Below are 72,089 nucleotides of genomic sequence, written 5' to 3'. Positions count from 1 at the left end.
CCGATGACCTGAGTACCATCCCCAAGGGCCTCTGTCTTCAATACCTCCTCTATCTGCATCTTCTTAATCATTTCAAAACTGTACATTCTTCCATGAGCTTTTGAAGAAAGCAGTTTGATTAGGTCATTTCATAGTACAGTGTAAATGATTTCCTCAATCATTTTTAAAGAGAACAACTGTTTTGTTGGGCATATCAATAGCTTGCTCCTTTTCATTGCTGAATAGTACCCCACTGTATGGGTGTGTCCCAGTCTGTCCCTTTACCTATTGATGGACAGCTGAGTTGTTTTTAGCTTTTGGTCCTTAGAGATAAAGTAAAACTTTGTTAATTTTCCCTTTTGAAAAAAACCCTAAAAAACAAATAAATAAAAGAAGTAAAACAAGGAGCAGCAGACTGGATAGCAGTTTTGTCTGAATATGCCCAGCAGAGAACTCACCAGCGCCACCCGCTTCCCTGCATGCCTGGCCTCCTGGCAGGGCCTTCTTGAGGCCCAACCCTCTCCCCTACCCAGGGCTATAGAACACTAAGTCTCCATTTCAGCCTTGAACCAGACCTTCCCCAGAACCAGCCCTTTTTGAAGCCTAGCAAATGAGAGGCTACGCTTAGGTACTTAGGCAGAGCTAAAGGAGGGGATTACCCATGGGCATGCATAATTTATGTGCATTTGTGCAGCCATGAAAATAGGCCACAGCCGACTCTAGGCAGTGAATCAGACTTGACAAATTAAAATGCTGTTTGGCCCTGCTTGCTTCCAGGGAAGTCTGGATTGTGCCTGTCAGCCTGCCTGACTCAGTTTCTTCCCACCAAAACCATCTGAATGGCAGCCTTCCCCCCCAGTTCCATCTCTTGTTTGCCTTGAGCTCCAGCTTGCTCTCCCTGAAGACAGCTCAGGCTGCATGCTCTGCCCTCTCCAGGGGACCAGGGCTGAGTCTTTTTGTTTGTTTTTGAGACATTCTTGCTGTGTTGCCCAGGCTGGCCTTGAACTCTCAGACTCAAGTGAAATTCTCCTGCCTCGGCCTCCCAAGTGCTGGGATTATAGGAATGCACCACTGCACCTGGCTTCAGGGCCGAGTCTGACTGAGAAATTCTTCCATGGATCAGATTCACCAGTTCCTGCAAAGAGCCAGGAAAGGGGCCCTGCCAGCCATTCCACCTTAGGGTGGGGGGTCAGCCTCTGATCCCCTGCAAACAGGGCCGTGTGCCTTTAAGAAGCAAAAATTAATGCAAAGCTTATTACAATCCCGGTGGTTGCTAACGCTCTCTCTTCCACTGCCCAAGTGTCTGAATTTCAGCTTCAGATGAGTGTGGCCTGCTGGGATTTGAGCTGCCAGTTTAATTAGTGTTCAGTAATTTCAATAATGAGTGACAATTCATCGGGGCTTTTAGGTTGGTCTTCTGTTCAGAAGCAAATCAATAATCCACAGTTTTTCCCCTTCTTTAAAGACAAGAAAGTGGCATGTGAGTTACATCAGATGAGAGAAAATAAATGAGGAAACGCTCAAGTCCCTCAGTAACTGGAGAGGCAATCGGCTCTAATGGTGTGGGCAGCCTCCCCGGCTTGTTGATGTTATTGGAGGAGCAGAAAGGTCATTAGTAGCAGGAAAGAGGCTCTTGGATCCTCACAGTAAACAGTTTGCCCTAGCTGTAACCATAGTGATTTGGGTAAATGAACACAGGTATACGGATTACTCCAGTATTCCCCAGGCCACCTGTATTATTGCCTCTGAAGATATAAAAACAATTGAGGCTAATTGTATGAGAGTGAGTTTATTACAAACACAAATGGAAAGGAAAAAGAAACCAGAGATGGTCTTGCAGAGGCGCCCCCTTGCCACATGCCTCCCTCTGTATCTACAATCTGCGCTTGTGCTGGCGTCTGACCTGTGGCCACTGCTGACTTGTCCCCCAGTTGTCTGGGGGAAGACGCCGTGTGTGGGACAGGCGTTGCCGGGAGTCCGGGCTTTCTGGGGGTTTGCAGATGGGGCTGTAAGTGGGCTGTCATCAGACTCCGAACTGCAATCAGGACGGGCAATTACTCCTTTGCTGCTGGTGGCTGCGTGGAGCAGAGGCGCTTCAAAGCCAAGGAAACGCATTTATCTCAGCCAAGGCATCGGGGTGGTGCGCCTCTCCCCAGCCAGTGGCTGAAAAGTTACCTGCATTGTGGCGGGTGCCCTGCCGGTCCGCGGGAGCTGCGGCTTTTTTGTAAACTCGCCTGCTCTCTTTTGTTGCAGCTACAAAGGCTCCGTCTTCATAAGGTGTTGTGATTTGCAGTATACAAACCCATTAAAAAAACACAAATGAAATCCCCAGCTGGGAAGGTCAAGTCTAATGAGGTGGGCTGTTGTGAGGAGTGGTAGCTCACAGCATCCCCCGTGTAGGCCAGGGGTGCTCCAAGTGAACAGCTGCTTATAATTATTATCATCTGACACTTTTCATTCACCTCAGGTGCTATTTTTTTTCTCACAAGAGAACAGATTAATTGTATATCAACTGATATACATAAAAAAGGGTTTGATAGAAGGCTTAATAAAGTAACATTAAATAGGCAATCCCACTGAAATCCTAATGTGTATATTCTTAATTAAATTCCCTTGTACTGTACAGTAATTCCGGTGCATTCTGTTTCCTTTTTCACCCACTGAACAGGAAGCCTGGAACCAGGGTGGGCAGGAAGACAGACAGACGCGCCCAAGGAAAATCACGCTGTCCTCCTTCCCGACGCAGGGAAGTCTGAACAGAGAGAGAGGGAAAGGCCACCGTGGAGGGGGTACCGGCTCGTGTTGGAACCTGTGTCTACAAGGACCTGGAGCATTCGAATGCTAATGCTCCCGTTCCATTGTAACCCTCCGAGTTGCCATAGTTATCCTGTCCCAGGTGAGAAGGCAGGTGTAGCCGCATTCAAATAGAGATATTATTAAAAGAAAGAGAAGAAAAGAGGAAGAGGAGGAAGCAGATGGCGATTGATAGGGAGGAAATGGGGAAAATATAAAGAGGAGATGAAGATGGAGGGGAGGCAGGGGGAATAGGGTTATTCAGGAACAGGAGCCAGAAGAGCTAGAAGGGGGCACCCTGGGCGGACTGCACCCCTCTGGAGCTCCCCTTGAGCCAGAGTAAAATGAGCACATGAGGAAGGAGCAAGCATGGCCCACTCACTGCCGAGAGCCGGGCACATGCTGAGGCCCCAACCAGCCCTGGAAGAGCTGCTCCCAACCGGCCCTGCACTGCCCATGTTTGCCAAATGGGGACTTGGCAGGTCTTCTTTGCAGGATGAAAAGCAACTTCTCTGCTACAAAAGAAAAGAGAAAAATGAAACAAGGCAGATGAGGTGACCTTGGTGCAGGTCGAGGGCCACCGGTGAAGAACAGTCTAGAACCCTCTGTGCCCACACAGGAGAAGCACTGGCTGCGCAGCAGAACTGATTGCCTGCAGGCGCTGCCCATGGAAGCTGCAGCCACGGCAGGAAGTTGAGCCCCCTGGGCCTCACTTACCCTCTCCACTCATGGCTCTTTCCCTCACTGACCCACTCATCAACCATGTCATGAGTCCCCACACCATGCCAGGTGCCACCTGATCCCCGGGGCAGCAATGCAGCCAGGCCCAGGCTCACGGAGCCCAGCTCTACTGGTGGACAGGAAGCAAACCCAATACTGTTCGACAGCCATGACTGCCGTGTTTGAGGTGAATAGGCACAAACCTGGGGATGGATGTGTCACTTGGAGGGACCTCTCCACCAGAATTGAGGGAAGCAGCCTGGCAAATGTGGTAGAAGCTCAGTCCAGGGCCCCAGAAACCCGAGGGCAAGAATCGGAGCAGACACGGCTGAGGAGGGGCCCACAGGAGCAGTGGGGTGTGGGGACATTGGCCACTGGGGCTCTGTGAGGAAGAGCACTTCTGAGGACAACTGAGGACAACTTCCCGGGTCCTCCTGAGAAGCCGCCAGCCCAGGGACCTGGCTGCCGCATGAAGAGTGGGGCTGAGGGAAGTGGGAAAGCAGAAGATGGGGCACTCAGTGACAGTGAGTCGGGGGCTGGAGGAGCATGCGGGCCTCTTGGCCTGGGCCGTGGCAGCAGGCTGCGAGGACAGGGCAAGATCTGGGGCACCCGTGGACAGAGGATGAGTTGGCTCCTGGGCGAATGTGAGGAGGACACTCAGAACTGTGGCCTGAGGTGCTGGGGTGCAGAGCAGTTCTGGGCACCAAAATTCAGCTGGGGATGCCCATCAGACGTCTGAGGGCGAGGCCAAGTGGCTGAACTCGACACTCTGCATGCAGACGCATAGGTGTGTATGCACACACATGCACACATACACAGCCACACAAGCACACGTGTGCACATGCGCACATGTAAACAGTCCATACACAGCTGCACAAAGACGCTCAAGGGCCTCTGAAGTCCTTTGGTTCTCAGGGTTGGGCAGGGAAAAGCATTTGGCACTTTAATGGCATTCAAGATTATCCCTGTCAAAATGAATGAAGGAGTCTTCCTCGGACACTCAGGGTATTTGTCTTTGGGGCTGAAGGTTTATTTCTCTGCCACCTGCTTCATGTGGACCCTACACAGCGCTTCCTGGGGAACTTTGAGTTACACACCTGGGGACTGGCCACAGCTTGCAGAAGACACACAGGCTGCCCTGGAAAGAGCTGGGAGAGAGCCACCCTTGCCTTTCCTGAGACCAGGGTCACTGAGACAGTGAAATACCCGGGAAACCTGAGCTGCCTCCCTGGGCAGGAACCAGAACAAGTGGTGGACCTCCTGCCCTGTTGGCTATGCCTGTCTGGAGCCTCATGGCTTGTGCCCAGTTCCCCGGGGCCCTTGGCCACTGACAGCCCACGTTGCTGCAGCCCAGCCAAGGGCACCACAGGCCCAGTGGGCATGATGTCAGGGCCGCAGGGCTCAGGCAGCCACGGTCCTCAGGGCAGCACTCGGCCGCGCCTTCGTTGGTTCACTCCTGCCTGATGGCCCAGCTCCCTGTAATCAAGGCCGCCCCTGCTCCGTGGTGACCCCACTTCCTGCCCAAGCTCCTCCACCTCTGAGGTTCCTGACCCTTGGGTTGATCTAAGCTGTTCTCCTAAACACTCCACCCACCTGGCTCAGGCCTCGTCACCGCAGACAGCCCCAGAACCTGGGTCACTGTCAACATCATACCCAAAGCTGGGTGGAAAACAGAACCGACCTTCAGCAGGGGTCCCAGATGGACCGTGCCCAGACAACCAGGTGCTCGGCTGCTTGGAGGGAAGCTCTGGGGCTTGGGTGTGGAGGCCATTGTTAGGAGTGCTGCTCCCTGAAGCTAACCCCAGAAGGAGCCCTCAGGCTGAGGACGGGGGCGTGGACCCACCAACAGCCAGCACCCTTGGAACTGAGGTGGTCTTCAGGTGGCAAATCTAGGTCTGGGGGACTCGGAAATCCCTGACACCTGCTCAGGATCCCCAACCATGATGGGAGCACTCTCCCAGGTCCTTCCAGGTCACCTGTAGTGTGGCCATTGCATAAGCCTGAGGCACCACATATGGAATCCCCACCCAGTCCATGAAAGGTAGCATAGCTGACCCATTTTCACATGAGGGAATCAAGGCCCAGAGAGAACAAGCAAGCTGCCTGAGGTCGCTCAGCTCAGGAGCAGTGGGTCCTTGACTTTGGGTATTGATATTTTCAAAGAATTTGTTAAGGCTGCTCCTGAGCAGAAACAAATGGAAATGTTTCATACAATATCCAATTTTATGGTTGAATCTCGTTCTTTATAACAATATCTAAGGTACAAAGTGAACAGAAATAAATAAATAAAACTCAAACCATGAAATGTGAACTTTGAAATAGTTTGAACTCTGGAGAGGTGGGGAAGGAGAGCTGGCTGGAACTGGTTTGGAGCTCAGGAGACCACAGAGCCTCCTGGGCTCAGCGTCTGCCTTCCCGGGACAGCCAAGGGAGACCTGGTGGCAGAATACAGTCCCTAGAACTCATGAGGAATCACAAGGGGCGGCCACACCGGCATGCTGCCCCCACTGTGATCATGGAAATCACGGTGCAGGTGACCAGTCCAGCCACAGTTAGCACTTCTGTAAGAAAATCTCACTATGATGATGCTTCTCACAGGACCGGTTGCCCTCCTAGCCTGCCTCCCTTGCTCCTTCATGCCGAACCTCATGTCTCAGCACATGTGACAGGATCCACTGACCTTCCCTGCAAGCTCACCCGTCACGTCACACTCTCTATGAAGCAGAAAGATGTGATGAACACAGGCCCAACAGGGAGCAGGCAGAGTACACAGCGAGACTCATTCAGCAAACACTGGGCATTGCTGCCTGTGAGGTATGGGCACCTACTGTGCGCAGTCACTGTGCCTGCCATGTGAGACACAACACCTAGTATGTGTGAGGTATGTGCCCCCACCATGTGAGGAATAGCACCTACTGAATACAAGGTACACCCCTACTATATGTAAGGCACAACACCTACTGTGGGGCAGATAGCACCTACTATGTGCAGGATACTGTACCCGCCATATGTGAGATCCTGGTTGCCCTATCAGGACATAACATTGATAGCAAATGGCTGCAGTTGGGACTCAGCCTCTTTCTAGAAAACACAGGAAAATCCAAAGAAGTTTCCAGAAGAAATTTCAGGAAGCCAGACAGGGCCCCGGGCCTCACTGCCTACAACCTGCAGGAATAGGACAAGACTGGGCGGCAGGGCTGGTCGCTGTAGCGCTGCAGCACACTGGGCAGGACATGACGGGGTGTGCAGGCTCTGCCCAGCTCGGCCCCTGCCCCTGCCAGGCTGTGCTTGAACTCTCTGGCTCCAGCCACCTGGTTTTCAAGTAACGGGTCTGAGTGAGGCGGTGTCCTTGCTCCTCCTCCCTGATGTCCAGCCTGGCTCCCTTGCCCTTTCCTCCTCATGGCATCCTGGGCCACAGACAGCAAAAACTCAGCGCAGGAATTGATCAAGGTGGCCCATGTTGGTCTGCTCTCCAGGCTGGCCGGGACGGGGGCCCATGACAGAGGCCCGTGGGTGGGGTGCAAGTGGTAGGAGGGGGCCACAAAAAGCGGTTCCTACAAGGGCATCTCTGTGGGCAGTTTCCACAAAGTTCATGGCTCCAGTCAGAGGGAAGCAATAAGAGCCAGGTCTTTGTTTTAAATATGTGCCCCTGGGGGTCAGGAGGCAGGGGCAGGGTGGGGCCACAGCTGGACGGGAAGGGCAAAAGTCACTCAGGCATTTTGAAAACTGTCACTTTAAAATATGGGGTAACCCCTAGGCTTCCAGGCGGGCCAGCCCCCTGCTGATGAGGAAAGGAGCTGGTGGAAAGGAAACCCAGCAAGTAGCCCCTGAGATGGAAGCCAGGGGACTGCATTTGTTTTTAAAACTGTGAAAGGAGAGAACTGCCCAGTTACAACTGCCCGACTCAGGCTTCATATGATGCCTTTTAAGTTTACACCAGTGCAAAACAGAGAGTGTGCAAACGTGTGAACACACACACACACACACACACACACACACACACACACGCCAAGCAGCACCTCCACCCCTACACATCAGTCTCCCTTTCTCAGAATCATGAATTCAGATTCCCGTGAATTTCCAACTACACGCTGACTCAGGGGGACTCAACGTCCAGCATGTGGCCACGAGCCTCCTATAGAAACTGGCCACAAGTGGGGTCAAATGATTAGATTTCATGAGCAGAGTCGCATTGAAGTCATGTGCGTGGCTCTTAAATCCCAAATAGTTCTTGATTTTTTTAAAATATCTGCCAAACAGAACAATGAGACCCTTTTAAATCCCCCAGAGAGCAACTATTAAAACCACAATTTACAACTGTACATATCATCTAACGTGTTAACCAGGTGTTCCAGTGTTATTGTTTGAAATTCTACCTTGGTTTAAATCAAATGAAGAAAAGCCAAAAGTCCAATTAAAATCCCACATTGCCTCTTTATCGAGGGTAGGTGAAAGACATTCGTTTCAGATTTAATGGCAGAAATCTCATAAAAAGCTAGGCCATCCTTTTTCTTCCCCCATTTCTTATTCCTTAGATTCTCACAGCTTATTGGCATTTCCTGTTCCTAACTTAAGGGGAGAGGGGAAAAAAAAAAAAACTAGAATAAATCTAGGAATTTCTGGCTTGATTTTTGTAGCATCCTGGACACTGTAGCTGAATTTGACAATTGAGTGTTGTCATGGGATATTAAAATTGTGCAGTGGGCCACTTAGGCGACTATTTCATAGGCTGTCCCTTAATAAGTTCCAGGCCGTGGCTGGCCCTCCCTGCCAACATGTGTCCATTGTATTTAATAGATCAGGGACAACAAATTTATGTTGCTAAGCTCCAAAAAGTAAACCCAACCCAAAGCCTCCCCCACCGCCTTCACAGACATTGACCAAGGTAACGTGGAATTCAGTTGTCTTCACTGGGCCGTAATTACTTCCAGACTTTAACTGCCTGTCTTTGTCCTTGGCCATTTTTCTCATTCCATCTTGACCCCGAAATACTGGTGTGCTTTTGTGTTTGTGGCTCTCTCCTTCAATGTCATTGTCACCACCTCCCCCCCCCGCCTGGAATCTTCTGCAGAGCTTACAGCCGCTGCGCCCCCTCCATTCCCCCCGGAGACTCCGCCTGGTGCCTGACAGAGCCTCTGCTGGGGAGCAGGCTCACTACCTTCCCGAGGACCACCTTCCTCTACGCGGGACTGAAATAAGACCACAGGATTTTCTGTAGTCCTCGATGCACTGTAATAAATAGGATAATCTGATAAATCAGAACAATCTTTCTCTTTTCACAGAATTCGTGAAACTGAAAAAAAAGTGTCAGTTACAGCACATCTGTTCTCCTTTACGCCTTATTTAAGAAAATAATTCTTGCCAGATTTTTACCCACCCATAATAATTACACCATTTTTACAGATGTGGTTTTTAACAGCTTCATTTTGGCCCCAAATCTTTTATACAATTTGCAATGAATTTGCTTCTTGGCTTGCACTTCATTACCGTTTGGCAATAAAGAGAGGGAGGTAAGGGAGTCTGTTCCCAGAACCTCACCATCTACTCTTGTTCTGCTCAACCCAAGTCTGAGTGGAAATGATCATTGTCATCATTGCCATCATTACTGCCATCAGCATGAGGTGGGGACATACTTACAAGTCTTGCACTTGAGTAATTTGGCAGTCGCCCTCGGATGTCTTTTCTTTATCCTTAATTATTTGCTCCCTCCTTGAGCCCCAGCCCAGAGAGGCGCTGTTCTGTGTCCTTGGATGCAGCAAGGAGGCAGGCCTGTCCCCGTGGTGGCATTCGGCAGCAGCCAGGCCCCCTGAGTGCAGCACACAGCCCTGAGCACCAGGCCTTGATAAGCTGCCAGTGCCCTGGGAGTGCATCAGGCCCCAGAGGGCAGGGATGCTCAGTGAGTGTCACCCGTGTGGGCTGCAGACCTGCAGTGAGTGAATCCAGCCAGCGGAGGCCAGGGCCTGGGCCAGCACAGGGGCCTCCTCGACGGCAGTGAGTGTTCACCTGGGCGGTGAAGGTTCTCCCCAAGGAGCCCACCGACCCCCGTGGCCTCGAAGCCTACGGTGCTGGGCATTTCTGGTTCCACCCAATTTCCTTGATTGTTTCCCCCCCTTATTTTCTGCACATGTTGACACAGACGTGAAAATTATCTCTTTTAAAAATTTCCATGAAACAAAACAGAAAACAAAAGTCATGTGATCAAAACTCAGATGAATCAGACTTCCCTGAACTGGGGCACGTGGAATGCCTGGCGTCACCAGGATGGGCACCCCTGGGGTGGAGTGCTGACATCCCCGTTCCTTCAGAGTACTCCTCGGCTTCCCACAGCCCAGCACCACCCTTGTGCTGCAGTTAGAGCCCCGCTCTGCGCTCCTCTTCCTCTCTCCCACTCCAAGACCAACAATCGCTTGCTCATGCTTCTCCCTTCTGCCTTCATCACCAGCTTCTATCAAACCTGGCTCCAGCTCCCAGGAGGATGCCTAGAAGTCCAACTCTTCACCAAATCCACCATCTGAGACTTGGCATTGTGCCGGTTGCATTTCACATTTAGGAAAGAATTCAGCAATGCATGCAAAGAAAAAAAAGGTGATGTGCCAACAAGACCTACGTCACAGCAGGCAAAGCTGAGCCTGCAGTGAGGCCCTGGGCGGCACAGGCCTGGGCGGGGCAGCTGCGGGCAGTCTCGGGTGCTCTGTATGCAGTCAGTCCCCTGGAAGGAGGATGATGTGTCTGTCTTTTCCTGCATCTAGTCATAGTAGGGGTTCAGAAACGTGTGGAAAGAAGGAAGATCTTAGAGAAAATGGGGAAGTAAGGTAAACAGACCTTGGAGAAGGCCCCACAGAAACCCCACACTTGGCCCCAGAGAGGTTTGGAAGAAGACAGTTGAAGGAAGACACACTTCAGGGACCCCAGTCCTCAGGAGGGACCATTGCCGGAGAGGGCCCCAAGGTAGGCCAGCAGCTCAGGCCCGAGGAGCAGAAAGGCCTGGTGGGAGGGCAGCAGGGTGCCCTCTGCCCATCCCTGCCTCTGAGGTCTCTCTTCCTCTACCTCGTCCTCCTGCTCACTCCTGGCCCTGGGGCAAATACTATAATAAGGATTATTATCCCCAGTCTACAGATGAAGGAAAACAGGCAGCAACGCCAGGCAAGAGCAGGCAGTGAGGCCAGGGGGTGCCAAGTCAGCCCGGGTCCAGGCCCCTCTGAAGCTCCATATTTTTGGTGGTTCTTCTTTGGTTAAAGAGAATACTTTGGGAACAAGCATGCAGAGCCTGAAAGGTTGCTGCTCTCAGAGCTCACTGACTGCAAAAAGCCTGGGTCCCCAGGACCAGGCAGAGCCCCAGAGAGGATCTCATACCTTACCCTTAATGTCCTGGACACTGGACCAACTCTGTGTGTCCCATTAGAAATGGAAATAGCCCTGCAGGTCCCCACCTCTGCATCTTAGGGTACTCTCCCTCTCTAGCAGGATGTGGGGAGTGCATCCACTGTCCTCATGCCAGTGGCCCACTGTGGCCAGTGGAGGAAGCAGAGTTGCCAGGGAGGGAGGGTCAGACTGGACACTGGACAGCTCCCAGTTCTATGGCGTAAAGAAGAACATTCCTCTCCCAGGGTGGGAGGGTGGATCTAGAGGATTTAAGCTCTAGAGAGAAGCCGGCTGATCAGCAGTGCTGCCCAAGGCCTAGTCCCAGCCTGGGACCCCCAGGTGGCAACTGTCCTTGCCCACACGCTGCAGCTCAGCCTCACAGCCTGGCTGGGCTCTAGGCTGAGAGGCTTGCAGGGGCAGTATCTATGCAGCGTGTTTCAGGTGGCTTCCAGCGCCCACCCACCAGCCAGGCGGCCGTGAGGAGGGACAGGACCAAGGGACAGTCCTCCTTGTTCTTCCACTTTACCCAGGGACCCAGCACCTCCCCTGCGGGTCACAGCCCAGGGGTCTCCGGGGTCAGGGTTGTCCCAAGGCTGGAGCTGTCATCCAGGTGGCCACTCCTCACTAGCATCGGGCTAGTCTGAGATGCGACCCAGATTCATCCACAACCAGTGACAGGGCCAGGGTCCCCTGGGTGTGCGTGGGTCTGGGTGTGGGTCCCCCTGGGCATCAGGGGCAGGCAGCCTGGGGCGCCGGGCGGCAGGGCGCCAGAGTGACAGATCCCCAGCTTGCTCAGGGCAGGAGCCCCGCTCCTCCCTTAATGAATTTACATGATATTCAGCGGCCTCCGCTGCTTAATTCACTAGGCGGCCTTGGCATGGCAAGAGCTGTGCAGAGGGACCCCAAGTAACTCTCGTCGACTGGTGTCAGCGCCACCCCGACAACAGGCAGGCGCACCCCCGGCCCTGGGCCGCCGTGTGGCCTCGGCAGGGCCCGGGTCCCGGGTGGCCCGCTCCCGCCCCAACACAGGGAACAGCGGTGCGGGCTGGTGTTCCCGTGCCCTGCTCTGGGTGGTCTGGGGACTGGGGCTGCTTCGGAGCTCATTTGCCTGCAGACGCCCTCACCTTGTCAGCGCCAATAATTATCCAGTCGGCGCTCCTCAGAGCTGCCATTCCTTAAGATTGGATTAGATTGAAGAGGCAGAGGCCCGGCTCCTCTGTGCATTTTCTCAGTCAGTTAGCGTAATCACTGGGGGCCTCGGCGAGGCCTACAGCAGAGCTACACTAACTTTCTCTCCCCTTCCTTATTACGGAGCTTAATAACAGCAGGCAGTGTATTAATATGTAAGAGATCAAGAGATTATTGATTAGAGTCACTTGCCTAATATCCCCTGTCCGTCATGTAGTTCAGCAGCCCTTTCATGATTTTTTGTGTCAGGCCATTTAAATATTCATGACCGCGTTGCTTTGTACCTCCACGGCTGAATTTCTAATTAATCTGTCAAAAGAAATACAATATGCCCGGCAGCCTTATTATTATAAGGGTCAGCTGAAACAGAGATGGCCTGGCGAGGCCTAAGGGGTAATTAATTATAACAATGCAGTGTTTACCTTGCGTGATACCTGCGGCCTAAATGAGCGCTAAATTAGACTCCAACCACTCCAGCCCGCGTTTGAAGCGTCCCTATATGCCAGACTAGATCATAATGATGGGAGGAGAGAGCGGAGAGCCGCGGCTATGTAACAACATAATCAGCAATTATAGCTGCGAAATGGGGAGAAGGGGGAATTTTATCTCATTAGAAAAGCCCAAGCACAAAGTTTTTTTTTTCTGTCACCAGCTCTTTTCTTTAGAATTCAAATGATTCCACTCTAAAGGTGAGGGATCTCAAATCTAATTCCAGTGCCGAGCTGGCCTAATTAGTGGTATACTTTGGCTAAAATATGAATGACATTTGTTCCGTCTTGCAGCGGCCTATTAATAGAGGGTGTCAGAGTGAAACATTAAGTGTATCATTCTTCTGTCAATTTATTCCTGTCATTATTGTTTCTTTATTTCCTCTGCCACATTATGGTCACTAATTTCTTCTCACTTTTATGAGATTCTTAATGTGGTCCTTTAATGAACTCCAAAAACTCATCCAAACTCTAAAATTAAAACACTAGGCTCCTGTCAGGTTAGCGCGACAGAGTAAAACTTGAATAGTATCATTCTTCTGTCAATTTATTTCTGTCATGATTTTTCTTTATACCCTGCCACATTATGCCCACTAGTTTAATTCCATTTTTATGTGACTTGTTAATGTGAATTTTAGGTGGCTTTTAATCACCTCCAAATTTGTAGAATATCACAATAAATCATAACTGTATCCCCTCTTATGACAATTTATTTCTGTCATTATTTTTTATTTCTCCTTCCTTATTACAACCCCGAGTTTCATCTCCTGCTCTGTGACCTTTACATTGTTGCATTTTAAAAAGAAGCACATAGAAAGTTTGCTCTTCCTCGGGAACTGGAAGAGGGAAGCCATTTTATGGGCTTGGGTTTTCCTGCTCCGCGGGATCACAGGTGTGCTCCCGCCTTGGCCTCTCCCCAGGCCGGCAAGGTATGTGCGTCAGAGATGGGCACCGTCTGCAGGAGAGGCCGCTGGGCAGAGCACGAGGAAACCCACTTGTCATTTAGAGAAGGCAGAGGCGGAGACAACGGGCTGAGTTCCGGAAAATCATTCATTTAATTCCAGCAATAAGAATCCGGAGATGGTGCCGCTCGGGAGGAGAAAGTCGCTCTGACAAACACACTGGTGCTCTGGCCACCTACCTGCTCTGCGAAGTTCATTTCTAATGCACAGATTGGCCAAGGATGGCCCACGGGCCAGATCTCCCCCCCCCCCCCCCCCCCGCCTCCTTCTGGACAGGCCGCATTATAAGTGTGTTTTACATTTCTAAGTGGTGGGAAAGAAGGCAAATAATAAAATTATTTATTATTATTATTATTGTTATTTTGTGACAAGTGAAAACTACAGGAAACTCAGGAACTGAAGGAGGGAAATTTTGGCCTCCATAAATAAAGTCCCCTTGGACACCAGCAGCCTTCATGAACGTCTCCTCCACAGCAGCCTCTGGCTAACAGAAGAGTCAACTCTACAGCAGAAACCATCAGGGCGGGCAGATAGCCTGTTGACCCTGTTACAAAGAAGAGAAATTACTTACTAATGTTTCTTCTCAGAACTTCAGTGTAGACTTTCGGTTCAACATGTAGAGAACGTTACGGAACCTTGCACGCTTGCTCACGGCCACCGCGGAGCAGGCATGCCTGAGCTACCTTCCCCACAGGGAGAGCTGCAGGCTGGACAGGCAAACCCATCTTGAAAGGGCTTCGTTCATTCGTTGCCTCAAAAAATAGTTCCTGTGTTTCAGCTCTGCAAGGGGGCTTGCACGGGGATATCAGGCCCTTGAGAAGGAATGCCCCGTCCTCAATAACGGTGTTCCCCTTCCCTGCAAGGAACAGAGGTTTAAACCATGCTCACAGAGGAAGAATCCCAGACAGCACTTCTTACCGTGGGTTAAAATGTCCAAGTGGGGGAGGAGAGGGGATCAGGGCAATCGCATCTTATAACCAACCAAGAGTTTAACGTATCAGAATTTACAGTGTGCATGACTTAGGGCAGGTAGGTCTTTTGGCTGTGGGAATTCTAAAATACATCACTGGGAAAATGTCCTGCCTTCAGGGAGCTCCTGACTCACCTTTGACTGCCAAGGCTGAAGTGCATTCAGCACCTCCTGCATTGCTTTCCGAGGTCATTCCACCTGCAGGAACTGAAGGGATTGATTCAAATCCCTACCAGCCCTCCCTTGTTGTGGAACCCATGGTTTTTTAGGTACAATTACAAAGGGATCCAAAGCATCAAAGATGAATCACTGCATTGTCTGCAGGATCAAGTTCATGGGCATGCCCAAGCTGACCCTGAAGGACTTTCCCCATCCCTCTCCAACCCCTAGGGAGCCTTCTGACCACTGAGCATAGACCTTTCCCTCTGTGCTGTGGGTCATGACTTCCTGCTCCTGGGAACACTCACTCCCAGGAGCATCTGCTCTTCAGAGATGTCCCTGAATGTTTCTCCAGTTTTTCTCACTTTCTCAGTCAGAAGCCAACACATCTGCTACCTACAGCAGCCACATGGAAGGCAGCCTCCCAGCTGCTGCCTGAGCACACACTGTCTCTCGCCCCCAAAGAAGGGTCATTGCATTTATGGTGATGTCCAGTGCCTCTCTCTCTTCTAATAAACACTTTTTATTCACTTTTTGGAAAATATAGGAAATTATCAAAAAGGAAATAATAGACACCCGTAATCATCCCATCTAGAGAAACACCATTGACTCCTTTTTCGTTTCTTTCTCTGCTTCTGCCCATTTATAATTGAAGTCTACTGGGAAGTAACTTTTATTTTAAATGACATAGTTAACGTTGGATTGGGCACCTTTTCCTGTATTTGAAATTTCCACCAACATGGGCCTCTTCAAAGGTTCATAAGGTTTTAATAGCAAAAAGGCTTAATAACCTAGGAGCAGAAGGAAAGCTCTTCGGCATGATGAGAAGCTTCCACCAAATGCTCACGGTTGGCACTGCTCTTCCTGGTGAAGGAAGGAAGGCTTCCCTGCAGGATGGGACCCAGGCAAGGTGTCCGATTGCCCAGCTATCAGTCACCCTTTGGCAGGAGGGTGTGGCCAGGGCAGGCAGGCGAGGAAAACAGATTGGAAAGGAAAGGTAAAGCCATCCCCCTTCTGAGATGCCACAACCTAGTACACAGAGGTACTAAGGAATCTGCAGACAGGTATCAGAGGTGATAAGCAGTTGGAGCTAAATTTCAAGATAAAGATCAATAAATAAATTTCACTTGATATCAATTGTGTCTTATTTTTATGTTTTGCTATGTTTTTATATCACACTAATGATAAATAATCTAAAAACAAAATTAAGAAATAATTCCATTTCCGCCAACATCAACAAGAAATTAAATACCTAAGGACAAATTTAATAAAAGAAATGGAAGACTCAATCACCAAAAACCATTAAAGTTTATTGGAAGATATTAAAGACAGCCTGAATAAGTGGGAAGCTTTTCTGTGTTGATGGGTCAGAAGACTTGATACTGCTAAAACCTCAATTTACCCCAAGTTCATTTACTGAATCAGTGCAATCCCTATCAAAATCTCAGCTGAACTTCTTGTATAAATTGATAAATTGATCCTAAATTCATATGGAAATGCAAGGACCTCAGAATAGTCAAAATAATTTAAAAAAACAATGTTGAAGAAATCACATGTCCCCATTAACACAGAGCCACAGTTATCAAAGCTGGTGGCAGTAACATAGGATAGACATTCAGGTCAGTGGAATAGAATCTAGACTCAAAAATAAATTATACATTTATGGTAACTGATTTTTTGCCAAGAGTGCCAAGACATGTCCATGTACATTTTGATGGCCATTTCTCCAGCGGGTGCTCCAAACCAATGTTTCCATGTGAAGGAGGAGGCTTGCCCCTAGTTCACATTTTACACCCCAAACTCAAATGGACCAAAGACCAAAAGAGCTAAAACACAAACCTCCTAGAAGAAAACACAAGTATGAATGTCTGTGAGCTCGGATTTGGCAACAGTTTCATAGACATCTAAAACAACAAAGGGAAAAATAGACAAAATATATTTTTATTAAAAACTTTTATTCTTCAAAAGACTCTAGTGAGAAAGTGGAAAGAAAATCCCCAGAATGGGAGAAAAAAAATTTTGCTTTAATCATTCAACTTATGAGGGTCTAGTGTCTAGAAGGTAGAAAGAACTCTTTCAACTCTACATCCAAATACAAATCACCTAATAAAAACATTTGAACAGGCATTTTTCTTTTTAAAAAAATATGTTATATATAATTTATTAATATTAATTATATCATCAAAATCCTATAAAAAGGAAGGACTCTATCTACTTACACTTTAGATCCATAGAAACTGAGCCATAAAACTAATGGGAGACTTTAGTTAGTAGGTGGTTAAACCAATGTTACAATTCTACTCCTCAGCTTCAAAGCCCATGCTTCAGACAACATATTGCATGATCTTTCAATTAAACATTGTTTCTATAACTAACTTCAAAGTGTTGATGTATTTTTATCTGCTTCAAATTCTATTTATTTATTTATTACATATATAATATGTAATAAATAATTACATATTATATATGTAATAAATTATATATATTTTATATATATATATATATATATATATATATATATATATATATATATATATATATATATATAAAAATAATATGTCTCTGATGCAGAGACACTGAGGAAAGGAAACTGACTCCCGGGATCCCACTATGACATTACATTCATAATTATCCGTGAACAGACATTTTTCTAAAGAATACATATAAATGATCAATGAGAAGAAAAAAAGACACAACCCCATTGGTCATTCGGAAATGCAATCAAAACCTCTTCCCACTCACTAGGGTGGATATAATCCAAAAGACAGAAAACCGCCAAGGTTGGTGGGAAAGAGGAGAAACTGGAACTCTCTCACGATGCTGGTGGGATGTAAAACCAGGCAGCTGCTTTGAAAATCTTGCAGTTCCTGTTAAGACGCCGAAATCTGACTCCTGGGCACGTACCCAAGAGAACTGTAAACAAATGTCCACACACAAACACCGAATCTGCACAGCTCAGCTCTGTTCATAGAATCCCCAAAGTGGAAACAACCCACAGGTCCATCAGCTGCTGATGAATAAAGGAAGCACAGTTTGCTCAGCCATGAAGGCATTGGAGCCCTCATACAAGACACAGCACGGCTGAACCTTGAGAAGGTCCTGGCGAGGGAGAGAAGCCAGACCACACAGAGGACCCTGAACTGTGCCATCCTACCCATGTGCAGTGTCCAGGACAGGCAAATCCACAGGCACAAAGCACATCAGTGGGTCCCAGCACAGAGGGGCAGGGGGTGAAGACTGTTCTGGAATTAGCGATGGTCATGTAGGCTTGTGAAAATACCCAAACCCGCGACTGGTACCCTATGAAGAGAATCACAGGGCGTGTGAACGTGTTTTAAAGACTGCACTTGCATCATGGAGTTCAGGGACACAGAAAACTCTCCCATCAGTCATGGGTCAGAATACCCCTTGTGCCTTGAACACTCCACAGTGGAAGACTGGCGCGTTCTTAGGGAGCCCTGGGAGGCTCTCGGGTCTCAGGGAGCTCCTCTGAGTGGTTACCCTGTCCATCGTCCAGCCACTCCACTCCCACCAGTGTAGGCCTTTTCCTGGCAATGCCTGTCCCTAAATGCCCAGGAGCCTTATGGACACCTTCTAGGTTCCTTAAAATCGTCCCCAAGGACAGGGAGGGCTGGGCTGGTGCTGGCTGCTCCTCCTCTGGTCCCTGGGACCTCTGGACCTGGCTGGGAACACCCAGCGGGAGGCACCCTCAGGAGGGCAGTCTGGGCACACAGACCCTGAAGCGATGCGGAGACACTGAGGAAAGGAGACTGACTCCCAGGATCCCAGCCTCGGCTCCCGAGTCCAGGTGCCAGTCTAGCTTCTGGGGCCCCTCCCTCTTGCTCTAAACTGGACACGGGAGGTGAACATGCAGTGTGCACATATGTACACACACACGTACAGACACACACACACTTATATTTATATATTATTATAAATTTCCAAACCCAGAAGTGTTGAAAAAGATAATGCAACGTGCACCTTCCTGCCCTCTACGGAGATCTCACATCTGTTGCCCTTCCGCCATGTCTGCTGTCTTCCTTGGCATGTTCTCATACACACTTTTTTCTGAATTGTGTACAAGTTAGAGGCCCTTGTGACCCTTGCAGTGTAAATCCTTCACCTTGAGTCTCTTTAGGAGATGTGCTCGTCCACACGGCCCCCACGTTACTCACTGACAACATACCTGAGACTTCAGCATCTTACCTGACACCCAGGTCAGCGTCCCGTGTTCTTACTTATCCCCAGCCTTTACAGGATTCAGTTTAGATCCACTTTTGCTTTGGGTCACTGTTATGTCATTTTGATCTTTTGTGATCTGGAAAGCTCCCCCTCCCACCCCCCGTCCCTGCACAATGTCTTGCTGGACAGCCTGAGACCATTCCAGAATGACTTGGTCACTGGGCTGCACAACACATTTTGATCTTTTTTTTCGCCACAAGCATTTTCTATGTTAGCCCACGATCTGCAGTCTTCGTCGCATTAATTGACATCTATTCATGCTTCCTTCTAAAATAAAAATAAAGAAAGTCACGGCCACAGAAAGTGAAATACTTATAAAGATGCAGAAAGAAAACAAAATCAGTACATGCTCTTGGTTCCTCTGGGTGGCCAACGTCTCCAGTCCTTGCTGGCAACTGTTGTCCCTAGGTCTGAATGGCCACACACATGGGGAGCCCAGAACAGCCGTGCAGCTCACCCTTCCTTGGCTGTCCACATTAGGATCAAGGCGGTTGGAGAGAAGGACGAAGCCTTGTACAAATTTGGTCTCTGCCGTGGACTTTCATTTTCTTTGGATTCATCGTCTCCAACTGAGGTGGGTATCAAAGTTCTCCACCACTGTTAGGCTGGGTCAGCTTTCTCCAGAGGGAGCCCTGGGTGGGGTGACCATGGGAATTCAAGGCAAGCCCAAGGGGTGAGGCTCTGTGTCTATGGGCTCTGTATACTGGCTCCTCATGATCTGACTTTAACGAAGGGCCCCTTCTGCCCATCCATCAAGCAGCAGAGCCTGCAAGGCCTGCTCACCCTGGACACACATGGCTCAGTCCACTGCACTGAGCCACCAAGAACTTTCCAGAGAAATGGAGGATCTGTGGCCTCAGGCCAATGCAACCTGTCTTACTGTGAACATCCAAGGGTCAGAGATCAGATTTAAAACAAGTTCAGCCAGGCAGACCTGAAACGTTTTTAAATGTGGGGTCCAGATACCCCAACCATCGGGGACAGAGCTGAAGGGCTGCTAGATGAAAGCACCCAGAGATGCCTCCAGTGATCACTCCAGGGTGCTGCCCCCCAGCACCGACTGGAGCAGAGTGTCCCCCTGTCACCCTCTCCCCTCCAACCACTGTGCAGTGGGGCCAGTACACATGATGCTGGGCTAAGCAACTGAAATCCTTGCCTCTTTTAGATGCGTGGTGACATTCTAGAATCTTCTTTCAGATTTATTGCCCAATGTCCTAACAGAGTTGTCAAGTACCACCACTTTTTAGTTGTTCCAAATGGCATTTTTTAAAAATAATTATTTTAATGACAGTAGGGTGTATTTTGATATATAATACACACATGGAGTATAACTTATTCTAACCAGGATCCCATCCTTGTGGTTGTACATGATGTGAGTTTCACGGGTCGTGTATTCACATATGAACATGGGAAAGTGATGTCCAATTCATTCTACTTTTCCCTAATCCCATCCTCTGCCCTTCCCTTCATTCCCCCTTGTCTAATCCAATGAACTTCCATTTTTTCCTACCTGCCCCCATGACACATTATTTTAATGAAAAGTCTGAATGAAAATATTTTCCTCAAAAACAGCTTTATGAGTTTTCTGATTATAAAATAAATACATGCTCAGTATTAAGCCACTCAGAGTTAGTCAGAAACCCTGTGCTATTTTTTGATGTACATAATTCCAGTGTTTAGGGTGTATGTGTAATGGGTGTGTGTGTGTGTGTGTGTGTGTGTGTGTGTGTGTCCGTCCAACATACAGGACAGCAAGAAGGGGCCTTAGGATATTGACTTTAAATCTACATCATTATTGTAATGGCTACGTAGTATTCTGTTTTATGTATTTTTAATAATGTAGTTGATAAGTTCTTTATAAGGTTATAATTGTTTAGAATATTTTTCTTTTATAAACAATTAGAAAAAAATCCTTCCCTATTTATATTTCACTAATTCTCTTATAGAGATAAGTGGAAGCAAAATTAAAAAGTATTCAGGATATCAAAGTTTGTACTACATTTCAATGCTTTTCTTCACATGATTTTATAAAAATTTCTCCAACAACCTGAGAACATCTGTTAGGGCTTACCTCATTTGGCAGCACATATTATTTTGTTGTTCTATTTTTTGTATATGATATTTTACCTATTCTTTAATTTTTGCACATTTTTTTTTTTTTAGTCTAATAGGCACAAGTGAGGTCTTAGGTAAGTTTCCATTTTCTTATTAGGAATCAAGCCCAGCATCTTCTCCTCTCCTCATTCCCTCCTCCATCTTGGACCACTCCTAGCAGCTGGACTGACTTTCCAGGGGCTCTGCAGGCAGCTCCACCTGAGGCCCCAGCCTTCCCTGCTCTCTCTGACCTGCCCTTTCTGGGCTGCCACGAGACTGGGCATCTGCCTTACAGATTTGTGCTTCTCCTTTCCTTGTCCTAGTTTGGTTTGTTTCGATTGCAACTGGTTTGCTATATATATGATTTTCCCCTCTAGCTAAATCTCTCCATCTTTTTTTTCTTATGTTTTCACTCCCTGATTAAGTCTTAGAAGTCCTTTCCTTCCCTAAGATCATTTACTTATTTATTTTTCTTCACAGTGGGCTCTCTGTGTTAAAGCTGGCATACATCTGGACTCCACTTTGCCATATGTTATGAGGGCAAGGATGATCCAAGACCAAAGGATGCCCTTGTTAAAAGAAGAACACAGGGCCATGTCCCAGGGGTAAAAGTTAACCCATTGTTTCTCAATAATAAGCAGCATAAACCTTTAAATTACTAATAGGAAATAAATATTTATAATTGTTTATTATTTCATGCAACTAGAATTACTTGTAGGGTAAATTGGGAACTTAGGGATACTATGATAAATAGCAAAAGATGTGAAATACAATCTGATGTTCACATTTTTAACCAGGACTCTGATGTCAATTAACTTTATTTTTCTTTAAAATATATTAATATCCATGGAAAAGCACATCAGCGAATTGTGTAGATATTGCTAGATTTGCAAGATTTTCAATAGTTGAATTTGCCTCCCTCTAAACAGGGCTAGGCACACCCACCACCTTTGAGCAGAGCACCTGGCCTTCAGGTGCTGGAAAACTGTCATTAATGGAACTTGTGTTCAAATCTCCCTCACTGCACGTGCTCAGAGAGTCTCAGATGCAAACGTACAAAGCACCATCCGTGAAGCCAACCCTGCACTCATGCAGATGCAGAAAACTTCCAGAGCAATGAACTGTCAGTCCTGTAGAGGCACTCGCTCCTGAGGAGCTCACTGTATGGCTTATGTCACCAGCATGGCCCCGGCCCCACCCCTTATGGATGCCTACTCAGGGGTCTGGCAACATTCATTCGACAGCCTACTCAAAATGCCACCTTGAAGTGCATCCTGAGTTGCCACGTGCACCTGGGTGGACTGCTCTGGTGTTCCTGTATTTGCACGGTTGCTCACTGCGTTGATTCTGGGTTATGCCCAAGACGTGGTACAACAAGCTCCTCTCATTACCCCTGCCGTTATTCTCAGAAATTTTCTTTTATTTTTATCTTACATTGAACTTAGAAATCATTTTATCCATTTCTAAGACCTATCTCAGACACAAAACAATCCTGCTACAATTTTATTAGGCTAAGGTTTAGTTAAAAAATAATTTGGGGAGTATTGTAATTTTTACAATACTGAGTCTTCCTGCAAACATGGTGTGTCTCTGCATTCATTCAATTCTTTTTTTATGCCCCTTATTAGATTTTTACATTTGCCTCATACACTTTTCCTTTTCATTTCTTGGCAACTATTCCTAGGTATTTTATAAGATGGTTTTGCTGTTGTCAACCTTATTTCCACTTTATTATCAAAATGATTGTCATTGGCATATAAGAAGGCAATTTATTTATTTATTTATTTTAAACAATGTCACATAAGTCTTTTTAAAATTTAGAGTGATTCTTTCACATTTTTAATTTTTCCAGATAAACCATTATTATTTTTATTTGCAAATAATGGCAAATATACTCCCAAAATGCCAACATTCGCCAACATGAGTGCATTTTTTTCCTGATATTATTGGGTTGGGTGAGTCCATCCTAAATAATGTGGAAAAAAAAAAAAAAAAACAATGGTTGTAGTAAATGAGCTGCCTATTTTCCTAGAGCATGTCCACCCAACCACAGAGGTGGCTGATCGTCAGGTGTCTCTTCTTTCTTCCACAGACCTCAAAGGCCCAGCATTCCCTGTGTGGAACTGAGGGGACCAGGGTCTTTGGCGGCCAAGTGAGCTAAGGCCCCAGATGCTAAGACTGAGGTCAGGGTGGACCACACAGAATAAGCCACTCCTTGGAGCCATGGGTGATTGAGGCCCTCCTGCTCCACAGAGGTTCAGTGCCCCCCTCACAGGCACTGGACAGTCTTCCACACGGAGAGCACAGAGGGTAGCAGGCACCTCATCCTGCCAGGACAGTGGCACAGAGAGGAAGGGTTGATCCCAAGGGACCGTGGATACACTGAGTAGCCTTTGGTCCTGTGGCAGCTGCACGCTGCTACACTGTTTCATCCCCTGTCTCCATCCCCTGCATCCACAGTTACATAAAAACACCTACTGCATGACACACCTTGTGCGACCTTGGGGTATGAAAAAGGGTGAGTTCTCCCTGGCTCAGAGGCTGAGAGCATGGGTGGGGGGGGGGGGTCGGGAGGGGGTTGACTTGCAGGTGATGGAGGCCATGGCTGATGATCAGGCAGGTGGGAGGAGCTGGGGTGGGGTGGTGGCATACAGAAAGGGTCCCACAGAAAAGGCACCTTCTGGCCACAGATCCCAAGAGCCTGCAGGTCCTCTTCCCACATGCTTACACACCTGAGCTCCCACTGAGGGGATTTTCTTGGATTCTTTCCATGTGAGCTTAAACTGGAAAAGGGCAGAAGTTCTAGAGACTGTGACCTTGTCTGTCTAAGCTCAGTAATCCTTAGACTTCACTTGAAGACAGGGCTGCTTCCGGAATTTCAGCTCCCTATGAAATCGGGTGAGCTCTACTGGGGCTTTCGGTAAACCAACCAAACAGGCCCCAGACTGTGTTGTGCATGTAGCTTCCCTAGGAACTCCCCCAATTCCCTGGAAGGCCCTAGTTAACAGGGTGCTAGGAGGGATTTCAGGAGCTGAGGAGCTGGAGTTTCATTAGACACAATACCCAAATTATCTGGCAAGTTGCTCTTATCCTAGACAACCTTGTTCTTTTAACTAAGTACAGGCTAATGATTGTGAACGGGATTAAAGCCCCTTATTTTAAAGAAAGACTACTTCCCATTTGAATTACTTTTAAACACACCACTTTGCCTCTAATTTAAAATGAATAATAGGCTTAGAGCAGACAACAAAAGATCATTAACCTCATAAGATAAAGTGTATCAGGAATCGGGTGTTTTGGCAGGCAGCAGGATGGAATGGCTAGAGATGTGCTAATGCGGAGATTTTTTTTTTTTTAAGCATCGTTATCTGGGGGACATCTTTTTTGGTATTCAAATAAGAAAACTGAATTCTCTCCAATGCCCACTTGAGCTTTTGTTCTCCTCTAATTGAAAGCAAACCTGTACCTGAAAAATGATCCTCACGGATGTGAAAGGTTCAGGTTGGGTTAAAAAAAAAATTAATCTTTTTATTTTTTTGTAGAGAACAATTACCTTGGATAGTAGCTTTCATCTTGTTGTTTATCCTCTTATTTCACTTTCTGTCTTAATAACAATTCAGAATAGAAGAGTCATTTCATAGCCACAGGTTTTGCCATTGAAGACACAAAATCCAAGGAGATGAACTGTGGGTGATGTGGGGAAGATCCGAGGGAAAGAATCTGAATTTTTTAGTTTTTCTTTAAATCTGTGTATTTAGAAAAGTTCTGACCCGATCAATACAGTGATTCTTTTCTGGAATGTGTCCGTGGATAGGGAGAAACATTAAGAAGGGTTCTTTAAGGACAATGCAGCCAAGTTTGGGAGCAGAAACAAAAGCAGGTACCAGAGAGGATGGGAGAGGGAGTGAGGGCCTGGTCTCAGCAGAAGGGTGCTCAGTGTCTGCTGGGCCGGCTCTGGCCCACTCTGGGCTCCGGCGTTTGCACCAGCATCCGGCTGCACAGCGCGGGAGTGTGTGTGCATGTGAGGATCCCGGAAGAGGCCGCAAGGCAGTGGGCAAGGCTGAGCAGGGCTGAGCAGCTGTCTCTTCTGGGCTTTCAAAAACTCCTGTCAGTTGGCTACTGACTTCCTAATGCACACTCTTCTAATTCTTAATTAGAGCGACATAGCTAATTAATAAGTTTTTTCCAATTATAAATTAACTTAGGATCAGAACTCTGGCTTTGCATGTAATTTCCTATAATCGCTAAAGCTACTGCAAAAACATGCCTCCTGCCAACCGTAACTTTTTTATTTAACACAGACAGACAAGTTCTCACTGGGTTTACGTTTTACAGCAAATTATCTCTGTTGGGATTTATGAAGAGAAATTAAAAAAAATATATCAGAGGTTTTTTTTTTTTTCTTTTCCTCCTCTATTCTCCCTCCCCTTGTCTTTCTTCAACAAAATCTCATCCTTAAAGGACAATTTCTCTTGAAGATTTAAAGGGAATTTGCCTTAATATTTTCATGTTATTGCAAGGTAGGAAAAGAGAAAGAGCAGGTGATAATTCCTTTTTGTTCATAACTGTTCCCACCTTTTCATGGTTCCTGCAAAAATGATTTGGGAGGTGCTGGCATGCTGTTCATTTACAGAATCTTAACTGGAGAGACACTTATCTCTTTAGTAATGAAGGAGTGTAATTAAAGGTGGGCCCGCAGACCAGGCGCCAGCTCTGGTGACATGTCACATCCTTGGCTGCCACAATTCCTCCGTGGTTTATCAAAGACTACTCCTTTAATATGGAGATTACACTTATGTACTTGTCTGAACTTGAAAGGCATTTGCCTAATTTACTTATTAATGAGATGTAAATCTATTTGTATGGCACGTCACAAGTTTCCCCGAAATCGCTGCTACTTAACCGGTGATAAACCCTATGATTTAAACGAAAAATAATACATTTAGCTTTCCACGTTCATTCTGTTAAAAATTGATATAGTCTATGTTAAATTTATTAATATTGCTTGCTGTCATTCAGTTAGCAGCTCCTGCTGAAATATGACTTGACAGCGGCCGCATTAAAGATGTATGCCATTGTATTCAACAAAGATTAATGAAGCCCGGTAAAAATAGCTGTAAAAGAGAAAGTGATCCGAATGTAAAATCAGTGAATTAAATGAGGCCGCGCATACCATTTGTTAATATGCATGAGGAGGGAGGCAGCGAATGAAAATGTCTCTATGCAAAGTTCATTTGGGAATGTTTCAATATTGTCTGGATATCCCCCAACTATCGAAGAGCGGCCTAAGGGAGCCGGCGTTCCACGCAGACCGGGTGGGCCCTGCCGGTGCCCTCCGAGGGCGCCAGCCCGCATCCCGGAGTCCTGCGGTTTTCTCCACGTCTCTGGCGCATCCTCCTCGCGCTGCTCGCCTGGACCAGCCCGTCCGTGGGAAGGAAAAGGAGCTCCTCCGAGCGCTTCTTCGGGGCTCAGACTCGGTGCAGTGCCGGGGAGACCAACTCTGGGCTGGGCTTGGAGTCCGTCCGACGGCAGACCAGAGAGGGAACGCTTCTGAGCCTTGATTTTTTTTTTTTTTTTTTCCTCCAAATAGAGAGGGAGGTTAGCACTCCACTGTTCAAAGCACTTGGACATCATTAGATGAAAGACCTACACGCGTCCGCATTATTCTCCTAGCATGTAGAGCGCCTTCCTGGGGCTTCGCCCGCCGCGGCGCGTGTCTGTCTGTTTGCAGGTTGAGCCTGTTCTCGCTGGCACGGGTGTGTTGAATGATTGGGTCGCGCTTTCTTTGTACTATTTGGAAGGGATGATTTATTTCCACAGTTCTCATTATAAAATACTGCTGGTGTCATACCCTGCCAGGTTAAGACTTTCAAATAAATTAACAGTGACAGAAAATTGTATGCAGTAATCATAATATAAACCCAGCGTGTTTATCAATCAAGAAGGTGTTTTGATAGATTTAAGCCACTAATGATAGGTATTTCTCCCCAAGGTTTGCCTGCATGGAGGTCAAAGTCTGTCCAGAAGGAACGTGGAGGAGGTATTTTGTTTTTTCAGGATTTGCTGGGGGGTTGGGGGGGGTTGTTGTTATTTGCATGTGTGTGTCGGGTTTAATTAACACAGTCAAGGGCAATAGAGTAGTTCCTGTTGCCGCCTGGCTGCCAGCTTGGAGGCAGTTGGGGGGTGGGTGCACACATATTGAGGGTGACATCCCATAGAAAATGCTGCCTAGAGCGTGAGATTCCCCAAAAGGGCGAATACAGGTGTTCTTGCTCAGAGGGCTTGTTGTTCTGCAGCTCAGCACATGTCACCCACGCTGCAGTCTCAACAGGTAGAGAGAAGCCTGACTCTGGCTGTGCAGGAATGCCGGGCAAGGGGCTGGGCTTGTCCTTCCAGGAAGGGTGGGGTGGTGCCCTCCTTAAGCCTCCGGCAGCTGGGGTCAGGGGAAGAGTCTCCACCCGGGCCACTGTCTTAGGGTGATGGAGTGACATGAGCAACAATGTAGCTATGATTGAAAGCCCTGAGAGGGAGCAGGGGGAGCTGAGTTGGCTTGTTCCACTGTTGAGTGTCCTACCAACTGACTGCTTTGGCCCAGCCTCGGCTGCCGCTCACAGCCAGCCCTGCCTGGCCATTTCCTCTGGGGGTGAATCTGATGGGCCTCAGGGCCCACTGACACTCCAGTAACACCTCTGCACCTGTGGGACCACCAGCTTCACCGCTGCTCCTGCAGCTGCTGTCTGAGGATGCTCCTTGGCACCAGGCTTCCCAATGGAGAGGTCCTGTCAAATGGGCCTGTGCTTTGGAACCTCTGTTCCCCTCCCACCACAGTGTGACACACACGTATGGGATGTCTATGGTTCCTCTCCATGTGCACTGTGTCATCAGGGACAATGGCCCTTTTTGGAGGACCTTCTAGAGGCACAGAGCCTGGAGGAGGAGGAGGACCCTGATACTCACAAGGTTATAAGATACTGGGTCCTGGAGTCCTGGAGTTATGGGGACCTTAAAAAGTCATTTTTACCCTTTTCCCAACTTCCTCACCCCAAAACCTGGCTGGGTGCCTTTCTGCTTTGGGGTCCCTGCTAGGATAAGAATGACTGCTTTCCTGTGGGAAGTGAAGTAACTTCTAGTCCACGTTCACAAAGCGTAGTCCAGTGGTACAGCTTTTCCAAATCAAAAAAATGGAGACAGGGGGATGTCACCTCCTGAATTGTACCCAACAGGTTTTGAAGCAGCGCCCTTCTCTTGGGCCAATGTTCATGATCTATACAAAATCCCATCTGTTTTAAGGCAGCTGATGTAGCCAAAATGCCCAGGTATTTTTTACTTCAATTAAAAAAAGAAAAAATTCTGGATTATTACCTGGGAAGTCACCAAGTAGACTAGGAAGTGATGGACTGCCCTGCAGGACAATTTTTAGATTCTGTTCACTGGTTAGTGGGTCATTCCCAGCAAAATGGCCAGATCCCCTTGTGTGTGACTCTGTCTGCAGAGACTGACCCTCAGGATAGCCCACCACCCTCTCAGTCGCAGCCCTCCTCTCTAGGCAGGAAAGGTACAGGGGCCTTTGCCTTCATTCTGTGCATTATGTGGTCACCTTCTAAGTGCTTGCAAACTAGGTGGTCCTCAGCTGGACAAAGGTTGTGGCAGCCACTTGCCCTGAAACCCATTTTAAAGAGAAGGGGGTGAGATTCAGAGAGATTTTGAGATGTTCCCAAGGTCACATGGCAAATGTAGACAGTGCCCCACTGGCCTATGCTCAGGGGCTAGATCAACCCAGTTTCCAGGGGCCAGGATGAAGATGGAGAGACAACCTTTGACCTGGAAGGCAGGTAGGCGGGAGAGGGAACGTCTGAGGGCATTTTGCTGTATGCACGGAGCCTTGGACACAGTCACCAGGCTGTGAAAGGAATAAAGATATCTTTGTGCTGCTTGGATTTAATGTTCCTTTTTAGGGAAAACATTGAAAATTAAGTAAACACTCCAACGTTATTCATGTAACCAACCTCCAAGCCATTAAATGAAATGAGTTTATGACGTATAAATTTGTTTTAACGAATTCCCACCAACTGCGGAGTTGGCTCTTCTCATGTAGGAAAAAGTCTTAGACTTTGAGAGAAAGGCAGCTGTGGGGACATTGGCAACAGGCGCCTCAGAAGGACCCATTTTTGCATGTTTGGTGCGGTTTTGTGGTGAGGACATTAATTAATGACCAAATAGAGAAATGTCTGTGTGCCCGGCAGATGGTAAACAAGCCCGGGAGAACATTACCATCTGAATTGCAAAGAAGGCTGGCAGCCACTTCCCACGCGCTCGGAGCTGCCAGCCTGCCCCTAAGAGTGGCCGTGGTCCCCTCCGGCTGATTCCAAGCAGGCGTGGGAGGCAGTGCCACGGTTGGCACTTTCAGCATCAAGGACCCTGAATCTTTCCACCAGAGTGTGGGAAGGGGACAGACTAGTGCTGACTCGAGAGGCCGAATTACCAGCTTCTATTTCTCTTCTGTTTTGTTTTGCTTTTTGTTTGATTTTTCACACTGTGAGGAGGATGGCTTCATAGTAAAGGCTGGCCTCAGAGAACCAGGCTGCCTATATTCCTTCTGAGCTCAGGGCATTGCAACCAATGATGGTCAGAAAACACAGATACGACAGAGGTGATAAGGACCAAGGACCCGCCCAAGAGCCATATGTGTCCTAGGAGCATCCAGCATTCCACAGCCCTCAGGCCAGCAGCAACTCTCCCCCAAGGGCTGGACCCAGGTGGCAGATGCCAGCACAGTGTGTCTTGCCCTGGAAGATGACATCCCTACATTAAGTCAGTACTCCATGTCCCTACGCTGAGTACCCCAGGCATTTGAAAGAGGGCTGGTGTTAGCACAGTTTATCAGTCCTGAGAAGCCTACACAGCCACCAGCCTCTGGGTTTGGTGTCCAAAACTTACTTTGGATTGAAGTAAATATTTCTCAGTCAAAAATGTAAGGTGAATGGTGTAGCCTAAAGTTTCTTTTAACCTTAAACGGAGAATAAATTTGGTGCTTTGATTTTTGAGTGACCACCCTGTTTATTTTTAACCATTATTTTGCTGAATTAGAAATCATGCAAATCTACACTGGATCACTACCTGCACAAGTGTCAGAATCCAGGTCTGCTTATAAATAGTTCAAAGAAGAGAAGAATATTAATTGGATGATTTGAAATTATACATAGACATGTCTAGGGTGCTTAGAATTCTACAGGCTTAGTTCTTCACTATTTTTATACATATTACTCTTTTTCCTTTCATGCTTTCCTAGATGTAGCCTTATAAAATAGTTACACCCATGTGTTTTATTACCCATTATTTACATTGCCTAATTTTAAAACTAAAACAATTGCAGAGTTTAAAAATAAATAATTTGGGGTGTAATCAGCAGGCAAACATTCATTGATTATTGCAGTCATTAGTCGGCCTATATGTGTAGTCAGGATCAACAGAGACATACATTTTTTTAAGTTCCAAAATAGAAAAAAAAAGTGGGAGTTAGAGACAAAACTGAATGGGTCGGAAGGCAGGCGGGATGGGCACAGCACCATGCTGGAAGTTGGGGTCCCAGGGGCCCCTGTTTGATTGTAGGAAAATGTTTGGTTTTTTCCTTTTTGTCTTTTTGTTTTTGATGCAGATGATATTGGTGAAAAGTATATTTCAAAATGACATGTTCATTGAAAGGCACTGGTTCTAGGAGCTGCTCAACGGCTTACAGAAAGACTGCCCCCACAGCTCATTTCCCACCAGCCACCAAGTCTCACTCTTATTCTCCGCAAGCCTCCTCCACTGAGGGAGGAACAGAGACTTAGATTAAAAAACAAAGTTGAGAATTCCAGTGGGCACACTGTGTTCAGAAAAATGTCCCCCACCAATATTTATTAAATAATGAGAAATTAGCATAATGCAGAGGCAGCCCAGCTGCCCTGTGCAGATCTGGGCTTGAATTGCTGCCTGTGGCTGACCAGCTCTGCAGCCTGGAGACATCCCCAGAGAAGCCTCTCTCCCCCAGAATGGAAGCCCCTGATGGCAGAGAGGGCGTCTTGTGATCTCTCTCTCCCAGCACCTAGCACCCCATCAGATCCTGGAGCAGAGAGCCAGGTAAGCCCAAGAGGGTTATTGGCCCAATCCTGAGGAGTCAATCTCCACACTTAGTTTTTATCCTGTCCCTCAAACATCTCTTTTGGACGTAGTTGCTCAAAAAACAAGAATATGAACTTTTTAGACTCCAGTTAGATTGGCTTGCTGACATACTTTCCTAAGATCCTTCTAAGAATGTCCCTATGAAATTATAGCAAATTTAAGCAGTGTTTCCTGAGCATGGGCAGTGCCTCCCACTTCACAGGGGTCATCTCAGTGGAGCCTCAAAACAGCCCCCTGGTTGTGCTCTTAGTCCACATGGAATCTTTGTTTTGTTTTGTTTTCTAAGAGTGCTGCTTCTGGCTGGGGTGACCAGATGGGCCTTGCAATGGGTGTCATGCTGGTGGTGGCTCCCACCTTCGTGTAGCTTCTTGATAGGGTGGGCAGGGTCACAGGACAGAGGCTGCGCATCCTGGAGCCTGCGTCCAGCAGCCTTCTCCACTGCAGCCCCTACTCCACTGGGTCAGGAACGGGCAATGCATGTTGATTGTTCAAAGCAGCTGAGAATTGGGGTTATCAGTTGTAGAGTCATCCACACTGATGACATTCAAATAAGATTTGAAAACTCAGCACAGGAAGAAGAGCTCATTTGCTGGCATTGATGTTTGAGAATATTATATATATATATATATATATATATATATATATATATATATATATATATATATATATAATATTAAATTGTGGCTGAGGGTTCATGACCTCATGAGTAATACCTGAACACAGCAGCGAGCATGCTTGATGGAAGAGAACTTCCAGCCCCGCTCAGTTCTGGGCCTGTGTGCACCTAAGATGGCACAGAGCAGGCCGTCAAGGGAAACTTGTTGAATGACCTGATGTGCATAATATGCTCCCGCCACAGTGCTCCACTGGAGACTCCCTGAGCCCGCATGAGGGCACATCCATGAATGTCCCCAGCCTCTTTTTCCTGCTGGTATGGACCCCAGGAAGCACAGATACATGACATTGGAGTGACCTCTGGCTGGGCACTCAATTCCCCACCCACGTGTGGAATGTTTCCCACGTGACACCCATTGGCTGAAAATATCTTTTTTCCCACCGATTTGAAAGCAATCCACTGTGAAATACAGCCAGCAACCTTCCCCCACAATAAATCAAAGCTGGGGAAGCTCCCGGTTTGAGTTTTTGCATACACAGAGCTAGCCCTGCTGAGTGGAGCTGTAGGGTGGCCACTTGACACACGCCACACTCACTGGCTCTCGACTTTTTAGGTGGCCATCTGCCTGCTACCACTTGTGGGTGAGAGGGCAAGCGCTGTGTCTGCATTAGCACTCAGTATTTGGTGACAAATCACTTTTGCACCACTTGTCATCACTCGAAGAAACCCGGACTTTCTTCCTTCCCTAGGAAGTCCATCCGTGAGCCTCATAACAGAGACAAAAGCACAATCACATTTCTCCTGGACTTTTTCTTAGCAGAAACTGCGCCTCTGGTTCCTGAAGCCTGTAATAAGGGCAATACCATCTAATGTACGTGATTTGAATTCATGGAACCCCTCCACGCCTGTGACTAGCGCGTGTAAGCTCGTGACTAGCCACTGAGGAGGACACCATCCACATTTTTCATGGCTGAGACTCACAGCAGATAAGGGGCTTGTCCAAGTTCATGTAGCTGGAAGGACAGGAACTGGAAGGTGAGCCCTTGTTTGTGGGCTCCAGTCCCATGGAAGGAGAGAGAGGGGGGGTTAAGGGAGCGCTTTCTGTCTCTCGGTTTTAGAAGGGCTACAGTGTGTGTACCAAGAAACCCGGAGGTGCCCTGGAGGACCATGTTCAGACCACACCAAGCTTGTCACCCAGGCAAACCTGATCTTCTCTGGGGAGCCCTTCCTAGGATCAGAGACTGGAGGGCTGGCAGGGGCTCATGAGGGTCCCATGAGTCCCTCTGAGACTCCGAGGTCCCTGGTATGGAATGATGTCATTCCAAAAAGACTGAGGGGAGAGGAAAGCCCTGATATATGACTCCCGCTCTGTTGTACAGCTCCTTTCAGGGACGGTCACACCTGCAGAGAGCAGTTCTACCCAAGGCCCACCCTTCCCAGGTGGCCCACGGACAACCTTGGCCAACCACAGAGAGCAATAGGCCTGGCTGTCTTGGCCCTTGTGGGACAGATCCTGAGGGCAGTTCTAGCCTCAAGCTCATCAAGGCCCTGCCAAGGAGGCTGTTGGTCCTGCCCCACAGCTGGCCTTCCCCCTCCGCCCAGGGCTGCCTTCTCCTGCCCTTCCTTGCATCTTTGTGGATTCCAAAGGCTTTCTCTCACAACCACCTGAGTGCTAAACTCCTTCCCCAAGCCCACTTCCCGGGCCCACCTGAGGCCTGTGCCTCTGCAAAACTGTCTGGATGCAGTGACCCCATTGCCCCAGCACAGAAGGGCCAGGATGGCCATGCCCTTTGCTTCTGGAGCAAGACCACCCTGTCACCTCCCTCCATTGCCAAGATCTGTTCACATTCAGTCCCTGGAAAGCCCAGAAAACAACCTGTGCTCTCTCCTGCCCAGGCTTGCACCTCTATTTCTGTTCACATAGCCAGCTTCTGGTTGAAACAGTGTCTGCCTCATCACCTAGTTCCTGCTTTTGCAGTGAGAGGCTCACCAACTCTTTGCCCTGTGGCACCTGAGTGGCCCAGGAGCCACCATCTGTGAAACAAGGGCAGAAAAAACTCACGTGGGTGCATCAGAGAAAGCCCTCACAGATGGTCCTCCACAACCTTCCGGCTCGGACAGAGGGACAGAGAAAGCCCACACAGGTGGTCCTCCATAACCTCCAAGCATGGGCAGAGGGATAGAGAAAGCCCTCACAGACGGTCCTCCATGACCTCCCAGCATGGTCAGGGGGAGCTGTGTCCACTATTCCCATGCAGGAAGGAAAGGAGATTGTAAAATGGCAAGAAAACCTGCTCTGATGGAAAGTGAGGCTCGCGAGGGAGAGCGTCACAGGGACCTGGTGCTGATGTCTGAGTTCCCTACTAATCCACTCATGGCTCCAGCCTTGGACCATACCACTAGATGACGCCACTGGGCTGGGCCCCCCAGGTTCCGGATGTGGCTGGGATGGCCCATTAGAGACAAGAACGGGGCTCCAGAGGTGCCTGGGGCAAGGGGCAGTCGGGCAGCACTGAGCCTGAAGAGGAATGGCTCTGTGGCATCCATTCTGTTGCCTCCTCTTCTTGACAGTGGATGTGTCGGCCCTTTGCCAAGCTGCTATCATTCTACACATATCTAAAAATTAGATCCCAGGGCAATATGGAGTGTCATAGAAGTGTCCTCAGCAGGAAAAGAAGTCTCCAAAAATGACAACCAAAAGAGTTTAACCAAATTCTGGTGGTAAAGGAGAACTCTGCTGGAACACAGTGCTCAGCTGCTGATCCAATTCCAAGAGCATGCCCACACAGTGTGCCCATGAGGGCGCTGCCGTGTGCAAGGAATCCCATCCACCACATCTTGTCTCTCCTAAGAAGCATGAAGAGTGTTTCCTGTGCTGGAGGGAGAGAGGGGTTCTGCAACTGAAGACAATAAATGAAAACTGGACTTCCTGTTTCCACGCGTGCCTTAGGTCTTGGAGGACCAGGAGCCTGCCACCAGGGTGCGGAGGGCGAAGCCGAGCTAACTGCGTGCAGAGCCCAGGGGCGCCCTTTTTTGGAACATTACATTTTTATGATCCTTTCAGGGGAACCAGTGGATATGATTGCTGCTTGTCCTCACATCTTCTATCCAAGAACCTCCGTTGGCTTCAGGTCACTAAAATCGCAAATCAAACAAATTAAATGATTCAAGTTTGGTCTCCAGGAATGAGTAGATGCTTACCCAAGTCCAACCTTATGGTGAGTTTTGCTGATGATAGGCTTGAACGAAGTCACTTCTAGAGAAAAAGGCAGGAGACGGAGCCACTGAAGAGAAGATTTGGGAGAGCAGTACAGCCAGCCCCTTCCTGGAGCACGGTGTCTCCTGCCGGGTTAATGCAGGGATATCTGTGTGAAGCCTCCTTGCTCCACATTAAAAGGAGCTTATCCTTGAGGCTCACCCCACCACCACATCAGCCATGGGTCTTTGCTTAAAGACTTATGGGCAAAGCACTTACAGTTCCCAATCCAGTGACATTTGCGGCTCACTGTAATTTATTGAATATTGTCCAAAGAGCAAACACAGGGTTTATCCTGGTGGCGTTTTAGTTGGGTTGTAAATGTTTGCCGTTTTCCAAGAATAGAAAGAAAGGGTGAGACAGGGACAAGGGAGGACTGCAGGAGAGAAGAAGAGAGGGAAAGATACAGGAAGAGGAACCAAGGGAGGGCCCAGTTCCGAGGCCTGGGGACTTACGATGGAGCTGCCTGCGGCTGCTCATCTGGATCCCGGGGCTGGCTTCATAGCCTGGCTCCTTCACATGAGGCCAGCTCCACTGCCTGCTCCTTCCTCCCTTGCTGGCCTCACTGGAAAGCCCGGCTCATAGAGGGACGTGTTTCTTCACCCCAAGAGGAGTCCCGGAATGTTCTGGTCTTCTTACTCCACAGCCAGAGTGGCCAAAGACTAGAAGTCTTGGGATGGAGGGCTAACTGAGGTTATCTCTATTTATAAACAAAAAACAATTATTTGATAAAGTTGAAAAGAAATATCAGGATGGTCAGCATCTTTAGCCACTAGGAAAATACAAATGATAACAATGACAAGATACCACGACACACCTGCCCGAATGACCAAGCTAGAGAATTAGCAATGACATGGGACATCTGTGCAGATGATGGGCAGGTGGATCGCCTGGGCATCATGGGTGGGCCATAAAGGGCACTGCCTCAGAGACACAGTTCTGGAGCTGCCTAAAGTCTCAACGCGCAGCTCCCGCGCAGCCCAGCACTCCGACTGCAGCTCGTTTCCCACAGAATGGAAGACGCGGGTTCTCAGGAAGCCAGTGCATGTGCTTACAGCAGGTTTATTTGTAGGAATGCAAAACTAGAAGTGACCCCGGTGTCCTTCAGCCAATGAGTGATTGAACCAAGTGTGGTACCTGGACTTCTGTTTGGCAATGAAAAGGAATAATGTGCCAATAGATCTCAAAGGAATCAAGCTGAGTGAAAAAACCAGTCTCGGGGGCTCCTAGAATCTACACTTTGGGTACACTTGAGTCTACACTTGTGGACCAGCTGCATGGGCCTTGACACAAGTACATTGGGAGGCATGTGCATTGGGAGGCATCTGGAAAGGCTCTGGGTACCTCAGCAAGTCATCTCCAGGTTCTGCTCTTGTAGCACATCGTGCAAGGCAGCAGAAGATGCACCCAAGTCACGCCACTTTGGCATACATTTGGGATATATTGAGCTGAAGCCATCTGGAAACCAGCAGGTGTGGAGAAGACACTCAGCTCTTCTCTCCCTGGAAACTCCCCTGGGAGAGGCCCTTGCTGGACCAGGAGAAAAGAGATCTCTGCTAAACAGACCCGGGTAGACCTTGCTCCGTTCAGTCCCCCACCCCCAATCACGCTGCTTTCCCACAATTTCCTCTCTTTATTCAACCTTGTGCTTAGGTTTTGCCGCTTGTTTAGGTCTTTGTTTTCTCAGAAGGGCTCCAGTGACCTGTGAAACTTATATTCCACTTATGTATTTTTCTCTTGTTAATCTCTCTCCCATCGATTTTCTCAGAATTTTCTCAGGCCCAGCCAGGACCCTAAGAAGATAGAGGCAGAGTTCCAGCTCCAGTATGGGGGCGATGAGGTCATGGGAGATTTCCATGCACGCTTTGTGCAGTTACCTGTGACTCCATGATTAGTTAAAACCAAAGTGAATGCATGAATGGGAAGAAGAGAGAGGAGAGAGAGGATTAAAGGAGGAGGAAAGGAAGAGGAAGAGCACCCGGGGAAATGGAGAGGGGATGGGAGTGGGAGAAGTGGTGGGATGCACCTGAGGTCCACCTGGGAGGTGGCCAACGCCCCTTCTGCAGGACGGAGCCTGTGATAGAGACCTCACCAGCAGGTCCCCAGAGACCTCTTTGCCTACTGCAGAGCAGTGACCTCCGTAAGTATGCCCATTTGCTCACCACATCATTATCCAGAAATACTCCTATCATCTCTAAAGTCACTGATGGACAAAGAGTGATGGAAATAGACATTTGGTTCCTACAGGAGAGAAGGACTTTTGTCAAGAAGGATTGACAGAGGGGTACAGGCTTCTGTTGTGCAAAGAGGGCCCAGAGACCCTGCAGAGTCGACTAAGGGTTCACTGGAAAGGAGCCTTCCTATCCAGAGTCCAGGGTTCTTGCCATTATACACCTATTAACAATAGCAATAACACCAGCAAGGCCTCAATGGTGGCGAACGCTTTATGGGTGCATACTTATTCTCAAGATCATCAAGTTATATTATTAAATACATGCAGGTTTTTTGTGGGGGGGGGTACGGGGGGGGTTTAACTTAAGGGAATGTGACTACTGAGCCACATCCCTAGTTCTATTTTTTGTATTTTATTTAGAGACAGGGTCTCACTGAGTTGCTTAGTGCCTTGAGTTTTGCTAAGCTTGGCTTTGAACTCACGATCCTCCTGTCTCAGCCTCTTGAGCTGCTGGGATTACAGGTATGCGTCACTGTGCCCAGCTACATACAGCCTTTGACATGTTGATCAGACCTCAGTGAAGTGATTCAAGAAAGTTGTTGTGGAGGGTAATTTAGGACATTCACAAGCGAAATGAAAATTAAGCTGTGTTGTGGAATGACTGCGGTGGTTCCCAGGAGAATTCCAGCGCACCCAGGGCATGTTGCCCAAAGATGCCAGACCAGGTCGCCACACTGTTTGCAAGCTACCTCCAACAGCTCAGCACGAATGCGGAAAGCAAAGGAGCAAAGGTGGCCCAGGTTTAGTATTTGCTGGATGTGGGTGAAGGCAAATGGATGTTTATTGTAGTATGTTCTTTGAATTTTACTTAAAAACTTTTTCAAAATAAAACATAGGGGAAAGGGAGGAAAAAGCATTTTTCAACTTTAAGAGTGTTTTTCAAAGAAGTCGGGTATTCCACATAGAATCACAGAGTTTTTAAACTTTAAAATAACATTTGTGACATACAGTCCTGTGAACTCTATGACAGTATGGCTTTGTGGTATTTGGAATATGGGAGAATGTTTTTCTGTCCAGCCACAAGGTCGAGGCTCTTTTCCCACCTATAAAGCCCTTTGCAGGTGTCTCACTAGCTGCAGGGAGAGGATGACACAGTCACTGCCACCTCCTACATATGTCCTTGGAGCTAATATAATTTCCAGAGCAGATATATCAATACTTGAGGCAGAGTTTTGAAAATGTTAAAGTTATAGAGATGTGTAGTTTGGCAGGCCATGACCTGCTCTGTTCACCCTAAAATCAATTCAAAGAACTGGAACCACTACTTTAAAAACATGGAAGTCATTCAATAAAACACAAATTAGCGGACTCTGATCCTGCTGGAGGGAAGCGGTCACTGCAAAACCTTTCGAAAGCAGATGTCTGTGTGTGTACCTGTGTCCACTCTGCGTAGTGAGGTCAAAAAGATTAAAATTAGCTGTAAAGTATCTATTGCATAATGTATGTGTGTTTAAATAAGCAGATTAATGACCTCTCTCACATTTTTAATTTACTCAATTCTAACTCTGAATTTAAATTTCCCAAGACCCAATATGCTCATGTTAGCATATTAAATATTGAGTCTGAAGATTCTTGTAGAAGTTAAATGCAGCGATGTTTATAAAAGTGCTTTGTAAACTCTAAAGCCCGTCCAGATGTGAGGGATTCTGCTGCGGGTGCTCTTAGAACACCGAGGCTCTTCTAAAGGGCAGCGTGTTTAAGCACCTCCGTGTTTACCAGTTTTAGGGCTGAGAAGGCCTGTGCCTGAAGAGCCATCCAGAGTCTGAGCTCCAACTCGGCATGTCATGAGAGCCACTGGCTCTGTTGCTGGCTGGCTGTGTAATTGACCTCTCCATGTGTTTCCAGTGGAGTCCCCATGACTTACATTGACCTCATCATTGCTGTTGCCCACATGTGCCAGCCAGGGCCATGAGCAGGATGTCAGCCATGGGTGGACGTCACAACCCTGGCCAGATGAGGACTTACCTTTGCCTCCAGGTCAGAGACACCAGGTCAGGGAGACAGTTCCCTGAGCATTCTCTGGGGAGTGCCAGGCTACCTGGAGAGCCCTCAGGGCTCTGATCTGACAGCAGTAATAGCCCATTTACCAGACACTCTGAGAGGCTTTGTCCCCTCCTCCCCTGCTAGAAGCATATGAGTGACACTTCTCCCTTCTGACAGATGGGAAGGCCAAGGCTCAGAGGGGCCAAGAGAGTTCCCTGCATTACAGAACACATGGGTAACAAGTTTAAATTAGAATCTGGTGTTTTCCCACCACACTCTGGTCCATTTCCACAACACCACAGATTTGGGCACCTTCCTCATTGGAAAATGTCATGTAGAGGTCTGGAGACAAAGACAGGTTTTAGAAATACAAGTGTAACTGCTCTATGTGTCCACGGCCTCTAAGAAGCCCAAGCACCTGGGTGCCCACCACTTTCTAGGCCCACGTCCACTCTGCTGCTCAGACAAGATGTCCCAAGGCAATAGGTTGGGCAGATACCAGACCCATTTCCCAAAAGAGATGGAGATAGGAAATGTGACTCCCTCAAACTTGCAGGGCCAGTTGGCCTAAAGCAAACCCAGGCCACTCTTCTCCAACCCCAGGGGCTCAGAGAGGGCTGCAGAGACGGCTCTTTGGACCTGAGGCCAGCAAAGGGGCTTGCAGGCTGCACCACTGAAGTCTAATGTGCTTGGTAACGTAGAGCTGCATTAGGTGACCAACAAGCGGCATCCAGGAGCCCCGACCTGAGCACCATGTCACCTCTTCATTAGTCCTCTGGCTTCTGACCCTTCAAATACCATTGTGATGAAAACCTGGATGTTTATTTTAAATTAATCTACAGCACACTGGCCAATGAAGGAGGGACAGGGTGGGCAGTGGTTTCTGCGTGAACTTACAGGGGGAAGTGGCCTCCTATCCACATAAGAGCGAGTGTCTTTGGTCTCACAGAAGGAAGCATTCTGCTGGGAGGAGAGGGTGTTCCCATGGATGACATCATGGGCATGTCCCCAAGCACCTGCTTGCTGCCACTTACTCCTTGGTTTTTTTTTTTTTTTTTTTTTTTTTTTTTTTTTTTTTTGCTGCTTGTGCCACATGAGGTCCACACTGGCACGGCCATCTCTGCTTTGCTGAAGAATTTACAAGGCTGCTCCAGTGCTCGTGTATGGGGTGTGTGGGGGGGGGGGCAGTGTAAACATGTTTTTGCTGACTATGGTCCCATCTGAATAATAGCCAATAATAGTACTGGAAGGTCAGAGAGGTTTCCTGGGAAGCAGATATGAAACGCGCTGGCTCCTTGCCATGCAAAACGAATCTGGCTTCTCTGGTGGGGTAAACTCGTTTCAACCCAGAAGCCCCTTTTGTGCAATAACGTTTCCTTATAGTGGATTAAATTTAAGAAGATGAAAGCGACCCTCATTTATTTTTCATGTTTATCCATTTAGAATGAAATTCTTCATTGGTCGAGAACTCAGTGAAGTGTGTCCCCTCCCAGGCTCCAGTCAAGGCCATGACATGGCCTGGTTGTGAGCTTGGGGTGCTCACATGGTGACTCCAGTGAGGGGCTGGAGGCCAGGGGCAGCTGGCACCCAGAGTTAGTGCCAGCTCCCGGGCAGGACCCTGGGCACTAGGTGCAGTAGGCACTGGGAATGAGTCTACTGCTGACTGGCAGCCATGGCCCTGATTCCAGGGGGCACCCAAGAGCAGCCAGCTCGGGCACCTGGGTGCTCTCAGCCTCATGGGTTGCCGTTCACCCTTGATCTGTGTTTTCCAAACTTCACAACAAAACTTCAAGAAAAAAACTATTAGCTGCAAATTAGATATTCTGGTGGAAGCCTAGAATTATTTTTCAGGACAGAGGGCTCAATTTCCCACTCTCAGGTGTATGATTAAAATCAATTAAATCACTCTTCCAATGTCAGCCGCAAGATTCTCCTGACAAATGAAATTATGCGAAGAAAGTGTTCTCTCCCTCTCCAGCCCCTTCTCAGCCTCCCTCTCACCGCAGAGGAGATCAAAATGCTCAGCTCGGGGATTTCTGAGATATTTTCCATAAGAACAGGAGCAATCCCTGGACCCCTATGTAAGTAGACGAGGAGGTCTCAGGTGGCCAGATTTGATGGCCTCTGCACATGGAGATAGACTCGCAACTAACGAACAGGAAACGCTAGGAGGGGAAAGTTAACCATTCCGGGGCTGAGCCAGGCTTCTTTACATAAATTAATGTTTTCTTGGCAGGAGTATGAACAGGCCCTTCAAATTCGGAATGTAACCTTTGCATGTCTCTTTTTATGCATAAGACAATCTTGGGTGTGTTTTTCCTACTGAGAAAGCTCTGTCTTAGCAGCCCCTGGAGGTCCCGGGTGGGTTTAAACCAACAGCCAAGCATAGTGACGCCTTCTTTTCTCCTTCCAGAGGGTCGGTGGGGTGAGTCAGCCCAAAGCCACCGGCCCTTGACTTGGACCACGCGGGGAACATTTGCAGCCATGCACGCCCATGGAGGTGGGGAGTCCAGGGACAAAGAGGTGTTCAGATGTGGCTCCACGCACCTTCAGCAAATTATTTACCTCTTAATTTGTTAAAACATATGGGCTTAGGTGTGACTTTTGCCCAGGAGACGTTCGTCGATATTACATGCTCATTTGATTTGACTTTCCTTCCCCCACTGAGGATTGAACAAATGTTTCCCACATTCCAGAAGCTTCCCTCCTCCCTGGCCACCTCCTTTCCTCCCTCCCTGCCCCAGCTTGTAGGTGACAGCTGTGTCGGGAGACGTCTTCTGCTCCCCCTCAGCTGAGGGCGTGCGCAGCCCCTGATGCTACTTCTGGGCCTCCTTGGCCAGCCCTGTGCCCCTCCAGCACCCCACCTATGCCCCCAGCTCAATCCAGTCTTCCTTATTGTGCAGCTTTCCCTACAATGTCCCAAAGACCCTCACCACGCATGCCACTCCCCTGGGTATGCCTCCACCTTTCTGGGTCTTCGGGCAGGGAAGCCCCATCCTGAATGCTCCCCACATGCTACCCTCACTGACCCCTGTACCCAGCCCAGTCCCCACTGCTCCCCTGCCCACACCCACCAGGGGGGTGCCCTTGTGCAGTCTCACACGTCCACAGATATGCTCAACTTGGCCCTCTGCCTCTGTAGCTCTCTCTGGGTGCCCTACCTCTGGTCCCTCCTGAGGGCATGGAGGACTGTGGTTGAGGGGACAGGCTCTGGTGCAAGCCTGGGTGTGACTCCCAGCTCTAAATGCACTGGCTTCCACCTGGGTCCTGTCACTTAGGAGGACACTTCACCTGCTGAAGGCTCAGTCCCACCCGGTCACACGTATGCCCTCCCACAGGGCTGATGCAAGACTATGGGTGGGCGCACTGAGGGGTGACTTCCTGGCCAGGCTGCTCGAGCCCCAGCACACCTTGCCGTCCATGAGCCCTTCACATGCTGGGGCAGGCGGCAGGTCCTCCCTGCACCGAGCTCTTGTCTGCCTAGGCTGGAGGCTTCCGGAGGGCAGGGCATTGAGCAGAGCCTGGCTGCTGGTTCAAACCCACCCGAGTATCTCTTAGGGCAATGACTAAATCAATGTTAAATTTTCTGGAATTTCCCAAACTTTAAACATAAAATAAGAACTGTCCACAGATTTTCCCACATCAGATCTGAGTGTTTTGAGAGTGTCTCCAGCAGAAGCCTGAGCCGTGGCCTTTAGGGTCATATTTGAGTCTTCTGTCTGCACTGCTGCTGGTGACTTGGGGGAGACCCCTCTCTGGGGGAGCCTGCTCTGTAGCAGAGAGGGGTCAAGGTCTTTGGTCCTCTCTGGACAGAGCGGGAGGATATGGAGGCAGTGGTCCACAAAGTCCTCTGACTCTTCCTCCAAAACATATTCCAAACTCAGCCATTTGGCCTGCCACCCTCCAGGCCCCAGCCCTCCATGTCACCCTGAAAGCCCCAACCAGCTTGCGGCTTCCCACACCTGCCCTGAAACCACCCCGCTCCCTGGGGATCTCCTTCCCATGCCTGCGTCCCCCAGTGATTCTGAGCCAAGCCCTTCCCATAAAACGGTGTCATCGACAGTGACTTTGAGCTTCTCTCCCCTTCTCTGTTGCACATTTGGGCTTCTTCAAGTTTCCTTTTTATGCGTGTGAGGCTCATTGTTCTATCTGCAGTTCCTTGGATTTCAGAACCATTTAAGAACGCTCACTTCATATTAATCAGGCCGGCCCTCCTTGGCCTTCTGCCTGCGGCCTTTCGCATTACTAGTATTGAGGTTTCGATTTTTACGTAGCTATATCTTTTATTCTTTTCCTATAACATGTTGCCGTTGGCTAATATTTATAAAGTCCTCAGATACCTTAGAATTTGAAGATATTTCCTGTACAATGATTTTATAGTTTCATGTTTGATAATATTTTCTATATATGTGTTAACCTTAGTTAGCTAATTTTTATAATTGCATTTATTACACAAACGAGTCTTCACCTGCTGATTTTAAACTCCTTTGGTCTTTTTAAATTCTGTATTTCTCTCTGCCTTTAGAGATTACTTGGATCCATTGATGAATCTGCAATTTCCAGCCCTTCATCCCACGCAGTTAGCAGCTGCACCTTAATAAACAGATTTTAAATTCTTCCCTTTCAACATTTTCTGATTCTTTTATGTTGACTCTTCTCTCCTGCATGGTGAATTTTAGGATGATTTTGGTTAGTCTCCCACTTCCCAGACATAACTTTCCTGGAAAGGTTATTACTCAGTGACAAAAGGATCTCAAAGTCAGCACACACTGCCACAAGGCTAAATCCCAAAGTAAATATTCTGAGTGAGAAAAGCCAGGAAAAATAGTATCCACTGTATGATTTCATTCACACAGAGTCTAGAAAATGGAAACTAATATGTAGTGACAGGAAGCCGCTCAGGGTCTGGGGATGGGGTCCGGGAGTGGAGAGGGGATTTCCAGGTGCGCCTCCTGGGAGCTCGGGAGGTGCACAAGCCCACCATCTTGGTTGTGACACAGATACACACACGAAGACCTGCCAAGCTGGGCACTTTGAGTAGGTGCAGTTCATCATGTCAGCTACCCCTCATCAAAACTCAAAGAAGGGTCTGTGAATCTAGAAAAAAAAATCACCTGGGCAGAACCAAGGCCTTCCCAACAGGGTCCCCCATGTGAGGAGCTCAGCGTCTCCCCATCTGGCTGAGCCTTCGAGCACATGGTCAGCTTTGCACCTTTTACACAAAGTCCCTACACCTTTCTTGTGAGCTCAGTTCCATGGTTCAATATTCTTATGATTGCAAATAGATTGTTTTACTTATTGCATTCCTTATTGACGATTGTGGATGCACAAGAAAGTGCAATTAACTTAAAAAATTTCGATAGCATGCACACTCCTTGTTATAATGTAAACAAACACAATGAAAACTTACCAGTTGGTTTTATGACTTGGAGCTCTTTCCTTTAAGGGTTTATTTTGTAATTGATCACCTTATTGAATCCCCTTATTGGTTCTGATCTTCCAGCAGACCCCTTTCCCTGGGGGACGGGACTCTTAGTGACGATCCACACACCCAGCCGTGGTTGGAGGGTCATTTGGTTTCGTCTTCAAAGGGGCTGGACTTCCAGGGTCACTCTCTTATCTTGGTCTATGGCAATGACTAGAATTTTCTAAAAGTGTTTTAAATTTATGGTACAAAGTGTTTTAAATTTAACAAGACATTATTATCCCATCCCTAATACTAATAGAAATGTCTCAACTTTTTTATATTATGTTCTTGGCCAATTAGTTGATTTGAGACAGGCTGAAGTATCAAGGATGGTGCTTCAGCTCTCTACATTGAGAAATCCCTGAGATGATTAGATGCTGACTTTTTTTCTGAAACATTTTAAACATCTAGATAAAAAGAAATTTATGATTTTTGCTCTTCTTTGACTATTCATAAGAAAGGTTATGTTAATAAATTCTATAACAGGAGTATATTGGTATTATTCAATTAATATGGTATTAGAAAGTCAGTGCCCTACAAGTATATTATAACTATTCTATATTTTATTTGATTTTGATTTATGATTTTTATTCTATCAAAGATATAAATTGGCAATAGTTTTATCTCTTTCTGTGTGTGTGTGTGTGTTACCTTTTTGGACGTTGATGTCGTGGTTTTTCCTAGTCTTATAAATGGATTTGGGAGCTGCAGAGGATGTGAACTATTTTACATAGTATATGTGGCAGTGATGTCCTGCCCGCAGAAATCAATAGCTAGTGCAGGCCTTCCCAGGCCCAGCAGCCCACAGCTCAGCAGGGTTGGGGCACCCCGGAGGCCTAAACTACCAGATTGTGGGGAGCCGGCAGGGGGCTGGGATCTGTGCATGGGAGCAGGTGAGCTGGGGTTTAGCGACTGGCAGGAAGCTTTCTAACCCGTGCCCAGAGGGATGGGAGCCCTGAGGATGGGGCTCAGGGCTTCCCTCTGGGCCTCACGCTGCACCCCCCAGCCTGGCAGGGGAGGTGGTGCTGTGGGTTTCCCCTTAGAGAACCGGGCTCTGCCAGGCGGGTCCAGGCTCGGGGGCACCTTGGCCAGCCAGCCCAGCAGGGCATCTCCAGGGCCCCGGGATTGAGAGAGCTGCTGCTCAATTTCTTCCATCTTTGGGCTCTTCAGTTTTTGTGACCTCATGTTTTTTTCCCAAGAATGCAGTTATTTCCAGATGGTTTTCAATCCTTTATCATAAACCTGTGTGGGACAGCCCTTGACGGGCAGTGCTCTCCCCTTTCTTTGTTTCCGCACAGCAGCAGGACTGTGTCCACTCCGGGAGTTCCTCTCTGAGGATTCTCACAGCACCTCTCTGCCTTGTCGGTTTTTCTTTTCTAAATCATTGATATTTTTACCTATCTCTATAATTTTCTTTGTATTTCAAACAGCTTAGCGTAAAGAAAAGTGGAGCTCGCGCCTTCTAAAGTGCCACACAGACCCGGGGACACACGAGCTTTCTGCCAAAGCTACTTCTAATTTTGATTTTTCCTCAAGTAAACTTTTCCAAATACAGTTAAAGCCACCACCTCACAACCTGCCTCCTTCGCCCCAGGGGTGATTATACCCTTGAAATTGCTGGGCGTCCAGCTCTTTTGATGATGTGTCTATCTGTCTATCTACCTACCTACCTACCTATCTACAATAAATGTTTTGGTTTTTTAAATATTTTTTTTTTAGTTGTAGATGCATACAATACCTTTATTTTATTTTTATGTGGTGCTAAGAATCGAACCCAGTGCCTTCCACATGCAAGGCAAACGCTCTAACATTGAGCCACAACCCCAGCCCCAACAAATATGGTTTGTTATTGGGGATTTCCCTTTTTTTTTTTTTTTTTTTGTACCAGGGATTGAACTCAGGGGCACTCGATGACCACTGAGACACATTCCCAGTCCTATTTTGTATTTTATTTAGAAATAGAGTCTCACTGAGTTGCTTAATGCCTCACTTTTTGCTGAGGTTGGCTTTGAACTCATGATCCTCCTGCCTCAGCCTCCTGTGCTGCTGGGATTACCGGCATGCACCACCACGGCCAGCAAAAATATTTTTTTAAGTCTACATAAATGGTAAAATCTACTGGAATTTCTTTCCCAATTTGATTTTTCATTGTTAGGGTTTAAATATGAAGTGTCCTCCCAAAGTAAACATGTTGAACAATACACTAAATCAGAGGTGAAACAATGGGGTTATGAGAACCTTAACCTCATTGGTGTGTTAAGCGCCCCCATAGGGATAAACTGGTGGTGACTGCAGGCAGGTAGGGTGTGGCAGGAAGAGGTGGTGCCTTGGGTTTATATTTTATGAGCTGAGCTTAGTCTTTCTCTCCCTCTCTGCCTCCTGAAGCCAAGTCCCGAGCAACTTTACTGCACCATGCGCTGCTGCCATGATGTTCAGCCTCACCTTGACGGTGAGCAATGGAGCCAGCTGTCTATGGACCGAAACATGAACATGGATTTGAAAACATGAGCCCTAAAATAAACTTTTCCTCCTCTAACTGCTCTTCTCAGGTCTTTTGGTCACAGTGGTGAAAAGCTGACTGAAATACTCATTTAGCATTATGATCTCAAGATTTATACAGGTAGCCTTACTTCACTTTAACTTCCATGTTTTTAATTACCTAACGACATAGCATTCGTTTATCCATTCCTTTATCAAGGGCGTCGCAATTGGTTCCACCTCTGGTGCAGGACTGGCCCAGTCAACGACACCTTTGTAAAGGGCCCTTACCTACACCTATGAGAAATTTCCTGGGAAGTGCTGGAGTAGAGCTCCAGGTTGAGGAAGAAGGCCGCCTCCCCCTCTGCAGGCTCTGTGCTGTCCAGCAGCTCCCCAGCATGCTCTCCACCATCCTCATGCGGAGGTGGACGTGAAGCAATTAGCATCCCAACCAGGACGCCTGAGATGATGAGAGCCATCTCCGCACATTTATGCCAGATAAGAATAGTGACCTGATGTCTCCGAGGGGCATGTGCCAGTCACTGACCCCAGGTCCCCAGGTCTCCCCACCTGCACACCTCAAGTGGGCACAGTATCTCTCTGCCTGACCCACTTGCATTTCCTTGATTACTGGAGAGGCCCAAGCAAATCCACCCATTCCAGGCATATTTTTTGTCCATATGCTGAATGTCCTGCCCTGCACCCAGTCCAGGGAGTTCAGGACTGAGCAGGGAGACCAGGAGCTCTCCTTCTCCTGGGGACAGATTTTCATCTTCCATTCTTTATCGGTTATTAGGTACTGGGAAGGCCTCTCACGGAGGACTGCAGGAACTGGAAGTCTTACAAGACCTTGCAGGCCTAGGCCTGGATGTTTTACAAGCCTAAGGAAAGTGGCAGGAAGTGATTTAGGCAGGAAGTGGAGGGTCTCAGCCATGGTGAGAACCTTCTTACTTTTCCCCAAGGGTTACTGGAAAAATTGGAAGAGTTTAAGTAGAGACGTGAGCTGCACCATATATAGATTTTTGCAGTGCTCTGGGGGTGGGTGGAGATGCAGAGGTCCTGCAAGGATTCCATGAGTTCTGTGGTGGTCGCTCATTGGACCTGTGGTAGCTGTGAAAGTCAGGTTGCTAGATCCATCCAATTCTGTTACCTCTGTTACCGTGTAGAAGCCGAACCAACAGGATTTGCAACTACCCAACATGGAATGTGAGGCAAACGGCAGAGTCCAGAAGGGCTGTTAGATTTTCCTCATGAGCAGTGGGCCAGGGCTTCTCTTCTGTGACGGTCTCTTGAAGCCTTGCCTGCTTCTCTCTTGAGGTTTTAGCATTTTCTTGGGAATTCTCTATGGTACTTAATATTCATCATTTACCAGTTATAAAGTTGCAGACATGTTTTAGGCTATGAAGTATCTTTCCACCTGAGATGTAGATGGATTTATGGATTGGGATTTTTGTGTTTTGTTGAGCACTTTTGGAATAAAATAGAAGGAAATCTTCACAGTATTAGGTTTATTCTTCACCTGTAAGACCTGCACTCCTCAGGAACTTGGGTGATGTAAAATACAATGTGGGAACCACACTTTCATTTATAACCTTTCATTTCTCTCAACTCTAGTGCCACGATTGTGCCTATGATATATTAAATAGCAACCAAGTACATGCTTGCTCCTGTGGATTTTTGTCTTGTCTCATTATTTTATTTTTCTATTTTTGTATAAATAATGATCACTATATCTAGTAGATCTCTTCAACCAATGCTTTCTCACAATTGTCTTGGCCTTTGGCCTTTGACAAGCAAAAAATCTTACAGAGATTGTTTCCAGGGATAAACATTTCTTGAGGTTTGTATTGAAATTGAGCTTTTATTTTTATTAACTAGGGATAGTTATCACCTTTTTTATACTTGATCTTCTGTGAACTCTCTATCTGCCCATTTCCTAGGACTAAATCCTTCAATACAGTGCTAACAGCTCATGAATGTTTTTCACAGCTTAGATTCACTTTCAGGCCATTTATATATTTGGTTGCTATCACAAAAAGAATTTAATTGTATTTATAATTACTTGTTGCAGGAGTATAGGAATGATCATTTGGGGGATGAAAATTTGATTCTTGTAAGCTTTGAATATCTTATTAGTTCTAATAACCTCTCTGAAGATTATCTGGAATTGCTGTGCTGACAATCTCAAAACTGTGGTTAATGGAGACCTTGTTTCTACTTTTTGAATTCTCCTAATTTTATCTCCACTCACCTCTTTCTCCTGCCCTCCACCTGTCATGTCGGCCGGAGTGTTCAGTGCAATGTTGAGTAGATGTGATTAAAAAGCCTCCATGTATTTCTTCCAATTTCCTGATCTAAAAGATCTGTCTCCATTTCAGTCAGCTTTTTCACTGCTGTGACTAAAGATCTGACTGGAACAATATTAAAGAAAGAAAAGTTTATTTGAAGGCTCACAGTTTCAGAGGTCTAGTCCATAGAGGACTGGCTCCAGTCCTCGGGGCTTGAGGTGAGGCTGAACATCGTGGAGGAAGAGTGTGGTGGAGGGAAGCGGCTCACACAGTGATCAGGAAGCAGGAGACTGCAGATACCCCAAAGCCACACCCCAATGCCCACCTCCTCCAGTGATCATGCAGTTGATCCATCCTGGGATTAATTCACTAACTGGGCTTAGGATCTCACAACCAAATGATTTCTTCTCTGAACTTCCTCTCATTATCTCACCCGTGAGCTTTTGGGGGAACCTCACATCCAAACCATAATATTCTGGCCCAAGCCCCCAAAAGCTCACACTTTATCTGACAATGCAAAATACATTTAGTCCATTCTCAAGGGTCCCCATAGTCTCTATAGTTCTGAGATTACTCAAAGTTCAAGTCCAAAGTCTTCTCTGAGGCTCAAGGCAACCTTGCATTGTAAGCTCCTATAAAATTAAAGGCAATTTACAAGTATTCAATATACAATACGGAGTAAACATTTCCATTCACAAAATGAGGGGCATAGAAAGAAGGGATAAGACCAAAGCAGGACTGAAATCCAGCTGGGCAAACAAGTTATGTAGCTCCATGTCCAGCATCTGGGGCATTGTGATGCTCTCCAAAAGGCTTATGTGGCTCCACCCCTTGTGGCCTTGTTGGTTGCAGCCCACGTGGCCCCTCTGTTGGCTTGTCTCTGCTCAATTTCTGCAGCTTTCCTGGGACGATTTCCCACGTCATTGGCATTTCTTAATCTCAGGTCTCCACTGCAGCTTCGGCCTCCCCTCACTTCTTCAAACTTTGACTTCTCAGGAGGTGTCCGCAGGGACTCCAACCCTGCTACACTTTGCCATGTGGTTGATGTTGAGATTTGCTGCCATCTGGAGCCATCTGGAGCAATAGCCAAACCTCCAGGGATCCTTGCTGCAGCAGCCTCTGAGTGTCTGAGTGGCTGAGCACATTGAAAAGACTTTGTAGGCCCCATTGTGCAAGAAGGATGCCCCATTGGTCTCTTCTCAAGAGCCTTTTCACTTTTACTCCCTCAAGCCTGAGATGGATGTGGTCTTTCCAGCTCCTGACACACCCTCAAGCCATCTTTTAATTGTCTCTGGGCAAAGTCTTTAGCATTTCTTTAGTGGCAGTAATATCCTTAACAACAGCAACTTCTTGGCTTCAGTTTTACCCCTGCCTTTCAAGTTCAAGTTTTTGAATCTTTCTGCTCTGCTTTCTGCTCCTGATTATCACAATAAATTTGGTTAAAAGCCAACAGCAATAACCATGTCACCACCTGAATTCTAGGCCACCTAGAAATTTCTTCCACCATATTAAGAAGTCCATCGCTTCTAACATCAGACTCACAGAAAGTCTCCAGACATGAGCAAAATGGAGACAGCTTTTCAACCAGAACATAACATGAATGGCCTGTACTCAAAATTTCAATAGAGTCATCCTCTAAACCCTTTTGAGCCCTGTCTTCACTGTCTATGATCCTATTGGCATTCTCATCTTCTGAGCTTCTACCAGAATTGGCCATTAAGCTCCATTGACAACAACATAATGCATTTCCAGCTTGCACTGCTAAACATCTCAAAATTCCTCCCACCAATTCCAAAAAAGCTCAAAAAAATTCTGAACTGCATAGTCAGATAAGTCACAGCAATGACACACTCCTGGTACCAATTTCTGTATTAGTCAGGGTTCTCTAGAGGAACAGAATCAACAGGAAGTATGATATAAACAGGGGATTTATTAGATTGGCTTACACGACTGGAAGCTGGATAGTCCATAGTGGCCATCTGCAGGCTGGAGGAACTAATAACTGTGTAGTGCAAGACACTAAAGCCTCAGATCAAGAAGGATCCATGGTGCCATCCTAGTACAAGACCAAAGGCTTCTGGAAACTCCCTGGAGAATCACTGGCAGAGTCTTCTTTGAAAGAGTGAAGGAAGGGAGAGTCTGATGTCTTCAGAGGATCGAAGCATCAATCAAGAACCCATTCAACTATGGAGCTTTCATCTGCTGCTTCTTCCTTATTCTTCCAACTTTTATTCCATCTGAACCACCATCATATTGGATGGTGCTGCCCATGGTTAGGGAGGGTCTCCACTTCAGTCACTATCCCACAGGCCAATCAATCCTCACTGACACATCCAGAAGCCTCTTTATCTTTAGCAACTCTTAAACCAATCAAATTGACAATTTAAATTAACCATTACCATTTTCAATGTGTTTTTGTTTTTCTATTAAAATTAAGAAATTTATCTTCTTTTCATAGTTTTGTAAAAGTGCTAATAAAAATATATGATGGGTTCTATTAATATATTTTTCAAGGGGGCTGCTCATGAGTTTTTCTTCTCTAAACTGCCAATTTGGCAAACTCCCTTAACAAACTGTTGTAGCACTGAGTCATGTTTATACTTGTAGGATCATAACTTTACTGGATCAGAGTAAGCTTTTCAGAAACTTTGAATGTTTTCTCATTTGCTAATATTTTATTTAGTATTTTAAAATCTGCATTTGTAAGCTAGTGTGATCAGACTTTTCCTTAAAGGTGTAATTCTTGTCTGCATTTTGGTAATAGATGAATGACAGCTTTATGAAATGAGTTGGGAGTGGCCCTCTCATAGCTATCATCTGAGACGGTTTATATGAAGTAGAAATTAGTTTTCCACACTTTTGCAAATACACCTGCAAATCTACCTAGGCCTAGGTGTATTTCAGCAGTAGATTTTCAACCTCATATTTAAATTATTTAATGAGTCCAGATCCATTTATTTTCTATTTTTCCTATATTCATTTTGAATTTTTTTCAGTGAAAGCCATCTTTAATCCTTAGAAACACACCTGTGGAAACATCATCAGGAAGATGAAAAGATCAGGACCTGTTTTTCTGCACATAGCTCATAATATCTGCTACCAGGAAAAGCACCAATGCCCTGTTCCTAAGGGGAGTTCACCTGGGGTCTACTCCACTGAGCAAGGGACACCGCTGATTCCTTCCTTCTGAGTAGATTTGGGTTATAACAATAAAGATCAGGTTTTAGCAATAAAATAGCAAAGAATGTCAAAACATTTGAAAGGGTTTAAAATAGGCCAAATTACAATCACATATGTAAAAGTGCACAAGAATGAATTGACCTCCCATAGTACTAAGGAAGAAGTACCTGGGGCCTATTCATTAGGAGAACAAGCGCTCACCTGGAGGCCTGAAGTCGAGGAAGACGTGCACCCTCAAGCCCAGCATGCTGACCTCTGGCTGCACAGACACACTGGCCCTGCTGCCCACTGCTTTTGCCCATATTTCTAGTTGTCTACAGCAAAAGAGATATGTCAATCCCAGTTATCATTTCATTATGGCCAGAGTGAAGCCCCCATGATTTCTGAACTTGGGCCTGGTAATTTAATATTATTTTCTCAAATCCACCAAGATTTTAAAAAGACTTATAAATATATATATATACATGAACAGTATCTTACACTTTTTTTTTTTTTACTAGTGATGTTTATTTAAATAATCTAGACCACCGTTGTTAAAAACAAGATTTTCTTAAAAATTTAATGATTCTTTGCATGGATGTACTTCTATTTCCCAATAAAGTCCCTTTATTCACTTATTTTCTTGATTAAATTTGCCCAATTAACTTCTATCTAATCATTTTTAAAAGCCAACTCTAGGTCTTGATCTTCTCTGATTTTTATTCTAGTCACTTCTGCTCTTCACTGTTACTTCACTCTTTCTCCTCTTGTCACCCTCTGACTTCTCCAGGTGTTCCTGAGTTTCTTCCATGGGTGTGGAAAGGTGACCTCACCTACTCTCTTCAGGATCCTCACTATTGCCCTTGCTGTGGATTCGCACACAGCGCCATGCTCTGATCTCAAGTCTGCTGTAGGCTCAAGGGCAACAAGTGCACATCACCCCTCAGATCCCAGCACCCTGGAAAGTCCTTTGTCCCAGAATTTTTGTCATTCTTCACTTTCAAATCGCTTACAATGACTATTCTGATTTCTTTATTAGCACACGATTTAGATTTTTTTTTTTTTTTTGATATGTGGAGAGAGGTTTTTTTTTTTTGATTCTTTACTTCCACTTCTAATTTATTATGGTCAGAGTAACATGACCAGTGAGAAATCAACTATATTTTTTGAGATTTAGTTTATAATTTACTGCATGATCAATTTTAGTAAATGTCTCATAGGTACTTAAAATAATAGTCTTATGCAGTGCATGCAGGCCTCTGGATCAGTTTATTAGATGAAGGTAAGTCACATGTTTTCAAATTTTCTGTACCCTGCCTTTCTGATTTTCTAAGAGAGATCTGTTATTACCTTGGAATTTTCAGTATTCTGTTGCAATTCAGCCAATTTTGCTTTTTGTGTCTTTATACACTCAGGGCCTCCGAAGCATTTCTGTCCTGTTGTGATCATTTTTTTTTTTTTTTTTTACACAGCTGTGTGTTGAGTTCCTGCAACCTGCCTGCCAGCCCTCTCTGGATACCAGGGTCACAGCTGAAATGCAAGGCCCAGCCAGGTGGAGCTTAGGTCATTGCTACCTTTTGCTGGAAACTTTTCTTATTGTCATTGACACGAGTTTCTTCACACTGAGCAGAGGCTTGGCAAGGTAGGCTTCTGCTGGTATCACTGACTGGCCTCTCTTAGCATGTTCCCCGCACAGATTTCCCCAACCTTTTATTTCCAGTCTTTCCATATCATTAGGCTTTGGATTGATTTCTTCAAAATAATGTAATCTATAGTCTATTTCTACAAAACCTGTCTTTTAGCACCAACTTTCATCTGTTTAAATGCGACAAGGGGAGCGTTTCTTTCCACTGCTTTGATTTCATGAAGACAGGGGCTGTTAGGCTCCCCAGAGCCCAGCCACATTCACTACCACACTTACTTATTCTGCTGATTTTTCCCAGGTTTTCTATTAACAATATGTAATTATTGTCTTTCTTTTGCAGTGGATTTATAATTCTCTTTACTTTCCTATTTTTGCTCTTTAATAACTTCCAGAATCTTTAGACTTTTTATTTACTATTAGTTTAGTTGTCAGACTTAAACTTTTTGCTATGCATAATTAATGTGTAGCATCCAAAGTTTATCCCTCTGTCTGGTTCCTCTCGTATATTGGGAGACTTTAGCAGGCACCACCCAGATAACTCCCATGTTTGTGTTAGTTCCATCTAAAAATCATATCGAAAAAGCATTAGTAATGGTAAATGAAATTAGTAAAGTTTCAGGTTACAAAATCAACAACAAAACAAATAAGTAGTGTTTCTATACATCAATAGTGAATTTGCAGGGTGTGGTGATGCACACCTGTAAACCCAGCAGCTTGGAGGCTGAGGCAGGAGGATCACAAGACTAAAGCTAGCCTCAGCAACTTAGCAAGGTCCTAAGCAATTTAGTAAGACACTGTCTTTAAAATAAAAATTTAGAAAAGACTGGGGATGTGGTTCTGTGTTGAAGCACGCCTGTCCTGGGTTCAGTTGTTGGTAAAAAAAAAAAAAAAAAAAAACTCAACTTGCTGAAAAATAAATTAAGGGGAGAAACCTATTTACAATAGCATAAGAAGGAAAAAATAAAAATATTCATGAGTAAATTTAACAAAGAAGTGAATAATCTGAACACTGAAAACTGTAAAATATTGAGGGAAGAAATTGAAGAAGACACAAATAAATACAAAGATATCCCATGTTCATGAACTAGTAAAAATCAATATTGTTAGAATGTCCACACTTAACCCAGCAATCCACAGGCTCAATGCAATTCCTACCAAATTTTAAATGTCATCTCTCATGGAAATAAAGAAAATCATAAAATTTGCATGGAACTACAAAAGACCCCAAATTTCCAAAGCAATCTTAACCAAACAAAGCTTATTTCAAAATCTACTACAAAGCTCTAATAGTCAAAACTGTGTGGTGATGGCATAATAGACACAGAAGAAAATGGAACAGAACAGAAAGCCCAGAAATGAATCTGCTCATTTACAGTGGATTGATTTTTGACAAAGTTTTCAAGAATACACAGCAAAGAAAAGACAGTTTCTTCTATAATAAATGGAGTTGGAAAAAGTGAATATCAATATGTGATGGTTATTTTTTGTTTCTGTTTCATAGCAAGTATTTATTTACCCCTTCAACAACTTAAACTGAGAACTCAGCCTTGCCCGTATTCCCCCTATTCTTTTTCCTCCTTCTTTATATTCCTGGTTCCTATAATAAGATTTCCCCAAAAAACTATTTAGATGTAAGCTTCCATCTCATGCTCTTCTTTGGGGGAAACCCAGGATGAGACGTAATTATAATAAGAAGAGGAACTGGAAGTTTGAGAAGGCAGGTAATTTTTACATCCACCTGGACCAAATACTGACGGGGAAATGTACATGTCTCGTTACACAATCAGAGCTGACGTTGGGACCTTGGCTTTCTGGAAACTGGAGCTACCTGTTGACCAGCTCTCAGCTACCCAGGGACAAGCCCTGGGAAGTGCAGCTGGTTGGGAGGAAGCTTCAAGATTCACCAAGAAGTGTGATATGCTGGGGGGCAGGGTGTTTGTGGTCTTTGGAAGGCAGTCATTTAAAAAGGTGGAACATAGGTCTATGTTGTGGAGAGACAGAGCTGAGATGAGGAGGGCAGGGCAGAGGAGGAGAAAGAGGGATCAGGGAGGAATGGGTGGGGCGAGGCAGGCTGCAGCGGACTGGGGCAGCATGGACCACAGACTCCAGGTGTGGGAATTAGAGGAACGGAATCCAGATCCCCATGACACTGGACTCCAGGCAAGGAGAGGGACCTGGAGGGACGCTGGGGAGGTGGAGTGTCTATATCTCAATGCCACAGCAGGAACTCAGCAGAGGCTGGCAGGGGACCTCTAGCCACCCACCAGTGCAGAGTCCACTGACTTTCCCATGCCCAGTGTCGCTGTCACTGCCTGCTCAGCACCTCAGCACTGGCACTTGTTTGAAATATCCAATTCCCACTACCTCGCTTTCCTCCATTCACACATTCTCCTTTCTTATGGTTTTGAGGCGGGGTAAGAAGACTTTATTCTTTTCACTTGGCAAATTACAATCCGAGAGGGAGGGAGAGAGAGCCCAGCAAAGGGACCTTGGAGATTCCTTGGGATTCTTTCTTTCTCCTTCCTCCCCTCCCCCTTCCTTCTCAGAAGTCAACATCTCAAAGTATGGTTTGGTTTCCATTTTTTACAGTAGTAAATATTTTATTACCTAAAAGGGGAGGCAGTGTTTGTTCTTAATTGTTTTTGATTAAATATGCTAATTACATTTTGGAATACTAATGACACATGGTACTGAATGTTTTAATAATGCAGTGAATAAACTGGCAAATATAACAACAAATTAACCTGAAATGGTTACATAGTTTTCTTCATTTTAAATTGCAATAATGCAAAACAGAGGAAAAAGTCAAATTGTGTCATCAATGCCGGGGGGGAAAGAAAACTTTATTAAATGATTTTGGCATTTTAATTTTTTTCCTCCCTGAAAGGATTCACTAAGAAACTAGTCTTTTCTAGAACAATGACCTGGGCGTCATCCAGCTGGCTGCCTATAGTCTGTAGGATTCATACTTCCCATGTCTTGGCATGAGCAGGGTGGCTGGTGGTGACCACACCTTCCTTCTCCCCTGTCATCAGATCCACATGGAACCAGAACTGGGGACAGTGCATGGATAGAATCCATTCCCATTTGGAGCTGGTACAGGTCAGTGACAGCGAGGGCCCCAGGCAGGACACTGTTCTTCATGAAGCATCTTTTCCAACACCAAATACAGCGAGCATGGAGGAGAGACGGGCACAGTGAATGACAGGGACGCACTTGGCAAAGGGCAGGATGGGGACACTGACAGCATAGCTCACCTCGACCTGCTCATTAAATTAGTAGAGACAAAGGAGGGAGGGGAGGGAAGGGGTGGAGAGAGGGAGAGAGAAGAGGCCAAAGATGAACAAGGGTTTGAGACAAAGCAACTAATTGCAAAGCATAAATCTTATTTATCGTATTTTGATCCTGAATTGAGCAATAAACTGTTAAGGATTTATGAAGTTGCCAGGGAAATTTGAAGTCTAATTAGTTATTTAATGATAGCAAAGAATTATTATAAAGTTTTTAGGGTCCTGTTGATGCATGTGGAGAGAGAGAGATAGATATAGATGTAGATTTAAAAGATTGCTTTTTTTTTTTTTATCAGCATGTCCTGAAAATTTTATGAGCTTGAAATTTACCTCAAAATGGAGACAGGGAGGGTAAGGAATGCAGAGTGTGGACGAAATGGGATAATGATTGATTAAGCTGAGTGGCTGGTAGGAAAGGACATTTTATCTTATTGTGTTCTTATAAACTTCTGAATTTCCTGGAATCATCTGTTTATTTATGTGTCTATCTATCTATATTTATTTGTTTGTTTGTTTACATATTTATTTATTTAGTTTTGACGCTGGCTCTCGCTGTGGTGCCCAGGTTGGTCTTGAGCTCCTGGGCTCAGGTGACCCTTCTGCCTCAGCCTCCCGGGTCGCTAGCTCCGCAGGCAGAGGCTGCCATGTCTGGCTAGAGCCATTTCCTTTGAAGCCTTCCTCGTGGCTGTGAGAATCCCGGAGCCCTCTGTTAGCTTCAGGGAGACTGCCTGAGGCTGCCTGCACTTGCTAGGCACAGATGCAGTTACCTGGTTTTGTCAGTCTGTGTCATACACGGCACGCAAATCTCTGAATTTAACATTAAGGACATTGTTCTAGTTGGATATTAAAGGTGTCTCTTTATTTTTTTCTTTTAAAGCTCCTTTGGCTTGTTGAGATCTCCGTGAGAAAGATGGAAGAGCTTAAAGACCTGAGCTAGTTTCAGCACTGGCCAAACCAGTGCTGAGCAGGGGCTTCACCAGGGGGCCCTAGGACTGCACAGCGAGCTGGGCAGTGGCCCAACCCCAAATGAGGGTCAGGAGGAAGAGGCCCGTGGGCAAGGCATGGGGATGGCGGTGTGAAAGCGCCCATTCATCCCCTGAACAGCCCCGGCCTCTCCCTCCTGACTTCCATGGCACCTGAGGTGTTTGCAAGGTGCCAAAAGAAAAGACACACTCCAGTTGTGGCAATAAAACAGCCGTTTTACTAGCGCACCCCCTGTGATATGGTTACAAGGCAAACACTCCCACGGTCGTCCCCTGCCGGCTGGCGCTCCCTCTTCCCGGGGTCGCCCCCTCCCTGTGTTCCCCAGGGAGTGCCCAATAGGACTTCTCAGGGGCAGCAACCAGCATGTGTCCTCATCAGACCCCTGGCATCTTCAGGGGTACGGGGCTTGGGTCAGCCCTCTCCTCGCTGTGAAGGGCAGCTGGCAGGAGGCACAGGTGGGGAGAAGCAGTCGGGGTTTCTACCCCACAGAGAGTGCTGAAGGAGTCCACAGTGCTCTGGCCTGCGTTCTGGGCCGAGGCTGGCTCTGAGGGACGTTAGCAGCAATGGCAGCTGCATCCAGACCCGGGTCCCAGAAGTCAGGATCTCGGGGCAGCAGAGTCGAAGTAGCAGACACGACAACCAAGTTCCTTGAAGAGGAAAAGGCGGGTGCAGGCCTGGGCAAGCGGCGGCCATCAGCTCTTGGCTCTGGAGTGGCCACATATCTGCCAGCTCAGGTCATCTGTCTGGGCAGACAGAGAGGTGGGCAGGAGTGGCCTGGCCCCTGGCTACCTCTAGAAGACCATCACCTTGACCCCAAAGTTGAAGCTGACCTTGACAGAGGAGCTGCGGCTGTCCCTCCTCGCTGCTGGCTGGCTGTCCTTCTGGAAGGACATCAGGCAGCGGTACCAGCCATGGCACTCAGGAGCCTCATTTGCAAAACAGGAGCGATGGCCCTGTGGCGAGCCGGGTGGAGGCTAGGTGAATGATGCCCGTGGTCCACCTGGCCAGAAGAAGCCCTAGGTGCTGAATCGCAGTCTCCATACCGCATCACGAGGCAGATCCAGGTGTTCTCCTGGGAACTCTGGGGCCTGTGAGAGGAAGTTGTTGCTGATTAATTAGTGTGAAGACCAGCACTTGTAGAGGGAAACCTCTGCCCTCACGTTTTCATCTTTGTACAACCCTGAGGGCCCACTTTTTCAGAACACACAGTGGAAGTACCCTCTCTGTGCCCGGCCAGGCCCACACCCAACTCGGGAGGAGGTTGACAGCCCTCTGACACCCCCAGTGCACTTTCCACAGTGAGGTGCGCTGCACTGTGAATTCCAGGGGCAGTTATTCCATGGGGACAGCACCTTTGCCATCACCAGCACAGTTACACCCCAGGCCTGTCAAGGGCTGAACCTGACAGATCTTCCTCGAATTGAACTGAACCTAACTGAAATTTCCAAAGTCACAACTCGCTGCTTAGAACATGGCTGACACTGAGACCCAGCAGGGAAAAGCTTCAGATCCAGAAGGGAACATCCAGATACAAAGCAGTTAATTGAAAACGCAGCATTTGGTAGCCCTCTCTGAGCTGCCTGTCAGCAACCAGAAGCAAACCTTCACTTAACCGTGGAGCCCGGAGGTGCTCCTGTTTGCACCTTAAAAGAATGCTGCACCATACCCAGGTTGACTCGTTGGCTTTTCCTAGTGACCCTCACAACCTAGAGGAAAAGAAAATGCAATATAAAACTTAGAAAGGATAAAACTCTCACTATTTGCAAATAATAATTGCTTACCTAGAAAGTTTGAAAATTAGGCCAAAAACTAATCTTAATGCCAAGAAGATATTTTAATATTAATTTTGTTCTGAGCCATGTTCTTCGTAAGTAGAGGTGAAGTCCTAAGCTGACAAAGAACACAGCCTTTGTGGAACACAGGTAAAGGGTCCAACTTCACTCAGAAACAGAGACAAACGTTCACAACATCATCAGCCAAAGTCTTTACCTCTCATACTGGCCTGGCTTTTTAAAGGTAAGAGCATGGGAAATGGGTGGTTTCCACACCATTAGCAAATGTACAGTTTTGTAGAACCATTTGGGAAGGCACATTTGTGAATGATTATATTTGATAATAATTTTTAAGAAATGTAAGCATGGGTCCATTAATTTACCTATATACTAGGATGTCATTATAATTGTGTTTAAAAAGACAAAAATCTCAATGAACCCAAATGTATGATCCCTCCATATTACATGGATACAAAGTTTTAAAAATGCCAAGCAGGCATGCATGCTGACTATCAGGGATGCCCATGATGCTTGTTATTTTTGTGAGCAAAATTGCGAAATGATACGTATTATCATTATTTTATTTTTGTTTGCAGTATATAATATACTATATGTGTATGCAGGCATATATGTGTGTGTAGATGCACACCCATATGTAGCATGTGTGTACACATGACATACAAACTCATACAAGGCCACATGTCCATTCATCAATGGTGCTATCAACAGGGGGTCTGTGACTTTTTATTCATACACTTTCATGTTGCTTAAAATACTTGCAAGCAGCATGTGTTCTTTCATTTTTAAAATAAATATTAAAAAGCTAAATCCTTGATACCATCTGTTTTTGTTGCTGCTGTTTACTTGTTTATCATTCCTTTGCTTATTTTGTATGATCGGCCTCCTTCTCCCACAAGTGGCCTCTGGGGATGGTGTTCCTGCAGGCTCTGGGGAAGCACTGGTCACTGGAGCAGTGCTCCGGAGAGTGGCAGCCCCCGGTTGGTGGGTACAGGGGACCCTGTTTCTAAATATGTTCTAAAATACATGGTTCAGACACTTTACAGAAGGAAGCCTGCTCTGATTGATCTTTCCTTCCTGGTATTGCTGCCGTGATGGGTAGCACAGCCTTTTCTTTTTGCCAAACAGAGAAGGACAAATTGAATTTCATTATGGCAGTTCCCTCATCTCTAGTACAACTGAGCACCTTTTTCCCACATTTCTATCATATTTGTTATCAAATTTTAAGAGCTCTTTATATGCACTTGAGATGCATTTAGAATATATATTACATATAAACCTATTCACTCTCTGATTTGCTTAATTTTACCAAATCTACTTTGTGTTTGTTGACCATTATTGTATTTCATCATAAAAATATTTAAAATTTTTCATAATGAAATGCATCTTTTAAAACTGTAGAGCTTGTTTCTGAAGACATTCTCTTTTGCTTCTAAATGATTTATAATCTCTTAAATTTTTTTCTTATAGAGTTTTTTGTTTAGGTTCTTACATTGTACACCATGGAAAGAGATAACCAACTTGAAATAAACTTGAAACCAACTTGAAATAAAATTATTTCAACAGCCCAGGCACTAAAATCAGGTCTTTATTAACAAATACATTTATTTAAAAAATATTAAGAACGCATACCTTAATATACAGTCATCGTATATAGCGACGTCGTCTTATTTACTTGTTTGGTTCAGTATTAATTAGCGCTTTCTCAGTGCTTAAAAACATTCACTTTTCTATTGTTGACAGCTCACCCTACTGCGGCACTATCTGATCAGCTCACTTCTGTCCCGGTTTCTACACCCTGCTTGAGGTGACTTAATCACAAAGTTTTTATGCTGTGATACCTGATTATATCTGATCTGAGAGGGTCACTGTCCCCCCTCCTCATGGATCACACATTTCTGGATATTATCTGAACGTTTATTCTCTTTCCTTTTCCAACCTCAGGGGCCTTGTGAGCAAACCTGCTGCAGGCCCAGATGGGTGCTTACCCTTGTGAGCAGCCACGTAACCACCACCCAGAGCAAGTGAGGATCATCTCCCCCATTCCAGAAGTTTCCCTCTGGTTCCAGACACCCTAAGAGGGAAACCCTATCCTGGTTTCACCCCTCACGGATTCTTTCTGCCTGTTCTGAGCTTCTGTGGAGGGGAGCTTGGAGCCTGGGCTCCTGTGGATCAGACTTCTGCCCACAACACTGTGTCCTAAGGTCTGACCGTGTGCAGCTCTTCCTTCATCCCAGGGACAGGTCACGGTTAACACGGGGCTCTTTCCAGACTGGGGTTCTTACAATGAAGCTGCTGTGAAACCCTCTTGTTCACGTCCTTGGGGAATAAAAGCGCTCACTGCAGTTGGATGTGTTCTGTTGCAGGTCACAGGTCACAGGTCTACTGGGATGAATTTTGGTGGATTCTGATAAACTGTTTCCAAATGGGATCAAGTTTCCCTCCCAGAAAAACAATGTAACGAAGCTCAACCTCCCCTTTACACCTCACCTGCACACTTCCTTCCAGTTTAGCAGTCCTAGTGAGTGTGTAGTTGTGTCACATTTTAAAATTTACAGTACTTGAATGACAAACTATGTGGTGCACATTTTCACATGCTGATGGACATTTTAATGTCCAATCTGATGAAGGTCTATTCAAGTTGTGCTTATGTTCAAATCTGTCCCTTCTTCTTCACATCATCATTAGCAGCAGCAGCAGCAGCAGCAGCAGCAGCAGCAGCAGCAGGAGCGGCATTGAAATGCAGGAACTTTAAGGGTGTCCTGTGATAAGATCCTGTGTTGGAGAGAAACTGGCTTGTCTTTAAAACTTCCTGGTCTTGTTTGATGCACATAAGTTCCTGCTTCAATGAGTAATTTATATCCTTTTCTTCCATGAAGCATTAGTTACCAAGATATGCCAAGCAAAATCCACAGGCTGGGTAACCTGGACCAACAGAGATCTGCAGGCTCAGCGCTCAAGGCTGCAAGACTGGACCCAAGGTGGCAGCAGGCCCTGAGCTCTCTGTGACCTTGTAGGAAGGACCCTCCCTGGCCTAGGCCAGCTTCCTGCAGCCCAAGGGCAGCACAGCTCTCCTCTGCCCCCACCTTGGACTTCTCCCTGAATTTCTTCACATCTGCTGCCCTCTGAATCTGTCTTTCCATATTTTCTCTAGTGAGGAGATACCAGTCAGATGAGACCAGGGCCCACCCAGTGCCCTCCGCATACCTTCATTTCCTCAGCAAAGACCCTATCTCCATTCTAAGGTACAGCGGGTTAGGATAGTAACATCTCTTGCAGAGGGTGGGCAATTCGATCCATAATACCTAGTGTTTTTTGTAGTCTCTTTTTATTGTTGCTCACTCCCAAGGTTTTGAAAAGTTTCTCCCATGTTTTGTTTTCAAAATCTTGCTTGTTTTGGTTTTTGCCTTCAGTCTCTCGTCTCCCTTGAATTAAGTTTTGTGAATATTGGAAAATAGTAGTCAAGGTTATTTTTACAAAGCATATTTATTAATGAAGACTAAACTTTTCCATGTTGAATTGCATTAGCTATTTTGTCATAAATCAAGTGACAAATTGAGCCTTTTGTCTATTGCACAACTACAACACTGTTTTACACTCTGAGGTAGTAGACCAAGTTTTACAGCAGAAATCCTTTGGCCTTCTTGTTCTCTAATGTTGCCTTGACTATCCTATGTACATTTTATTTAAAAATAAGATTTTATTTAATATTATATGTTAAATGTGTGTGGTTTTCTATATATTTTTAAAATCCCTGTCGATTCCTATTCAAAATAGAACTTGATAAATTTTTCTTGGTATTACATTGGAACTAAAGATTATTTGGGGAAAATTAAGATAATAATAACACTAAGTTATTCCAACCATTAACCTAGCATCTCTCTCCATTTATTTGTTTCAGTACTGTTTTACAGTTTTCAAAGTAGAATATTTGTATATAATTCAAACAATTATTCTTGATATTTGATGATTTCAATAATCTTTTAACCAGTATTTTTTAAACTTTAATTTTCCATTTATTTGTTGCTAGTACATAGAAATGCAATTGACTTTTGTATATTGACCTTATATCCAGCAACTTTACTAAATTCATTTATTGTCATTAATAACTTCTTGGTAGATTCTTCTGAAAATTATCTATGCCTAATCATGTTATCTTCACAAGACTGAAGTTTTGTTTTTCTTCTAAGTTTCCTTTTTTTTTTCTTTGCTGTAATAATAATTTTATTAGAATTTCACCTCCCCCCACCCCTCTCCCTCTCGTTTCCTGCCTCATTGCACTGAACTGGAATCTTCAGCGCAATACTGAATAGAGGTAGTCATAATGCACCTTCTTTGAATCATTCTTTACCTTAGGGAGAAAATTCAATTTTATCAGGAACTTAATGTTAGTAGTAGGGATGATTTAGTTCTTGTCGATGATTATTTGGCACGGTCCTTTATCATATTAAAATTTTTCTTCTTTTTTAATTTGCTGATATATTTTATCAAGCATAGACATTCAATTTTGTACAATTCCTTTCCTACATTTATTGATGTGATTCTAAATTTTATTCAATTTGTATAGCAAATTACATGGTTTGACTATTGAGAGTTAATTTTGTTTTGTGCTTTTTTACATTTATGGAGAAAAATCCTGCTTGGCTATGACATATTTTAATGTGTTCCTGAAAGTGACGCCCTGATATTTATTTAGCATTTGTGTGTATTTGTTCACATGCGATAGCATCTTGTAATTTTCTTTTCGTTTGCTGTCCTTCTCAGGTTAACAATGACCCCATCACACAGCTGTTTGCAAGATTTTCTTAAGATATGACTTATTTCTTTCTGAAATGTTTGATAGAATTCAAAATGAATCCATTTGGACTGGAATTCCCTTTGTGAAGAAGTTTCTCATCATTGACACACTTTCTTTCATAGACATAACACTATTGACATTTTATATTTCTTTTATGTTGCTTTCTCTAACTTGTGTTTTTAAAGTTCTTTGTTCATTGAGTCTAACTTTTCAAGTTTAAGCAATTAACTTTTTGGTTTTTTTGGACACTTTTATGGAAGTATCATTGGCTACAGAATACACATTTAATGCACACGATCTGGTCAGCTTGGACATAGGCACATGACAAAAATGACCACAGAAGTCGTCAACTTGCTATAGCCCCCAAACGCTTATTCATCCCCCTCTGATTTTTGTCTTTGTTCTGTTTTTGAGTAGGAACACAACATGATACCTACCCTCTTAACAAAATTGTTAAGCGCACAGTGCAGTATTACTAACTGTAGGCTCCACGTCGTAAAGCAGACGTCCAGGATTTATTCTTCCTACGTTGCTCTACTCCACACCCATTGAACGTCTCTGTGTCTTCCCCATCTGGCCCCAATGCCACCTGCTCCTCTCCACTTCCATGAGCCTGATTACTTGAGATACCTTATGCACGAGTGTGTGTTGGGTATTTGTCCTTCTATGTTTGTCCTTCTGTGATGCTTATTTTACTTGGAATGGGAAAATATACTCACAAAGAATATATCCTATATGGGGTTGATAGCCAAAATAACAATAACGACAATAAGGAACTCGTACAATTCAACAGTCAAAGCACAAATAACTCAATTAAAAATTGGCAAAAAAATAGATATTCCTCCAAAGAAGACATAGAAATAGCCAATGAGTATATGAAAACATGTTCAATATCCCTGAGCATCAGGGAAACACAATTCAAAAGTATAATAAGCTGTCCCCTCACCCCTGTTACGATGGCTATTTTACATAAACATACAAAACAAGTGGAAGAATCGGAGAACTTGTTCATGGTTGATGAGAATGTAAAATGGTGTAGCTCAAACCAAAAAAAGTGTGGAACTTCCTCGGAAAAATGAAAAATGGAACTACCGCAAGACTCAGTGAAACTCCTAGTGGGTGCATGCCCAGAGCAAGTGAAGTCATACGTCAAGGAGATAACAGCTCGCCCACATTCCTTGCAGCGCTGCTCATAGTAGCCCAGGTCTGAACACAAACTGATGTCCATCAGTGAGTGAACGGATGGTGCCATGGACAGTTGCTCAGGGTGACAAAGGAGGAGAGCCTCCGTGGTGACAGCAGGGTGGACTTGCGGTCATTGTGCTAAAGGACATGAAGTTCCACATCCTTCTAGCATTCTTTAGATTCCTGTAGTGTCTGTTCTTTTTGATTCCTGATATTGATGACTTGTATTTTTTCTAATTGAATTTATGCATCTTCCTTGGGATTTATCAGTTGATTCCTCTTTATAAAAAACCAACTTTATAGCTTTGCCCATTTCTCTATTACGTGTTTGTTTTATATTTTAGTGACTTCTGCTTTTATCATTATTGTTAGGTCATTCTATTTTCTTTGATTTAATATATTACTTTTTCTGACTTCTTGAATAGGAAGCTTTAGAAAACTAACTCTGGATGCACACATGTAACATATACACATATGTGGGCATACACATATGTCTAACTTACATGTAAATATGCAAGCACTCACATTTTCTGGTTTGCATTTTAATTTCTTCTTACCTTCATAGATCATTATGACTACATATAAAAGTTTGTAGACACTGGAAGATTTCCACTGTTTTTCCTTTTTATTGAACTTGAATATAACTGCCAAAGGGGTCAGAGAATATTCACCAAAAGACTCTGGACTTTTGGGATTTGTTGAAACTGGCTCTACAGCCCATAGTGTGGTTTACTTGATGGGTGGCCACTAAACACTGTATTCCACCACGTGGGGTACAGCCTTCTCAGGGCTGGTCAGCCGAAGTGCCCGTGATTTCCAAATTTCCTGCATCCGTGCTGATTTTGTGTGTGACGCCCTTTCAGTCAAGGGAAGGGTGTTGAAATGATCTAAGGATCACGAGGGTCTGTTCTGTTCCTTCTCTTGGTTCTGACGACTTGGGGTCATATATTTTGAAGCTGTTCACTAGGTGAACTTGCACTTGGGATTTCCCAGCCTTGCTTCGCCTTCCCCAGGCGTCCCTTTCTCACCTGCCGGGTCAGCCTAGGACGCCGCTGTTTCCGGCCCCCTTCTGATCCTGGCACTTCCCGCACAACACGCCTCCTATAAGCCACAGCGAGCGTGAGGGGCGATTCTGCCTCTGTCCCTGAGAAGCCCCTGAGACACAGGCGGAGTGGGACACCAGGCCCTGAATACTGGACAGGCTTCAGCTAAGGCTGAAGTGGGGCCCGAGCCCGGGGACCTGCCAGCAGGGAGGCTCCTCACTGGAGAGCCACAGATCTGAGCCATGTCCGGCCAGGGAGGCACAGAAAGGAGGAGCCTGGTGCTCTGGCCCACGAGGTGCCCATTTCCTAGAGGGTGGTCCAAGCCCAAAAAGTGCTGGGGGACCCTGGCTGACAGCCTCTTGCCCTGCGGGCTGTCATCTCCCCTTGCCGGCTCACCCAGGCTCACCCTCGCTACCGGCACATGGAGGGCTGCGGCAGCTTGACACCTCGTGCTGATGTGGAAGCCCCCCACCCTGACCTTGTGGGCAGCTAAGCGACTGCAGATCTCCCCTGCCTGTCCTACCCCTATCCCAGGGGTAGAGAGTCCTGCCCTGAGCATCTCCCTGGACACAGTGGGCAGGGAAAGCTGAGTCTGGCACTCCTGATGCTGGCTCCCCTCCTAGGACTACGTGGCACGGAAGGCCAAGCTCCCCCAGAGTTCTCTCCCCCTGTTCTTCTCTCAACAGGAGCTCCCAGACCCTTTTCTGTCTCAGAAGGAGAAAGCTCCTCACGCCACCCTCCAGCAATCCACCTGCCCAGGTCCCAGTCCAGTCTTCTCTGGAAAGTCAGGGAGCTGGCGTTCGGTGGAGAAGCAGAAAGCCATTCTAAGTCCATGGGTCCATGTGTAAATTCTAAATTGAATGGACCCTCTGGTGACTTAAAAACAGCTCATATAAATTACTTGAGAACAGGAATTTGTATTCCCAATGATTTCATTATCTAAAACACTGCCCTGGCCATTACTGGCTGTGTCAGAGCCTGTTCTGCAGACTGCCTCCCTGTGGAAGCCCCCACTCCTGAGAGGGGCAGGATGCTGTCTGCCACCTCTTGCCTGTTCTCTGTCCCCAGGTGTCCTGGGCCTTCTGTGTCCTAGATAGGGTGGCATCTTACAACAGTGTAAAGCCATGTCCCATGCCACCTGTTTGGCACGTGCCAGGCTGCAGCAGTGCTCACAGACCAACCCTTCATGTTAGAGTCTGTAAACAAGTCAGGATGGCGCCTGGTATTTTGCCAGGGGGAGTGGTTTGTGAGGTGGCGCCAGCAAGCCATTAAGTGGAGATTCCTTATTGGTTGACTGCTGTATCTATTTTATGCTAATTAAGATGAACTGTGTGTAATGTATATATATATACCCCTCCTGTCCTACAATAAACGAATCCCACTCCTGCTGTATCAATGTACAGAAGTTGTTTGTCACCCCCCGGTTATTTTGCTGCAGCCGGACTGCGGCACCTTCAGAGGAATGTGGACCAGTCACCGAGGCACCCACAGTTCTGATGCATATTACAGGACAGAAATGGTCGCCCACTCAGAGAGTGAGGTTAACTGGGACTTCCTAGCACGTGTATTCCTATGACTTTGGGACAGCTATGAGTCAAGATCACTTGGCCCCTTGAGTAACGGTTATCATTAACTTCTGCAGATTCATTCCCTGAGACCTGTGGGTAGATTCAATGTGCCCTCTTAATTGCCCATCAAGGGACATCAAATCTGTGACCTGGAAAGGTCCCAGGCAACACCTGGTATGATTGGTCTGTGCTCCCCCAAATCCATATGTTGAAATCCTAACCCCTAATGTGATGGTTGGACCCTTGGGAGGTGATGGCCCCGAGGCAGAGCCCTCCTGAATGGGCTCAGTGCCTTGGTAAGAGGCTAAGTGGCTCCTCCACCCGCTACCAGGAAGACTCAGTGAGAGGCACAGAGGTCTGCTGCACTTTGACCCAGACCTCCAGTCTCCAGAGCTGAGGGTGGTACAGGTCCGTTGTGTGGAAGGTGTTTTGTTAGAGCAGCTGCAGGGACCTGGGATACCAAGGTACACACTCTCTCTGAGATCCCGCTTAGACCTAGACATTTAAATTTAAATTAGTGAAGATTAAATAAGACTGTTTTTAAAAAATCAGTTTGTTGTTGCACTAGCCACATGTCAAGTGTCTGATAGCCACACCTGGAGAGATTTAGGGTAGTGGGTGTTGGGCACAGGGGACATTTGATCAAGGAGAAAGCTCTCTTTGCAGCACGGCAAAGACAGAGGACCTCTGCCCCTCCTGTGCCCAGCAGGACACTTGTGCAGTTTTCCCAGCTCACAGTGAGACAGACGTCCAGATGTGTCTGGAGCCAGCTGCTGTGTCTTCCCCAAGATGACAGAGGATTGTCCATCAGTGAAGGCCAGAGGAGCGGGTCTGGTGCACCTGCAGAGGGGCTGTGAGGAGAAGGCAATGTCACCTGCAGCCAGGTCAGATGGGGACCTTTTACAGGTGGTGCCCAACTTCCTTGTACTCTGGAAGAGCCACGGGAAATGTAGCTGGTGGCCCTAGGTGCTGAAAGGGGTGGCTACACCCTTGGGGCAGGGCACAGGGGCACTGCAAAGGCTTGGCCACCAGGCGCCTAGCTTCTCTCTGTCAGCTCTGACATCTGCATGTGCAGGGCAGTTCCCCTGGGCTGCACCCATCCTCCCACACTGGGGACCATCCTCCAGCTCCCCAGGCCAATGGAGTGGCCCACTGTGTCCCTGACCTTAGCAGGCGGCCAGGAGCACTCATCACTCACTTCTGACCTTTTGCCGTTCTGCACACAAGACCCGGCTGCATGATGATATCTGAGAATCGGAGATGAGAGCACTGGGTGTCATCCAACTCATGTCGACTTGACCTCCGGGTCTTGGAACCCATAGTAATCTTAATTGCACTGCTAAAATACAGCAAATATCTTTATACGAATTAAGTGATGATAGGAATTTGTAGAGGTTTTTCTTCATGAATTAATCTTAAAATAAGCTGATTATACAAATCTTTAACCAAGCAATGACTAATCCAAAATACAAACATCACTTTGATAAGATACATTCAAACAAACGTTGTGTGTATGTGTATGTGACAAATATTAGCGGAAACCAAGCAATAATCTGGAGATGGCATTTAGTGAGTGGCAACAGGGAAGTCAAAAGGGGGTGGCCAGGTGTGCTGGCGTGTCCAACCGTGTGACCCATCGTGGAACTGGGTCACATCAGTGGCTGTGGAGAAAGTGAAGTGGGGTGAGCATCTCAGAAAGAAAGTCATGAGGACCCTCTCTGAGATTCACGTGTTGGAGAGGAGCGGAAAAAAAGAACTTGTTACATCTAACCCGAGTAAGCTGTTTTCACGGGAGAGAGACTTCCTTACTGAATAGTACCCTACTTCACTAGCTGACAGACATGCTCCCCTGAACACTGGTAAAGCTCAGCTTCACAAGGTCCTTCCGGAACCGGCCTTCCTTCTCTGCTTCGGCCAACAGGAAGCTCACAGTGACTGCTCAGTGCATTTTTAATGATGACTCAGAACTACATGGTGTGCATTTCTTTCATAAGTCCATCTCTGCTACCTGGCTGTTATGCTTGTGACATATAAAAACATAAACACAACAATAAAGCCAATCAAAGCCAAGGTCTTTGCCCCTGCAGTGTGCTGCCACCTCAGTCCCATTTCTTGCCCTTGAACCACCTCCACCCTGAATTCTACCTCAATCACTCCTTTTGTTGTTGTTGTTGTTTGTTTTTATTTTTTTATTTTGAGACAGGGTCTCGCTAAATTGCTTAGGGCCTTGCTCAATTGCTGACGCTGGCCTCTAAATTTGTGATCCTCCTGCCTCCTCTCTTATCTCCTCATCTCCCAGCCTCCCATCTGCTCACAGAGCTGGGGAGGGAAGGAGAGAGAAAGAAAAAGGGAGTAGAGGGGGAAAGGAGAAGGGGGACAGACCTCAGAGACACTTGGGACACTTCAGGACACTTTGTTTTCTTGATGTTGCTGTTTAGTCATCATGAGCGCAAGTGCGCGCGCGCGCACACACACACACACACACACACACACACACACACACCTCTATACAATATCTTATTTAGTTCTACATGTTTCTGGGTCTTATGAAAAGGGCATCATATTCTAGGAATTGTTCTAGGATTTCTAGACTTCTGTTTCTGGCAATCATTCATACTACCGCCTGCTGTTACTTTTCTGTTGTTCTGTATTTACTCATTTTAAGACTCATAATTTATTTGTCTCTTATTGATGAATTTAGGGGTGGTTTCTGGTCTTGCTGTTATGAACAGTGTTTCTGTGAAGAGTCAAGTCTCTGCTCACATATGCACAAAGGTCTGCTCCTAACTAAAGTGAAATGTTCATATTTATAAAATGATACAGTTGTTTTCCAAAATGACTGTTCAAAATTATGCTTGGCCCAGCAATTAAGAAAAGTCTGTGTTGATTCAGTGCCTTACTTATTTGGTATCACAAAATCCAAATTTCTGTGCAGCTTGTAAATGAAGAATAATATCTCACTGTGTGTTTTCCATCTGTACCTCTCTGATCTAATGAGGGTTCAGATGTTGCTCTTTGTGAGAGAAAATGCTCTTCGTGGCCTTTGCATACTTTCTTGTCAGTTATAAAGGAATCCTTTTAGGTTCTAGTGTGAATCCTCTTTTAGTTATATGCAGTGGAAATGTCTTTCCTTAAGTATGGCATTAATCAGTGGTCTTCCTCTGTATTTTGGTGAACAAAAATTCCTG

Source organism: Callospermophilus lateralis, chromosome 15 (genome assembly GCF_048772815.1).
Source record: "Callospermophilus lateralis isolate mCalLat2 chromosome 15, mCalLat2.hap1, whole genome shotgun sequence".
Lineage (NCBI taxonomy): Eukaryota > Metazoa > Chordata > Mammalia > Rodentia > Sciuridae > Callospermophilus > Callospermophilus lateralis.
The sequence above is the reverse complement of the archived record's forward strand: the minus strand, read 5'-3'. Positions refer to the sequence as shown.